The sequence below is a fragment of the Erinaceus europaeus genome, chromosome 17 (genome assembly GCF_950295315.1).
Source record: "Erinaceus europaeus chromosome 17, mEriEur2.1, whole genome shotgun sequence".
Classification (NCBI taxonomy): Eukaryota; Metazoa; Chordata; class Mammalia; order Eulipotyphla; family Erinaceidae; genus Erinaceus; species Erinaceus europaeus.
Genome location: NC_080178.1, coordinates 6,123,692 through 6,195,552, shown reverse-complemented (window position 1 = coordinate 6,195,552; position 71,861 = coordinate 6,123,692). Strand labels below are relative to the sequence as shown.

At 38.8% G+C, this 71,861-nt stretch overlaps 7 protein-coding genes and 2 pseudogenes across 8 annotated transcripts in view; 2 read left to right on the top strand and 7 right to left on the bottom strand.

The window, feature by feature from the left end:
- Window positions 1-235, bottom strand: part of LOC103110363 (olfactory receptor 8J3-like) — a 948-nt gene extending 713 nt beyond the window's left edge. The window contains exon 1 of the mRNA XM_007519536.1: window positions 1-235. This exon is cut by the window's left edge and continues 713 nt beyond it. Coding sequence (XP_007519598.1) covers window positions 1-235 — 235 coding nt within the window.
- Window positions 236-6,682: 6,447 nt separating this feature from the next.
- LOC103110362 (olfactory receptor 8K1) lies at window positions 6,683-7,636 on the bottom strand. Its single transcript, XM_007519535.2, has one exon. It carries the CDS (start codon window positions 7,631-7,633, stop codon window positions 6,683-6,685), a length of 951 nt encoding a protein of 316 aa, XP_007519597.1. The 5' UTR covers window positions 7,634-7,636.
- A 3,597-nt stretch (window positions 7,637-11,233) lies between these two features.
- LOC103110361 (olfactory receptor 8K5) lies at window positions 11,234-14,541 on the bottom strand. 2 transcript variants are annotated; one of them, XM_060177433.1, is made up of 2 exons: window positions 13,630-14,538; window positions 11,234-11,257 (listed from the first exon to the last, which is right to left on the bottom strand). In XM_060177433.1, the coding sequence occupies exons 1-2, from the start codon at window positions 14,536-14,538 to the stop codon at window positions 11,234-11,236; spliced, it is 933 nt and encodes a 310-aa protein (XP_060033416.1). The 2 variants fall into 2 exon arrangements, with proteins under 2 accessions (XP_060033416.1, XP_007519596.1); XM_007519534.2 differs by lacking the exon at window positions 11,234-11,257 and having other exon boundaries at window positions 13,597-14,541.
- Window positions 14,542-25,007: 10,466 nt separating this feature from the next.
- Window positions 25,008-25,952, top strand: LOC103110360 (olfactory receptor 5J2). Its single transcript, XM_007519533.2, has one exon. The coding sequence runs from the start codon at window positions 25,017-25,019 to the stop codon at window positions 25,950-25,952; it is 936 nt and encodes a 311-aa protein (XP_007519595.1). The 5' UTR covers window positions 25,008-25,016.
- An 8,869-nt stretch (window positions 25,953-34,821) lies between these two features.
- Window positions 34,822-35,780, top strand: LOC103110359 (olfactory receptor 8K3-like; annotated as a pseudogene).
- A 3,269-nt stretch (window positions 35,781-39,049) lies between these two features.
- On the bottom strand, window positions 39,050-40,021 carry LOC103110358 (olfactory receptor 8K3-like). The gene has a single exon (XM_007519531.2). The coding sequence runs from the start codon at window positions 40,019-40,021 to the stop codon at window positions 39,050-39,052; it is 972 nt and encodes a 323-aa protein (XP_007519593.2).
- Window positions 40,022-49,047: 9,026 nt separating this feature from the next.
- Window positions 49,048-50,727, bottom strand: LOC103110357 (olfactory receptor 8K3-like; annotated as a pseudogene).
- Window positions 50,728-60,410: 9,683 nt separating this feature from the next.
- Window positions 60,411-61,355, bottom strand: LOC103110271 (olfactory receptor 8K3-like). The gene has a single exon (XM_007519447.2). The coding sequence runs from the start codon at window positions 61,350-61,352 to the stop codon at window positions 60,411-60,413; it is 942 nt and encodes a 313-aa protein (XP_007519509.1). The 5' UTR covers window positions 61,353-61,355.
- Window positions 61,356-68,889: 7,534 nt separating this feature from the next.
- LOC132534023 (olfactory receptor 8K3-like) lies at window positions 68,890-69,834 on the bottom strand. Its single transcript, XM_060177432.1, has one exon. It carries the CDS (start codon window positions 69,829-69,831, stop codon window positions 68,890-68,892), a length of 942 nt encoding a protein of 313 aa, XP_060033415.1. The 5' UTR covers window positions 69,832-69,834.
- Between the last annotated feature and the right edge of the window lie 2,027 nt (window positions 69,835-71,861).

The following is a 71,861-nucleotide window of genomic DNA, read 5'->3' as shown; positions in this document are numbered from 1 at the left end:
GGGCAATGACAGTGGAGTTTCCAAAATTGATGATGGCCAAATGGCGGAGGAAGAAATACATGGGGGTCTGAAGTCGAGAGTCAACAGTGGTGAGAATGATAATGCCCATGTTGCCAGCAATGGTCAGTCCATAGATAAACAGGAAAACAAAGAAGAGTGGGATCTGGAGGTCTGGGCGGTCTGTGACACCTATGAGAATAAACTCTGTGACCCCAGTGACGTTTCCGTGAGCCATGTGAGAGACTGAAAATATATCTTCTGGTAGAGAGACAGAGGGAAAAAAGAAGTGATTATAATATATAAGTGCCTATTTTCTTTTTGTTGTTGTTTTTAAGACTTTATTTACTTATTAGTGAAAAAGATAGGAGAGAGAGAGAAAGAGAGAGAAAGGACTAGACATCACTCAGTACATGTGCTGCTGGGGATTGAATTTAGGACCTCATGATTGAGTGTCCAATGTTTTCTCACACCAGATAAAGCTACCTACTAGACCACAGTGCTTATTTTATAAATGGTCAGCTATCAAAGCAGAAATATTTGTATTTGTTCCTTCTTTCTTTTGTGGAGATAAGGCCCTCTGCATAAGTGATATCGCTGCCCCAGGATGATTTTCACAGCTTTCACTGCTCAGAGAATGCAGCAAAGGTGGGCGCGAGGAATCACATCATTGCAAGACTGGCCAGCTCCTCATGGGGCGCGAGCGCTTCCACACTACGATCATCATCTCTGGCATTATGCTATTCCACTGCAGAATACTGTGCCCCAGGATGGTTCCGTAGCCCCCATGTCCACTTGGTCGATTCCAAATTATATTCCTCCATGAGGATCATTTCTGGAACCATCCGTTCCACCCCGGTTCCATGGCTGCCAGTTCTTAGCAACATCGCCCCGCCAGATATTCGTCGGGATGCAGCATCATCTAAGTTAATTTCCCACGTCTAACGCTCGACCGGACCTGCCAATATACGCGGATATCTTCACCCACCCTGTCCAACGCTTGACGTCTCATCACCCATTCTGGTCCCCTATGTTTACACTGAACTTCTCTGTTCCAGTCTCTTGGAAACAGAGTTGGCAGTCAGCTGAGATAAAGAACAAACACCTCATCACAGACCCCTGCAAGCGTCAACCCGGCTTTGACCTAGCATGTTATGATTGGGCCCTCCTCAATCGCTATCGAACAGGCCATGGCCGGTGCGCCGCTATGTTCCATCGCTGGGGAGCCAGAGACGACCCGAACTGCCCCTGCGGCTCCAGACAGACTATGACCCACATAGTCAACGACTGCCACCTCTCCAGATTCAAAGGAGGTCTCGAAACTTTACCTCAGGCTCAACCTGATGCTGTTGACTGGCTACAGAAGAAGGGCAAACGCAAGAAGAAGAAGAAGAAGAAGAAGAAGAAGAAGAAGAAGAAGAAGAAGAAGAGGAAGAGGAAGAGGAAGAGGAAGAGGAAGAGGAAGAGGAAGAGGAAGAGGAAGAGGAAGAGGAAGAGGAAGAAGAAGAAGAAGAAGAAGAAGAAGAAGAAGAAGAAGAAGAAGAATGGAATGAAAGAAGAGATACCCTAGTATTTGGAACTTCCTCTGGCATTGTAGCATCTCCCACATGATGCCTGCATCTGAACCTGTGCAGGTATGAGCTGTCTCTCTGGATCTTGGAATGCCTTGCTTCTGCTCAACTTGTTGCTTTGGGGGGGGGGTAGTGAAGCAGAGAGAGGGGGAGATGGCTTGGGGAGATGCACAAGCATATGTATCAGGCTCTCCTGAAAAAGATCCCAACTTAAAGTCTCCCATGGAAGTGGAAGATTCTGTTGCCAATAAAGCAGTAGGGATAAAAGATGTGCAAGCACATAGATCAGGCCTGTAAAAAAGACATCTAACAAAAAGAACAAGATGCAGTGGAATTTGGGTCTGCTTTCCCCAGTCTCTCATCTAGGATCTTCTACTGCTGAGGCAAATGAAACAGAAGACCTACTTTTCAGCAGCTCAGTGTTGAGAGCTTATTCTTTGCAGGTGTGAGAGCCCACGTTCCATTCCCATCAATGAACGAGACAGCTGACTGAACTATGTCTTTAAAAAAAAAGCAATCATTAAATAAACCATTTTGAAAATTAAAAAAAAAACAATACCCTGTAAAAATGGAGTTGCTTATGAGATCTTTTGAAGTGAAATGTCAGATTAGTTTTACTATAAGATATGTAGGGAGGGGATGGAAAACGGAGTTCTGGTGGTGGGAATTGTACCCCTCTTATCCTATGGTTTTGTCAGTGTTTCCTTTTTATAAATAAATAATAAAAAGAAAGAGTGTAGCTTATATATCTATAGATATAGCACATTGTTGCACTGATTAAGTGTGTGAGTGTGGGGGGGTGCTGCCATATATTCTAAAAGGGAGAATAATTCAGAGTTTGCATTGTTGTCTATCTTGTTATCTTTCACTGGTTACCCTACGAAATTCTGTTCCTCCATTTTTATTGTTGTAGTTACATTGTCCTTGTTATTGATATCATCATTATTGGATAGCACAGAGGGAAATGGAGAGAGGTGGGGAAGACAGAGAGGCAGAGAAAAAGAGAGACACCTGCTGAACTGCTTCACAGCCTGTGAAGCGACTCCCTTGCAGGTGTGAAGCCAGGAACTTGAACCAGGATCCTTATGCTGGTCCTTGCGCTTCATGCCACGTGCATGTAACCTGTTGTGCTACCACCGGACCCCGGTGTGTCTCATTTTAATGGTAGTAAGGTAAAACTAAACTCAACACTAAGAATCTTAATGAATTAAAACACCTCTCTTCACTAGTAAAATAAGCTATCTAAATATTTACACCTTATGAAACCAGCTTTAATATAGAAACTTAAAAGCAGGATCACATGCAACACACTGGACTCACCCCAGTAGATATAAACCTTGGAGACAAGCCTTGGTTATTCTATTATTTTATTATATATTTACATTATCCAGTGCCTTTCAAAGTCAAGGGACTCATGTCTTTTTGCAAGGTACATATAATTGAAATATAAAATAGTTCTTTTGTTAAAACTATTTGGTTATAAGGAGTCGGTAAGTAGCAAAGCGGGTTAAGCACAGGAGGCGCAAAGCACAAGGACCAGCATAAGGATCCGGGTTCGAGCCCCTGGCTCCCCACCTGCAGAGGAGTCTCTTCACAGGCAGTGAAGCAGGTCTGTAGGTGTCTATCATTCACTCCCCCTCTCTGCCTTCACCTCCTCTCTTTCTCTCTATACTATCTAACAACAACCACATCAATAACAACAATAATAACTACAACAATAAAAAATAACAAGGGCAACAAAAGGGAAGAAAGAAAGAAAGGGAGAAAAAGAAAAAAATTATTTGGTTATTGCATATGAGATTGTTTCACAGGAGAGAAAGAAAAAGAAATCAAAGCACTACTCTGGTCGGTATGGCACCAGAAATCAAGTGGGAACCAAACTGGGAAGTCCAGTTCTCTGTCACTTGAGCTATTTCCCAACTCCTCAAAAGATAAGACACGCATCTTCTACCCACCTCTCATGAAGAATCTGTTTCAAGTTCTCTACATGGTTGTGGCAATGACAGCTGAGAGGACTTTATAAACCTTGGAGACCTTGATACTTAAGCACAAATGCTTCAGGCATCTGCTAATCACCTTAATATCCTTGGGGAGCAAGACACCTGAGGTCTCTTTCTTAACAAGGTCTTCATCTAGACATTCAGTTAGATCTCAGCCATTCTAGAGTCCTTGTGTAAACAAGGACTTAATTTATACATAGGAGTTCAGCTCCATGGAAACTATGAGATGCAGTGACTGAAGTTTGTCTGTTAAAGTAACTCTTTCTGTAGAGTTAAAAACCAACCCTCTAGCAGTGACATGAGAACAAAACATTTCAATTATTCCTATTGCTGCAACTTTATTATGTCATCAGCATCAGTTATTAGATTTTTAATCCTAACTTGAAAGTTAGTCTAGTTCAAAAGTGTGCATATTTTCTAAATAAGATATGATATTATCATTATTGTTATTACTACTACTACTACTGTCAGGGCTAGCTATCACTGGGGCTCGGTGTCTGCATGGCAGATCCACTGCTCCTGGTGGCTTTATTTACTGGTTTATAGAACAAAGGGAAATTGAAAAGGAAGGGTGGTAGAGAGTGAACAAGTAACAGAGAGACAACCACATCACTTCATATGCACATGGGACCTGGGACTTGAACCTGGGTCCTTATACAACATAAGAACATGTGCACTGAAACTGGTGACTATCACCCAGCCCTCACTATGATATTAATTTTAAAACTAATCAGTGAGCAATTCAAATATTATAGAATACAATATTAAAAAGGGAGAGAGCTTTATGTCTGAAATTATACAACTCCTAGTAATCTCTTTCTCTTTCCTCTCTCTTCCCTCCCTCCCCTCTCCCCTCCCCCCTCTCCTCTCTTCCTTCCCTCCCCTCTCCCCCTTCTCCCTCTCCTCTCTTCCCTCCCTCCCCTCTCCCCCTTCTCCCTCTTCTCTCTTCCCTCCCCTTCTCTACCTCTCCCCCTGTCCCTCCCCTCCCCTCCCCCTCTTCCCCTTCCTCCCCCTCTTCCCCTTCCTCTCCCTCTCTCTTTCTTCCTTGATGTCTCTCCTCTTTGTCTTTTCTTTTCATAGAGAGAGGCCTAGAGAGAAAGTGAGAGACCATAGAAATGTTTCAATGCTCATGAAGCTTTCTCCCGTGCAAGGGGGTGAGAGACTTGAACCCAGACCCTTGCGCATGATAACAGGTGTGACCAACCAGGTATGCCACTAGCATATACTTTAGGGTTACAATTCCATACTTTTCAAAATATATCAGGAAGATCTTTTAAAAAAAAAATTTTATTATTTTCCCTTTTGTTCCCCTTGTTGTTTTATTGTTGTAGTTATTATTGTTGTTGTTATAGATGTCGTTGTTGGAAAAGTCAAAGAGAAATGGAGAGAGGAGAGGAAGACAGAGAGGGGGAGAGAAAGAGAGACACCTGCAAACCTGCTTCACCGCTTGTGAAGTGACGCCCCTGAGGATGGGGATCCAGAGCTCGAACCCAGATCCCAACGCTGGTGGTTGCACTTGTGTCTCTTGTGCTTAACCCGCTGCGCTACTGCCCACCCCCCAATCATAAAGATCTTTTAAAAATGCCTATTCAAACAGTAAGTAGCCTCTTCAGATGTCAGAATTTGGTTCATTTGCTGAGTGAATCTACACTCGATGAATGGTTTTAATATAGAACCCATGCAAACTCTCGCCATAGTATATATAAATTTAAGAGAAAGTCTACATTCCCATAAAAACAAAGATTTATCTCTTTAGTATATGAATTAGCTTGACTCACTGTTATCACTGCTAGTGATTTTTCAATATATGATGACATTACAATAGATAACAGAACATCAAATTTCCTTTAAATTTGTCAAACTATCAAAAGTCAAAAATTAGCTAATAAGATCTATGCCTGATCATTATTTTCATGTGGTTTTTCACCAGAAATTGTTCCCAAATAACCGTTTCGAAAATACCAATTTTAACTCAAACTGATTGGAAAGATATTTGTGAGCCTTTCATTTCTTTTAAATTTTTTTTTATTGGGAAGTCGGGCGGTTCCGCACCAGGTTAAAAGCATGTGGCGCAAAGCACAAGGACCAGCGCAGTTCAAGCCCCCGGCTCCCCACCTACAGGGGATTCGCTTCACAGGCTCACAGGCCGGTGAAGCAGGTCTTCCCTCCCCCTCTCTGTCTTCCCCTCCTTTCTCCATTTCTCTCTGTCCTATCCAACAACAACATCAGTAACAACAATAATAATAACCACAACAATGATAAAAAGCAAGGACAACAAAAAAAAAGGAAAATAAATAAAATAAAATAAAAATATTATCTTTATTTACCAATTGGGTAGAGACAGCCAGAAAGCTAGAGGGAAGGAGAGGCAGAGAAGCAGACAGACATCTGTAGCCCTGCTTCACCACAGTGCAAATTTCTCCCCCTACAGGTGGGGATTGGGGATTTGAACCTGGGTCCTTGCTCATTGTAACACGTGTGCTCAACCACGTTCACCACCACCTGGCCCTTGAGCCTTTAGTTTCTATTCAATCTAGTTTCTTGTAACATTTTTTTTACATTCTGTTTGAAATCACACTTATTTTTATTTGCTATCTAACTTATATATTACTCATGATGGAATCTTATTGACCACCCATGCGCAACTATTTATTTATAAATAAATACATAAATAAATAAAGCCCCTATTCCTATTTTACTGATGAATTTTGCACCATTGTGAGATTTTAAGAATTGAGCTTGGCTAATTTGTGTTGTAGTGATAATATAGTACAATTTATTTATAAATAGCATAAGTCCTCATATTACCTTAAAATTCATGTTTGAAATTCCTGACTACTATATTTCTCTATATATATGTCTGTATGTGTGCGTGTGCGTGTGCGTGTGCGTGTGCGTGTGTGTGTGTGTGTGTGTGTATGTGTGGTCTATTAAAGTGGAGTCAATCATGGGGAGGGAGATAGAAGATAGAATGTTTTGTCCCTTTACCCCCCCCACATACACACAAGAGGAAAATAATATGATAAAATACTTCTCCTTTCTGAAACTACAATTGATATGACAGAGTATAAAACAACTTGTTTTGGACCTGTCTTGCAAGTGAACTTTAAAACATTATGTGGGAGTTTTACCCAGACTAGTTAATGTTCTCTTCAGAGCCTGTTTTACTTCCTTATTCCTCAGACTATAGACTAACGGATTCAACATAGGGATGACCAGAGTGTAAAACACAGAGGCCATCTTGTCTATATTAAAAGCATGGCTGGATTTGGGTTGCATGTAAATAAATAATAATGTCCCATAGAATATAACCACCACGATCAGATGAGAGCTACAGGTAGAGAAGGCTTTGGATCTCCCCTGGGCTGAGTTCATTCTGAAGATGGTCACAAGAATGAACACATAGGATACAAGGATGGTCAGGAGAGAAGAGAGCAAGTTACAGCCCCCAATGACCAAAACAATCAGTTCTAACTCATGTGTGTCTGAGCAGAGCATGGACATGAGAGGGAGGCAGTCACAATAAAAGTAATCAATAACGTTAGAACCACAGAAGGAAGATTTAAATAGCTCAATGGTTAGAAGCAGTGACACAAACACACTGTAGAGGTAAGCACTAAGGACTAGTATCCAGCATATTTTGTCTGACATGATGGTCACATAGATGAGAGGTTTGCAGATGGCTACGTAGCGGTCATAGGCCATGGCTGAAAGAACAAAGAGTTCCGTGATGATGAAGATCTCAAAGAAGGCTAGCTGAGCAGCACACCCATTGTAGGAGATTATGTTTTGGTGTACCAGAAAGCTGACCATCATTTTGGGGCCAACGACAGTTGAATAACCAAGATCAGTCATCGATAAATGTCTAAGGAAAAAGTACATGGGAGTATGGAGCTTGGAGTCCACATGGGTCAAGATAACGATGCCCAGATTACCCAACACAGTGACTAAATAAATGAGGAGGAATATTCCAAAGAGAGGTGCCTGCAGCTCAGGTCTGTTGGTGATGCCCAAGAGAATAAAATCCGTCACCTCGACCACTGTCGTTTGATTGCGTTTCCCCATCTGCTTCAGCTTGGTAACCTTCATAAGATAAAAAGTCAGCATTTATTATATCTGAGATGCTTATTTTTACAAGATTTTATTAGTGATTTAATATTGTAACAAGAATGTAGTATAACAGGGGTGCAGCTCTATACAATTCCCATCACCAGAGTTCTGTTTTCCCATCCCCTCCATTTGAAACTTCCCTATTCTTTACCCATCTGGGAATAAAGAGGCAGCTTTAAATTTCTGTAATTAAAAAAAAAAATCAACCCTGCAATCATTTTGTGATTCTAAAGCTTACCAATAATAATAACCCAATTTTAGCCATGGAAGCTAATAACAGTAACCCCCTTTATATTAAAAGTTTTACTTTGTTCCTTAACTCTATTTCTATATAGCTCACATATGAGTGAAATCACCCAGTATTTTCTTTCTCCTTCTTGATTATTTCACTTGGTATGATCCCCTCTATGTCTGCCTGGGTCTTACACAGAAAAGTGAGATTTCATCTCTTCTCACAAGTGAGAAATATTCCACTGTGGATATAACTAACAGCCTCTTCAGTCATCTGCCCTTGGCTACTTGGCTCACTTCTGCATCTTGCTAGTGTACGCAGTGGTACAATGAACACAGAGGTTCATATTTATTTTCAGGGTAGTGCTTATGTGTTCTTCAGCTATTTAGGAATAGAATTTCTGGGTCACGTGGTAGATCATGTTTAATTCACTGGAATGATCCAGGGCCTGGATCAATTTAAATGCTCTCCAACAGTGTGTGAGGTCATCTTTTTCTCCACAATCTTTACCTGCTCCTGTTGTTTCTATTTTATCTTTCTCTCAGTTTTTAAATGTAGACTCTTCATACCATCATGTCAAAGCGTAGTCGACCTGCATGCATTCAAGTGTACCTGCTTGACAATTAAGTATTTGGATTGTAGTGTAATTCCTGACATTAGAGATTTGATTTCACTGTTATCCATTTCAAGGGTATTCTTCTGGGTTAAACACATTCTCACTTCTGAGACTGGATAGTAAGCCAGGCTGTGCTATCTATGGATTTTTCCTTTAAGAAAGTCCAGACAACCTGGATACCTGCTTAATTCATATTAGTTTTCCATGTTTGAAATTTAAGTCATGGCTTAATGGTTAGTGAACATATAGGTATTGGTACACTAAAAGAGACTTTCTGGTATTTATACAGCATAAAATCAAAAGTGGGAAGTCAGGCAGTAGTTCATTGAGTTAAGCACACTTGGCGCAAAGCACAGCAACCTGTGTGAGGATCCCGGTTCAAGCCCCCGGCTCTCCACCTGCAGGGGAGTCGCTTCACAGGCGGTGAAGCAGGTCTGCTTCACCCCATTTCTCGCCCCATCTCTGTCTTCCCCTCCACTCTCCATTTCTCTCTGTCTTATCAAAGAACGGAGATATCAGTAACAGCAACAATAATAAGTACAACAATAATAAAAAGCAACAATGGCAACAAAATAGAAAATAAATAAGTATTAAAAAATTTAAAGTGACTGCTTTTCCCACTCTACCAAGGCTGTTTCTGGGCTTTGTATTATAACTAAGTCTCTGTGGTCAAGGGAATGGCATGTAGAGAGAAAATATAATATAGAGAGGGCCGGGGGTGGGGAGTGGTGCACCAGGTTATGTGCATGTAGTATGAAGTGCAAGGACCCACGTAAGGATCCAGGTTCGAGTCCCCAGCTTCCCACCTGCAAGGGGGTCACTTCACAAGCAGTAAAGCAGATATGCAGCTGCCTCTCTGTCCTCTACTTCTCCCCCTCTCAATTTCTCTCTGTCCTATCCAATAAGATAAAAAAAAGTGACCTCCTATTCCAAGATTTGGGTCCATGATTACTCAACAATTTGTTTGGCTTTGTATGTTAACTCTCTTTTCAGTCACCAGGTTCCAGATGTCATCAGGATGCTGGCCAGGCTTCCCTGGACTGAAGACCCCACCAATGTGTCCTGGAGCTCCACTTCCCCAGAGACCCACCCTACTAGGGAAAGAGAGAGGCAGACTGGGAGTATGGACCGACCAGTCAACGCCCATGTTCAGGGGGGAAGAAATTACAGAAGCCATACCTTCTACCTTCTGCAACCCACAATGACCCTGGGTCAGTCCATGCTCCCAGAGGGATAGAGAATGGGAAAGCTATCAGGGGAGGGGGTGGGATATGGAGATTAGGTGGTGGGAATTGTGTGGGGTTGTACTCCTCCTACCCTATGGTTTTGTTAATTTATCCTTTCTTAAATAAAAAAAAAAAAAAGAGCTGAAGAAAAAAAAAGTGACCTCCAGGAGCAATGGATTTGTATTTCAGGCACTGAGCCCCAGGAGGCAAAAAAAAAAGTATATATAGGGACCAGAGTGTTCACTAGAAAATAAACTTCATTCAGGATTCCAGTTATTTCAAAAGGAAAGAAGTATAATTCAGGGCTATGCATTGCTTTAAAATGTGCTTATTTATTTAGTGAGAGAGTGGAGGAATAAAGAGATTGAAAGGGACCCATCTCAAAGGGATGAAAAGATATTCCCATAAATCAACTACTGTACCATAAACCCCCCCCAAAAGATTTTCTAAGTTATTTATAGAATGAAAAAAAAACCATCAGGTGATGTGTAGAGAGATCTCTGACCATGAAATCTAATGTCCAGAGTTTGGGTGGTGGTGTACCTGGTTAAGTCATGCTACCATACAGGAGGACCCAGCTTTAATCCTCAGGTGTGCTCCTGCATGGCCAGAAGCTTGAAGCAGTGCTGCAAGCCTCTTGCTCTCCTTCTCTGTCTTCCCCTTCTCTCTCAATTTCTATCTCTATGTAAACTAAATATAAATATAATTAAAACGTGTTCAGTATCTAATGTCCACACCTTTAACTGCAAATTCATCAGTTTGATACTTTATGGTATGCCTTTTAGTGTCAAAGTTGAATGTGGAATTTTGAATTTTGTTACTGACATCTTGTCCACATCTTCCACATGTGTTTCTTTAACTTATTAGGTCACTCATTTAATTTATTTTTTTCAGGTAGAGATAGAGAGGGAGAGAGAGAGAAGAAGGAGAGAGAGAGAGAATCATGAAGCCCACAGCACTGAAGTTTGCTTCAGTGCAATGGGGTCCTGGCTTGAACCTCGGTCATGCACAGGGCCAATAAGCAAACTAGCCAGGTGAGCTTGCCAACCCTGAATCACTTCTTAAAATTATTTTTTTACTAATTTATTTTTAAAATATTTATTTGTTTTTTAATGTGTTAGGGCAGAGAGGAATTGAGAGGGAAGAGGAGATGGGGAGAAAGACAGAGATACCTGCAACTCTGCTTGAACATTTATGCTGCTTTCCCCCTGCAGGTAGGGACCAGGAGCTTGAACCTGGCTCATCCTCATGGTGACACATGTACTCAGCCAGCACAACTAGGGGCACCAGCTCTGGGCCCCTTCTCAGATAATTTCCAAATGCTCTTTCAATCACATGGCCCTTTTATCTTGAAAAAAGACTTGACCGGGCAGAGGGTAGATAGCATAATGGTTATGCAAACAGACTTTCATGCCTGAGGCTCCGAAGTCCCAGGTTCAATCCCCTGCACCACCATAAGCCAGAGCTGAACAGTGCTCTGGTTAAAAAAAATAAAAATAAAAAGACTTGATCGTTTGTAAGATTTATGATAGCTTGAAGGAGATTCAGATTCAACCCACGAGCAGGAAACCTGTGAATGTTAAGTTCTTGTAAAATAGTCATTATACATGCCTTCATTTCCACACGCTGTGCATACATCCACTCCCATTACCCACAGTATAACTTAGGAAGTAAATACTGTTGCTATCTCCATTTGACAGCCAAGAAAACTGGGGCACAAGGAGTTAAAATTATGCAAAGTAGCTCAGGTCATTGGTGACAAAGTTTCACTCAATTCTTCTGTCTTCACAGTTTATTCTCAGAGAAATAACAATAGTCTTTCTTTCACCTTGAGAAAATAGGAAATAAAAACAAACCAACAAGCAAACAAAATATATATATATATATATATATATATATATATATATATATATATATATATGGAAGGAGAAATGATGGGAACAATAACTTTACTTTCCATAAACCTGACTAAATTAACTGAATTCATTTGAAATCCAATGTGTTTCAAAATGCACAGGAGAGTATCAGGAAATGTATTGCAGGGCTGCCCCACCCATTAATCCTATTTAGGGCACAAACACAGGTTGCAAATGAAGGCAACATTTTTGCAGAGCACAATACCTTGTGAGGTGATTTAGCTTAAGTTCTTTCCCCTTGCAGATTTCCAAAGACAAATGTTTTATACCCACTTTTAAGGACAATGTGCTTTGGGCTTTCTCATGGATTGCTTCATGCAGTTTTTAAGTGTTTTTATAGCCCTTGAGACTCATTTCCTTGAAGGTTTCATATAATTGTGAGAGTGTCTGGGTTATCTGCTAATTATTCTCACAATGACTCATTACAAAAAGTCACACGTTTCTCATACTATCAATAGGAAATAAGAACTGAGTACATAAGAAAGGTAGTATCTCTAAACTCTCACTTCCTATTGGGTAGTCTGTACTGTGGTATACTAACCCCCGATCTTTATTAATATATAATCCTATGTTTACTTCCTTTAAGTAAATATTGAGAACCCTATTTAATGCTACATTCATTTATTCACTGATTTATTTATTGAGTGGTACTTCACTCCTGGGTGACTTCACAATTCTCCTGCCATTGTTTTTCAGCTAGATGGATGAATGTTGGTTGATCTTAGTCATAAGCGTACAGTGTAGACTAAAACAAAGGACCCTGGAGAAGGAAGGGAAAGGAGGAAGTGGAGGGGCCACTGCAGTACTGGAGCTGATGGAAAAGGACCAAAGATGGGGGGTGGGGATCTTCTGCAGACACCTATCATGGGAGGGATGAGAAACTATCCATGTACTATAAACTATTAGAACTTCCCACAACGATATGAAATCAAAAACAAACAAAAAATACTTGGTTTAAAATTAAATAAGTAGGGGAACGGGAGGTAGTGCAGTGGGTTAAGTGCACATGGGCCGAAGCACAAGGACCTGCATAAAGATTCCAGTTCGAGGCCCCCCCCTCCTCACCTGCAAGGGGGTCACTTCATAGTCTGTGAAGCAGGTTTGCAGGTGTCTTTCTCTCATCCTGTCTTCCCTTCCTCTCTCCATTTCTCTCTGTCCTATCTGACAGAAATAACAACAAGAATAGTAATAATAACAACAGCAACGATAAACAACAAGGGCAACAAAAAGGGGAAAAAAATAGCCTCCAGGAGCAGTAGTTCAGTAGTGTAGGCGATAACCCTGGAGGCAAAATACATAGGGAGTCAGGCGGTAGTGTAGCCAGTTAAGCGCATGTGGCACAAAGCACAAGGACTGGTGTAAGGGTCCCAGTTTGAGGCCCCGGCTCCCCACCTGCAAGGAGTGGTTGAAGCAGGTATGCAGGTGTCTATCTTTCTCTCCCCCTCTCTTTCTTCCCCTCCTCTCCCCATTTGTCTCTGTCCTAACAACAACAACATCAATAACAACATCAATAACAACAACAATAATAACTACAACAACAATAAGAAGAAAAAAACACAACAAGGGCAACAAAAGGGAAAATAAATTTTAAAAAATAAATCAATTAATTAATTAAATAGAATTAGAAAACAGAAATCTGGCAGAAATAGTCTACTGATTTAAAGCTTAGTGATAATTTCAGTGTAGAGCAACTGAGGTGTATTAGATTGGTATATGAAACAGTAAATGAGAATCAAGGAATGTTGGGGAAAGAATGACATCTAAAAAAAAGAAGCTGATTAATTCAACTAAATGTGGATGAAACAGTCTATGTGTGCATTGTAATTAGGTTTGGCTCTAGGGCAAACATGAAGGCACTTATAGATACTAGAAATACCACCACTTTTTCCAGTATTACATTTTATTAGAACAATATTATATACTGAAAACTAGGAACAAAGTCTGCAAAGCTTCTTTATGACCCTGTGGAAGGCGTTTTTGACCTCTTTGTTCCTTAAGCTGTAGATCAAGGGATTAAGCATGGGAATCACTAAAGTATAAAACACAGAAGCCATCTTATCAGTTTCAAAGGAGTGAGAGGAATTGGGCTGCAGGTACATAAAAAGTAGAGATCCATAGAATACAACCACCACTGTCAGATGAGACCCACACGTGGAGAAAGCTTTCTTCCTGCCCTCTGCAGACTGCATTCTAAAGATGACCACCAGAATCAGTACATAGGACACAAGGATTATCAGGAGTGAGGAAATCAAATTTAACGCTGAAAAGAATATGATCAACAGTTCTATCTCTCGTGCATTTGAGCAGAGCATCAGCAACAAGGGGACATCATCACAGTAGAAATGACTGATGATGTTGGAACCACAGAAAGTCAGGGTGAAAATCTTAATCGTGAACAGCAGTGCCTGAAAGGTACCGTAGAGGTATGGGATGGCCACCAGCAGGTGACAAAGTCTCTGGGACATGATAACATTGTAGAGCAGAGGATTGCAGATGGCCAAACAGCGATCATAAGCCATGGCTGAGAGGATGAAAAACTCACTGATGATGAACAAAAGAAAGAAAGCCAACTGAGTAGCACAGGCCTGATAGGAAATTGTATTTTGTTCCAAAACGAAGTTCACTAGCATCTTGGGACAAATGACAGTTGAGTTACTGAGGTCGAAGAAAGTAAGGTGTCTGATAAAAAAATACATAGGTGTATGGAGATGGGAGTCTACCTGGGTCAAGATGATTAGACCCAGGTTGCCCACCACTGTGATTGTATAGATGCTGAGAAAGATTCCAAAAAGGGGAAACTGGAGCTTGGGATTTCTTGTCACTCCCATGAGAATGAATTCTGTGGTTGAAGTTAGATTCTGTTGCCCCATTGAATCCAGTTAGCTCTTCTGGAAAGAAACAATGGTGTTACTCTTAAGTGAAAACGCTATGTAATCTGGGCGAAAAATATTGAAAAATGGAATGGAGTTTTCTCTTCATAACAGAATAGAAAAAGGACATTTCCACATCTGATTTGGAAACTGAAAGAAATGATGCAATTTTCTCATTTCCCAAGAAGTAAAATCCATTTACAGATTAAATTCTAGATAAATTAAACAATACCTGTAACATATACATTGTTTAAAAAGATGCATGAATATTAATCCAGAGATCTCTAACATTTTAGCTTTCATAATGAAATCTAAGGGTTTTTTTAGTATAATTTTGTCTGAGACTTTTTACCAATTCTGTTGCTTTATTTATTTTTTTTCTTCAGTAGGATTATTGCTGGGGATTGGGTGTCTGCAAGACTCCGCCTTTCTAAATGACCATATGTTATAGAGAATGACAACATTTTTTAATTTTTATTATATTTACTTATTTTCCCTTTTGTTGCCCTTGTTGTTGTTGTTTTATTGTTGTTGATGTTGTCGTTGTTGGATAGGACAGAGAGAAATGGAGAAAGGAGGGGAAGACAGAGACAGGGAGAGAAAGATAGACACCTGCAGACCTGCTTCACCACCTGTGAAGAGATTCCCCTGCAGCTGGGGCCTCGAACTGGGATCCTTACCCCAGTCCTTGCAATTTGTGCCCCATGCGCTTAAATGCTGCACTAAGGCCCGACTCCCAAGAGTGACAACATTTTACAGAGTGTGACAGACAAGAGAGAAATAGAAGGAGTGGGAGAGACAGGATGAGAGACACAGCATTTCTCTGCTACTTATCAAGCTTCCCCACTATAGGTAGGGGCCAGGAACCTGAACTCTCATCTTAGTGTCGGGTGTTATGGTCCCAAGAATTCCATCTTCCTTAAAATGAATGACAGAAATGGTGTGGATAGCAATGTGGAGACTTATCAGATGTGACAAGCTTAGCCCCCTCATTGTTCATCTGAAATTCAAATGCACTGAGTATCTTGCCCTTGTGGAAATACAATACTTAACGGATTTTTTTGTGTGTGTTAGCAGGGCTCCTCTACCTCCTGGGCTGTTTTTTAAATTTTTTTTAATAAAATTTTTTTATAGGAGAGGTGGAAAGAGGGCAATCCACTACAAGCACCAGAGCTTACCCCCAGAGCCTTGGAGGATGTGCTAGAACCAAGAGGTTACATGCAGGAAAAAGCGGGTTCCTTCCCAGATAGGGTCTTGTTGACCCTATCATGTTACTATTTATTTTTGCCATTTTTTCCATTTTATTGGATAGGACAGAGAGAAATTGTGACAGGAGGGGGAGATAGAGAGGGAGAGAAGAAAATAGACACCCACAGATCTGCTTCACTGCTTGTGAGGCGACACCACACCCATGCAGGTATGGAGCCGGGGGCTGGAACTGGGATCCTTGTTGAGGGTCCTTGTGCTTCTGAATATGTGCACTTAACCTGGTGTGCTATGACCTCCACCACCCCCCCATCATGATTTTAATACAAAAAAGAAGTTGTGTTCTCTATACAATAATGGCCATATTTTCTTCACTTGCAATGTCTTCGGTATCACCTTTGATATATCAAATGTGCTTGTTACATAAAATGGATTCATATTTTTGCTGTATTAATCCTCATATCCCTTTAGAGAAACGAGATAGCAGATATGAGCATTCTAAAAAAAATATTGGTGACCATGAGAGTGGCCTATGTCACAAGCCAGGGATCAGGAAATGGCAGAGTCCAGAACTAAGCCCAAACCAGCTCGGATGGATTTCTGTTCACTCACCTTGAATGAATGATCAGTCAGCTTTCTTCTCCTGCAGTGTTGTTCATTCTCCCTAGCAGGGAAAACTTAAACAACTCCTATCTCTGTGATTTTCCCTAAGGAAGTGTCATGTAATGTTTTCCTATGCTGGTGTCCAAATAGATTGAGACATTTTTAATTGCCCTGAGGTGCCTGGTAATGATCCAGGATACAATCCCTCCATGTTCCCCTGTGACAAATATATATAACTTCAAAAAAAATATTCTAGAGTAGGAACAGAACAACAACCTTTTATCATGGTATCAACCAGTGCATAGTTTCATTCATGCGCTCCTTTATTATCCCTCATGATTAGCTTAAGAAGAAGTCAGTAATCTTACAAGCTTCTTTGTTGGCAAGTGGCTCTAAGTATTCATTTTTTCCCCTTCACATACTATGTGCACACACATGCTTGCATATGAGTAAGTGTTAGGTTTGTGTGGCTGTAAAGTGTTAGAGTTACGCAGCTCAAATAAGTCAAGCAGATTTGGGAGAACAGATAAATTAACGGAGAAGAGTTAGAAGTGGCAGACTCTCCATGGCTGGCTAGGGGGCCTACAGTGGATAGCCAGCAGCCCCAGGATAAGCCGGGGTATTGTTATATTACCCAGGACTTCTTTGCTTTTGTCCTGGAGGTCCCTGGAAGTTGTATTGTCCCAAGTTTTATGGCCCAGTTCTAGTATAGTTCTTTTGGTCTGGAGGTCAGTATTGTTTCAATTCTAGCTAAAGATGTCTGATACAGGCAGGGGTGAATTCCTGTGTGAGTGAGAGATTGGCTTTTTCCATTTTCAGCAAGATAAACTCTACTTGTGAGATTAGGGAGTCAGGTCTCAGTTAGTATATATATAAATAAAATCTTTCTTACTAAGTCATGTGTGTGTGTGTGGGGTGGGGAGCACTTTGAATAGGTCTGCTGCTTTCCAGAGACTTGGCTATGGTGAAATCCTCTCTCACTGTGCTTGGTAAATGAGTGGCCAGTTCATATTTAACAAAAGGATCCGCCTTTGTTTTCCTTTTATCCTTTTAATGTGGTATTAATATATTACTGTACAGTTGTTGACACACAAATACACTTTTTCACCTCCTCGAGACAGGTATATGGAAATCACTCGCATTCCCAACTTAGGCCCATTTCAGTCATCATGCACCATGACCCCAAAGTACCCCAAAGTCAGTTCCCTGCCCTCTTTTCCCAGAGTCCTTTGCTTTGGTGCAATACACCAAACCAAGTCCAAATTTTACTTTGTATTTTCCCATTTTATCATTTTTGCATAAGTTCTGCCTATGAGTGAGATCTGGCATTCATCCTTTTCTTTTTGACTTATCTCACTAGACATGATAACTTCAAGTCCCATCCAAGATGAGGCAAAGGACATGTGTTCATCAACAACAGCTGAGTAGTATCCCATTGTATACAAAGGCCACGGTTTTCTTAGCCACTCATCTGCTGTTGATGTGACAATCCTGGAATTCCCTCCTGTCAGTGTTTGCACAGGGCCACCAACTCAGATCACCAACTGTTACATTCTCAGGCTGATGATCTTACTCTCAGAGGCATCAAAATCCAAACTTCATCCACAGTTTTGAAGGTTTCGTCTTCCACTTGACTGAATCATGGATGAATATTTTTTCTCACAAGTTACCAGATCACGGAGGACAAATTTATGCACAATTTTTGCTGAGAAGTAGAGTAATTTAGATAGGGTTCATAATCAAAATCAGTTTCAGGGGGAATTCTGTCTCTGTAGATCAAAATACTTTGAATTTTTTTTTGAAAAAACAGAATCTCATTACTTGAGTTGTTTGTTTTTCTTACCAGAAGATTGTTCAACTGTTTTACAGTGATACTTGGGATTCTTGGGATTGAACCTGAACTTCAGAGTCACATGCAGGAAAGTCTTTTGAGTAGCCACTCTGCTATTTCCTCAGCACTAAAGACACACACACACACACACACACACACACACTTTATTGAAATCTCACTGAGCACCTTTCCCATTTATTTCTGATTTTATTATTCTCCCTTTGAAGACACCAAACAATTGTACTTGACCATTAATATACAACTGTTGTAGCACAATTTTGTTTTACATTTGATATTTCAAATGTGTTCTCATCTATTGTTAAAATATTATTTTGGTTGACTGTGAAAATCCCATTGTTAGGATCTTCTGTATCATGCATGACCTCACCATGATTTCTCCAAATAACCCCTTTATGTGCCCTTATTGGACCTGGCCCTCTGTGAGGATTAAAAATGGTAGGGACTGCCCCATTCTCTGAAGGGACTTTGGGCCAACATTTTCTACCACTCAAAGATGGGTCCTGAAATTATTGCAGCCTAGAATATTCCTAGCCATGACCAGAGAATGTAAGCTCAGACCTACATCAGGGATGCAGAGGTTACACAGGCTCCTTGCAATGAATATGAGCCTCAGATCAGATTGATGGAGTTTATGCTTAACCATATTTATATACTTTCCCCATATTTGGGAGTTACTCTCTTCCCTGATTCATCTTCTAGACCTATTTCTAACTATGACACCATCTCCCCAGAAAGTGTCTTTGGTCCACCTACATGTTAGCTCTCAGGCTCAGGCAAAAACTAGTAAAGTCATAGGCCACTTGGAATATACCTAAAATAGACCTACTAGCTTTTCCCAGAATGGAGACCCCCAAACTCATCTGCTCTAGTCTTACTTTTAGGTTCCTGATTACTTAATAATTTGTTCTGCTTTATATCTTAATGGTTTTTCAGACACCAAGTTGCAGATGTTACCATGATGACAACATGACTTCCCTGGGTAGAGGACCTCACCAGTGTGTCCTGGAACCCCACCTCCTAAGAGCCCTGCCCTACTAGGGAAAGATAGAGACAGGCTGAAAGTATGAATCCACCTGCCAACGCCCATGTTCAGCAGAGAAGCAATTACAGAAGCCAGACCTTCCACCTTCTGCACCCCATAATGACCCTGGGTCCATACTCGCAGAGGGATAAACAATAAGAAAGCTTCCAGTAGAGGGGATGATGTAAGGAACTCTGGTGGTGGGAAATGTGTGAAATTTTACCCCTCTTATACTATGGTTTTGTCGATATTTTCTATTTTTTACTTTATAAGTAAAGTAAATAAACTATTGTTTTGGTCGGTAAAGAAGACAGTACAATAATTATGCAAAAGACTTACATGGCTGAGGCTCTGCAGTCCCAGGTTCAAACCCCCATACCACCATAATTACGTCAGAGCTGAGCAGTGCTCTGGTTTTTAAAAATCGAATAAATTTAAAATATCATTTTGTATGTATCAAGAATAGAGTTAGATCTAGTCTTCCATGAACCAGAGCTAGAAATGCCATCAAGAATTTGAATTTTTACATGATGGCAGAGGACCTAATGGGGATTGTATTGTTATGTAGAAAACTGGGGAATGTTGTGCAGGTACAAATTATTGTATTTAATGTCGACTGTAAAACATTAATGCCCCAATGAACAAATTAAAAAAAAAGAATTTGTATTTTTATATGATGACCATTATATAATGTTCCAGATGACTAAGAAAATAGCTATCTTTTTTCTTCAATAGATATTTGATATATGAAACTAAGAATGTCTGAGCAGAGTCACATATAGTCATGCAGTTACAGAGAATGTAGAAATACATACTTTACATACTTAACTGGTGTATATAGGCATTGGTAGTGGAACACTGGTTCTAGGAAGATTTGAACAATATACAGGCATGATTCCATTATTAAACTTTGCTTTCTGAAGGGGAGAGCCTTTTTATATTACATCTTAACTAAATTACTAGTTTATTTATAAAGTACATATATATATTTCTTTTTTAATTTTTTATATTTATTTTCCCTTTTGTTGCCCTTGTTGTTTTTTATTGTTGTTCTTGATGTTGTTGTTGTTGGATAGGACAGAGAGAAATGGAGAGAGGAGGGGAAGATGCGGGGTGGGGGGAGAAAGATAGACACTTACAGACCTGCTTCACTACTTGTGAAGCGACACCCCTGCAGGTGGGGAGCCGGGGGCCATATGCGCTTAACCTGCTGTGCTACTACCCGACTCCCAATACATATATATTTCTATTGAATATTTCAACTATTTTCCCACAATTGGTTTAGTAGTCCTTTATACTCTGTTCTATAATTTCAAATAATTTTGTTGAGGACAGAATGATCTACAAGACAGTTGCTGTCAAACCACTCTGTATTGTTTTTCATATAACATAAAGGAAAGTGCTTTCACTGGGAATGTTGATAAATACCTTTGAGAATTCAGCATATAGTACGAAGTGCAATTTTGTTGTTTACTTTGCATTAGTCTAATGAGTATACAGGGATTCGAACTCATTAGAAGCCAAATGCCTAGAGATATATACCATTCCTTTCATTCAAATTTATCCTTGAGGAAAGATAGACAACCATTGTTTCATTTTATTCATGTTTGCTTTGCATGATTACTTGAAGTTGTTTTAATTTAATCTTTATATAGCAATAATTTATTGATAATTCTTAATCTCACAAAGCTATTAACTGATTCCTTTTCTAAGAAAGTAAGTAACCGTGTGTTCGATCATTCTAAATAAAGTTGTGTAAGTTTATATGTTTAATTTATTCATTTTCATATAGTTCTAAGCATTTTAATTGTATGATGTATTCTGCAGAAAAACAAATTTCAAATTGGATATAATCTTTATAGATACTTGAATATTAAAATTTAGATAAATGTGTTTTTGCACAATTCAAACAAATTATATATACATGTGTATATGTATATATTTCCATTTAAAATGTCACCACATTTTGCCAGTAATAATTTGTGGTTTTAAAGAAAATTTAAATTTCAAATTCTTTCAAGGACTCTTTTTACTAAATTACAGTTTACAATAAAACTCTGACCCATAATGATCTTTCTGGAGGTAAGATGCTCTGCTAATAATAATTGCAGAAATAAAGAAAAGGCAATGTGCATATATGAAAATGAAGGACATGGCTGGGGAGATAGTATAATAATTATGCAAAAATACTTTAATGCCTGAGGTACCAAAGGTCCCAGGTTCAATCCCAAGCATGACCATAAGCCAGAAATGAGAATTGCTCTGGTAAAAAAAAAAAGAAGAAGAAGAAGAAGAGGAGGAGGAGGAGGAAGAGGAGAAGGCAGTGGAGGAGGAGGAGGAGGAGAAGGCAGTGGAGGAGGAGGAGGAGGAAGAGGAGAAGGCAGAGGAGGAGGAGGAGGAGGAAGAGGAGAAGGCAGAGGAGGAGGAGGAGGAGGAAGAGGAGAAGGCAGAGGAGGAGGAGGAGGAGGAAGAGGAGAAGGCAGTGGAGGAGGAGGAGGAAGAGGAGAAGGCAGTGGATGAGGAGGAGGAGGAAGAGGAGAAGGCAGTGGATGAGGAGGAGGAGGAAGAGGAGAAGGCAGTGGAGGAGGAGGAGGAGGAAGAGGAGAAGGCAGTGGAGGAGGAAGAGGAGAAGGCAGTGGATGAGGAGGAGGAGGAAGAGGAGAAGGCAGTGGAGGAGGAGGAGGAGGAAGAGGAGAAGGCAGTGGAGGAAGAGGAGAAGGCAGTGGATGAGGAGGAGGAGGAAGAGGAGAAGGCAGTGGATGAGGAGGAGGAGGAAGAGGAGAAGGCAGTGGAGGAGGAGGAGGAGGAAGAGGAGAAGGCAGTGGAGGAGGAGGAGGAGGAAGAGGAGAAGGCAGTGGAGGAGGAGGAGGAGGAAGAGGAGAAAGCAGTGGAGGAGGAGGAGGAAGAGGAGAAGGCAGTGGAGGAGGAGGAGGAGGAAGAGGAGAAGGCAGTGGAGGAAGAGGAGAAGGCAGTGGATGAGGAGGAGGAGGAAGAGGAGAAGGCAGTGGAGGAGGAGGAGGAGGAAGAGGAGAAGGCAGTGGAGGAGGAGGAGGAGGAAGAGGAGAAGGCAGTGGAGGAGGAGGAGGAGGAAGAGGAGAAGGCAGTGGAGGAGGAGGAGGAAGAGGAAAAGGCAGTGGAGGAGGAGGAGGAGGAAGAGGAGAAGGCAGTGGATGAGGAGGAGGAGGAAGAGGAGAAGGCAGTGGAGGAGGAGGAGGAGGAAGAGGAGAAGGCAGTGGAGGAGGAAGAGGAGAAGGCAGTGGATGAGGAGGAGGAGGAAGAGGAGAAGGCAGTGGAGGAGGAGGAGGAGGAAGAGGAGAAGGCAGTGGAGGAAGAGGAGAAGGCAGTGGATGAGGAGGAGGAGGAAGAGGAGAAGGCAGTGGATGAGGAGGAGGAGGAAGAGGAGAAGGCAGTGGAGGAGGAGGAGGAGGAAGAGGAGAAGGCAGTGGAGGAGGAGGAGGAGGAAGAGGAGAAGGCAGTGGAGGAGGAGGAGGAGGAAGAGGAGAAAGCAGTGGAGGAGGAGGAGGAAGAGGAGAAGGCAGTGGAGGAGGAGGAGGAGGAAGAGGAGAAGGCAGTGGAGGAAGAGGAGAAGGCAGTGGATGAGGAGGAGGAGGAAGAGGAGAAGGCAGTGGAGGAGGAGGAGGAGGAAGAGGAGAAGGCAGTGGAGGAGGAGGAGGAGGAAGAGGAGAAGGCAGTGGAGGAGGAGGAGGAAGAGGAAAAGGCAGTGGAGGAGGAGGAGGAGGAAGAGGAGAAGGCAGTGGAGGAGGAGGAGGAGGAAGAGGAGAAGGCAGTGGAGGAGGAGGAGGAGGAAGAGGAGAAGGCAGTGGAGGAGGAGGAGGAGGAAGAGGAGAAGGCAGAGGAGGAGGAGGAGGAGGAAGGAAAAGGGAAATGTACTTTGTTTCTGGAAGCTAATACAATATTTGAGCAGAAGATATGAATACAAGAGGCTGTGTGTTCCATCTTTTGAATCCAGACAGTCAAGACCGAACAGTGTTATAGTTTTAAAAATATAGTTTTGGAACCATATTTGTTGAAAGTACTCTCTTATGTTGTCAAGTTAGTAATAGTTAATGAACATGTAATATATTGTAAAGTAATACAAGTACTCATTTCATTTACATCACATTTAATAAGTCAAATTTATAAAGGATAATGATATCCTTACCTGATATCAAAAACAATTGTACTTTCTTCTCTAAAGCAGAAATGATTCAACTGTAATCTTTATACAGTTTAAGGACTACTATGAGCCAATATTTATCTTTATTTCTTGCGTGTTACTATTTTATCTTGTTAACTCTATCCCACAGAACTTTTCAGCAACATATCAAATTTATTGTGATTAATTTGTATTGAAAGCAAATTTAAACAGCTGACTGGAACTGATACTTCAGTTTTCTCAGAAATTTCACTGTAACAACATCCTGGATCTATGAAGTTCAAAAAAGTGTCCAATTAAACAAAGTTGATTGCTCTCAGCTCAGAAATTTAACTAGGTTTAATTGATTCCTACCTTCTCACTAGTGTGGCAATTAAAAACATGAAAATGAAAAGAAATTAGTGATATTTTATAGGTCAAACCAAAAGAAAAATGCTCTTTCATCGCCATACCCAAAATGTGGTTCCAAATAAATGGAGAGGGAGAAAAACTAATATGAAGCCTACATATCCGGTCAATGAAAATTCAATGAAAATTCAGCTTTCTAAAAAGCTAAGATTGTCTGAACCAGTTGGGAAGGAGCAATACATAGCTCATTCTGTTAGGGCACAATTTTTGTTTTTTGTGTGTAAGGCCCCAGAGAACACAAATTCAATCCCTGGCACCACCTTATGCTAACTACAAAGTGTCCTTGTCCTCTCTTTTTCTTATCTCTCTCCTTTCTCATAACACATAAACAAACAAACAAATAAACTACCATAGGTTGAAGAAATGAGCGATTGGTTAAGCACACATTCATACATATTCATACTGATTGTGAACTGTTTTCATAAAAATTATCTGAGATCTTAGGCATGCAGGAAGTCTCTTTTCGGTATACATACATATAAAATGAGATTTTCAGACTGGCTTCCAGTTGCTCTCATGCAAGTGACAGGACTTTCTCCATGAGTTTTGTCATCTGTCACCCCCACTAGCTAGCTGCTCCTTCTAGTTTCTAAAGCAAGAATCTTTGTTTCATCATGGGAGAACTCTGAGTCCTTTCCCTTCATAATCAAATTCAGTTTGCCCTCTGTGATTCTGCATTTGTAAATCTATCAATATCATTAGGAAATCAGTCTTAAGTCAATTACTTGAAAAAGTACACTTAACAAGCAGAAATACCTTTAGAGAACAAATAATTCAATTATCTAATTATATCTTCTGCATATTATTCATTCCCAATTGTCATTTAAAATTAATATTTTAGAGATATAAAGTGCAGAAAACAACTGCATGTGATCTAAACAATAAAGTAGTGAAAGTGGAAAGACATGTGGGGACCATATTATACCACAAAAAAATTTAACTAATTTACCTATTAGATAAAAGCAGAAAGACTGTAAGAGATCACAATACTAAATACACAATTCGAGTGAGCTTTTTCACTGATCCTACAAATATTATTGATGAAAAAAAAAAACTCAGATACAAAGAAATAATATTTCTCACTCAAAGAACATTTTTATTAGGGTATATCTATCTATCTTTTTATAGAGAGAGATATGTCTATGTCAGAAAGTAATATGTAATGTATTCAGAATCAATTGTATGGTTGTATTTTTTACGACAGATTTTTGTAAAAAAAAAAAAAGCAACAAATGGCTGAAGAAAATATTACGGTCGTAACTGAGTTTATTCTTTTGGGACTGACTGAGCGTGCTGAACTGAAAATTGTGTTATTTGTGCTGTTCCTGGTGATTTATATCATTACTATGATGGGGAATCTGGGCATGATATTCATCATCAAAATCACTCCCAAGCTCCACACGCCTATGTACTTTTTCCTCAGCTGCCTTTCCTTTGTCGATGCCTGCTACTCATCTTCAATTGCACCCAAGATGTTGATCAACCTCCTTCTTGTGAAGGGAACCATTTCCTTCTCTGCCTGCATAGTACAACATCTCTGTTTTGGGATGTTTGTTACCACCGAAGGCATCTTGCTGTCGGTGATGGCCTATGATCGGTACGTGGCCATCGTCAATCCTTTGATCTACACCGTCGCCATGTCTAAGACAAAGTGTCTAGGGTTTGTCATTGGCTCATGGATATGTGGAACAGTTAACTCATTAGTACACACAATTAGCTTGGGCAGGTTATCCTTCTGTAGGCTGAACGTTGTCAGTCATTTCTTCTGCGACATCCCCTCCCTCCTCAAACTGTCATGTTCTGACACGTCCATGAATGAACTGTTGCTCTTGACGTTCTCTGGAGTTATCGCCATGGCCACTTTCTTAACTGTCATCATTTCCTATATGTTTATTGTCTTTGCTATCCTGAGGATCCATTCGGCAACAGGTAGGCAGAAAGCCTTTTCCACCTGTGCCTCTCACCTCACCGCAGTGACCATATTCTATGGTACCCTGAGTTTTAGTTACATTCAGCCAAGCTCTCAGTATTCTGTAGAACAGGAGAAGGTAGTGGCTGTGTTCTATACACTAGTGATTCCCATGTTAAACCCGTTGATCTACAGTCTCAGAAACAAAGAGGTAAAGGAAGCTGCCAAAAAAATAAGGGGAATGAAATGTTTCACCTGATAATTATAGTTCCCTCTTTTTTTAAAATTTCTTTTTGGGGGAATTAATGTTTTACATTCAACAGTAAATACAAAAGTTTGTACATGCCTAACATTTCTTAGTTTTCCATATCACAATATAACCCCCACTAGGTCCTCTGTCATCCTTCTTGGACCTGTATTCTCCCCACCGACCCCACCCCAGAGTCTTTTACTTTGGTGCAATACACCAATTCCAGTTCAGGTTCTACTTGTGTTTTCTCTTCTGATCTTGTTTTTCAACTTCTGCCTGAGAGTGAGATCATCCCATATTCATCCTTCTGTTTCTGACTTATTTCACTTAACGTGAATTTTTCAAGGTCCATCCAAGATTGGCTGTAAACAGTGAAGTCACCATTTTTAATAGCTGAGTAGTATTCCATTGTGTATATAGACCACAACTTGCTCAGCCACTCATCTGTTGTTGGACACCTGGGCTGCTTCCAGGTTTTTATAGTTCCCTCTTAATATTACATATTGTACTTGTCCTCATGTCTATGAATCTGCTAATTTGAGTTTCTAAGAATCATACAGAGATTTTTGAAGTCCTATTGAATTCAAATAATACCAATTGAAAAGTTAGGGCATTTGACAGTTATTGGAGAAGTATCTGAAAAATGAAGTTATATACAGATCACGATGGAAATTATTTTTCTTTATCAGGTAAAATACAGTTGGAGACATATACAGATATATACAGCTCTTCCTTTACCTTAACTTATAGCATATAGCATAGGCTACTTTAAACATAAGATATAATTTATCTAAAACTCTCTACCACATATGGAAAAATAATTATTTCTGGTAGGGTAGTTGAGAGAAATATAGTTTAAAAAAATAACAATATCTACTTTCCTGGTAATGGTACTCAAATATCAAGAGCAAAATTTTGTTTGACACATTTTAAGCTGTGATGGTAATTTCCTGGTAGACTCTTTTTAAAATTTTTTTTCATTTTTGTTTATTGGATAGAGACAGCCAGAAATCAAGAGGGAAGAGGAAGAGAGGCAGAGAGACAGACACCTGCAGCCCTGCTTCACCACTTGCAAAGCTTTCCCCCTGCAGATGGGGACCAGGGGCTTGAACCCAGGCCCTTGTGCAGTCTGCTCCATCACCCAGCCCCTTGATTTCCTTTATATAAAGATAGGTATAGATAGATAGATAGATAAATAGATAGATAGATAGGTATGTGTGTATTTCTCTTCTTTTCTAGGCTATAATGATGATGAGAGTCTGACTAAGATGAAATGTTACAAGCAGAGATAACCACACACTCTTGATTAATCCTGAGTAGAACAACCAAATTCTTCCACTTTTTAAAAAATTACTTCCCTTCTGTTTCCCTGCCTACATTAATAGCTATTTATATAATATTAGTTCATGTGAAATTGCTTAAAATATCTTATTTCCCTTGGGAGGGGGGTTTCTGAAATTAAAATACACGCAATTACATGTAAGATTCAGTATATCAGACACACTTAATATGTAGCAAATTAAGTATAAAAGAACTGGTCAAATCAGGAGCAAAAAAGTCACTGGTTGTGGTTTTATAAAATTAAAATATATAAAATTCTATTTGAATAAAAGGGAAACTTTAAATAAAAATTGTTCGCAGCATAGAAGCAAAATAAAGTGGACCACTGACATGCCGTTATATATATATACTCTTGGACTGTGATTAGAAGATAAGGCTTATAAACATGTACATAATCATATAAAATGCACTGAGATATATCTAATACCCCATAGATAAAAGCCATATTAAATAGATGATAGGTGCCCATTTAAGGTAAGGTAATCATCTTGGGTTTAAACATTGTAGATATCGATGCTTGGATAAATATAAAAAGGAATAAAGACAGCACTAGTTACAAAGCATTGCATCTCAGGAGTCTGTGAATGACTTAAGAGCAGTTAAATGTATACAACTTTTCAAAGTTAAAATATAAAGATAGTTGAAATTGATTTGGATTTAACTCTCTTTAAAATCCTTTTTTTTTTTAGTATGTAACTTCCACACCCTGATGTGCAGCTCTGCTTAGCACATCAATCTCATTTATATTACAAATATAAAAATGTATACAAATAAACAGTAATACTAGAGAAATATTCAGTAAAAATGAAATAAATTCAGTTTTGTGGAGTTCCTATTTTTCTTCTTTGAAATTATAAGAAAAAAATAGTAAGTAATTTGTATTCATTTTCAAGTGAGATAAGAACAAATTCATTCATTCTCACCGGATTTTCCACAGAGAATTTTTTTTTCATAATTAGCTATCTCTACTGAATACTTGATTTATTTTAAAAAATATTTCGGGAAATAAAGAATATACTGAATATTGTTCTGTTACCACAGAACCAAGGTTCTAAATGTCTCCAACAACCTAAATAAACTACAAGAAAGCAACCTCTTTTCTCTTCATGATGTAACACAATAATATATATATATATATATTCATTTAATTAATAATAAGTTATTTTGAGAGGGCTAAAAAAAGAATGAAGAAACATTAAGTAACAATATCAGAAAAGATCAAACTTACAGTCTGAATACCTGGAGTTACTGAATTTTTTCAGTTGAAAATTATCACCTATGGTCAGTTTTGGGCTTCAGTTCCTGATCTGTTGTGGCTGTTGGGAAGCAAAGAGAGTGAAATTGTGTTTTTGCTGAGTGAGGACTTTGTCCTGGAATTAAAGTGGCACTTTGCAAATATCATGTGAACACTGCCCCCAGACACATTCTGCTGTCTTTACCTGTAATGCAGCTTCTGTCTGGACTCCGTGTGTGTGTGTGTGTGTGTGTGTGTGTGTGTGTGTGTGTTCCTATCCCTCTAATAAATAAATAAAAAAATAAATAAAATATTTTTTTAAAAGATTCCAGCAAGCATAAACGCTTGCTCCTCGCCAAGCCTGTTTCTCATATTTCTGCTCTAAAAATTAATCTGTGTATGCAAGTTCAGACCTACAGGAATGCAGAGGTCTCATAGGCTCCTAAACTGAATGTGGGCCCTGATCAAATCAATGGGGTTTACAGTCAACAATATTTATACGCCTTTCCCATTTTTGGAAGCTACTCTCTTCCCTGATCCAGCTTTCTATCCCTTTTTCCAGCCATGATATCATCTCCCCAGACAATAACTTGGGTCCACCTACACATCAGAGGTCAGGCTCAGCCAAAAACTACCAAAGTCATGGGCCCTTTGGAATATAACTAAAATAGGCCTACTAACTATCTTTAAAATAGAGACCCCCAAATCTTCATCTGCACTATTCTAGCCTTTAGGTTCATGATTAGTCAACAATTTGTTTGGCTTTATATGTTAGCTCTTCTTTCAGCCACCAGCTTCCAGATGCTACAGTGATGGCAGCTGGACCTCCCTGGCCAGACAATCCCACCAATGTGTCCTGGAGCCTCACTTCCCCAGAGCCCCTCCTCTTTCCATTTCTTTCTGTCCTATCCCACAACAACAACAGCAATAACAACAATAATAATAACCACCACAACAATAAATAACAAGGGCAACAAAGGGAAAAAAAATAGAATCCAGGAGAAGTGGATTTGTAGCGCAGGCACCAAGCCCCATCAATAAATCTGGAGGCAAATTAAATTAAACAAAATTAAATTAAAAACCATGTTGGGATTTTAATGATTTACAGTACGTTTTTGTTTTTGTTTTTGTTTTTGTTTTCCTACAGGGTTACAGCTCAAGCTCCGCAGCGATTCCATGGTTCTTGGCAGCCACTTTTTTTTCTATTTTTATTGGATAGGACAGAGAGATATTGAGAAAAGATGGAAAGATAGGGGAAAGAAAGAAACCTGCAGACCTGTTTCACCACTTGTGAAACACCCCCCCCCCCCCAGTAGGTGTGGAGTCCGAGGCTCAAACCAGGATCTTGATGTTGGTTTTTGTGCCTCAAACTAAGTGCGTTTAACCCATTGCACCGCTGAAACTTGAGAAATGAGGGGGAAAGTGTGAGAGAGATAGAAAGATTTATCTAGGGAGTTGGACCGAGGCACAGCGGGTTAAGCGCACATGGCGCAAATTGCAAGGATTGGCTTAAGGATCCGGGTTGGATCCTTAACCACCTGCGGGGTTGGGGGGGTCGCTTCACAAGCGGTGAAGCAAGTCTGCAGGTGTCTGTCTTTCTCTCCCCCTCTCTGTCTTCTCCTCCTCTCTCCATTTCTCTCTGTCCTATCCAACAACAACGACATCAATAACAACAACAGTAATAACTACAATAATGTTAAACATCAAGGGCAACAAAAGGGAAAATAAGTAAATAGATATAAAAAAATTTTTTTAAAGAAAGATTTATCTCTGTCCTCCAGGAACAATGGATTTGTTGTGAAGCCAACGAGCCCCAGCAATAACCCTGGAGGCAATAAATAAATACATAAATAAAATAAATAGATGAACAAATAAAATTATAAGAAAGAGATGTACGTATACCCATGTTAATGACAATGTCTTTATAATGGGCCAACGTTTAGGAACAACAGAATCCAACAACAAATGAACCATAAACTGGATTATTCTTTCCAATGCTATTCAGTATTGGATTTTTGTCTTCAACTCTGCAGGGAAAAGAATTTTAAAAAAACGTAATAGAAAGCATCTTAGTGCATCCATGTTTTTGCATATTGCCATTCTTACTCAGATGGAGGGATACTGAGGTCCTGATGTATGTCGTAGACAACTATCAAAGGGAGATGAGAAGCTGTATCTGTGGTACAGCTGTGCTGTAGTATGGGGTGGTTCCTCAGTGGGTTAAGTGCACATAGTGTGACGCACAAGGACAGGCATAAGGATCTGGGTTCGAGTCTCCTACTCCAATCCTACAAGATGGGTGATCACTACGATCACTACATAAGAGTTGAGGCAGGTCTGCAGGTGTCTCTCTGTCTCTCTCCCTATTTTTACTCTCCTCTCTCAATATTTCTCTGCCCTATCCAATAAAAATGGAATAAAGTGGCCACTATGAGCTGTGGGTGAATTTGTAATGCAGGCACCGAGCCCCAGCAATAATCCTGAAGGCAAAAAAAAAAAAAGTATTGTAAATCATTAAAATACAAACACAATTTTTTTAAAAGCATTCATGTTGGAGACATGGAAGTGTATATTTGGATCTTGAGAGAATAGGATACAATTAATTAGAAAGATTCGTTTTCAGAGCAGTTAATTCCCAGAGGTGAAAATAGATCCCTTATTGTCTCAGTCCTTTGCCCTTTTCTTCATCAAAGAAGTAATCACTCCCACTTGCTTGTATGGCCCAAAAGAATTTTATCTGTGCTGGTGAACCACTTTAAATTTATCTGTGAACATGTCCTCTCTGATGAACTCATATTTTTCATTCTCAGAGTAAGATGGGTAAAATAACCTTTTCATGAATATGAATAATCTCATGTTTCTTTGGCTAAATCCCTTGCCACAAATAAATATCCCAGTTGAGCAGTATGTTCCATAGAATGCAACACCATGTGAATTCTATATGCACGTTATTGAAATGTGTTTGACTTTGTTCATCTGTCTTGGATCTTTTCACTGCTCATCCAGTCTGAGAAGAATCCAGAGAGGTGGAGTGGGGAAATTTCTCCTGTACCTCAAAAGCAGATATTTGACATTTTGCAAATGGAAGGTAGTAAAGTTTGGGGGGGGGATTAAACAATAAAATGAATGCATTACAAATTCAGGATGGCAGAATAATATACAAAAAAATGATATCCCCACATACTAGCACAGAAGTACTTTTTTCTTTCTTTTTATTTTAAGCATGAAATCTAGAAAATACTGATTAATCTGAATTAATTATGGATTCCTATATTCTAGACTGTAGGAAGCACTGACATACTATAAATTAATCATATGTCCTTTTTGCTGGCATACATCCATTCTTCTGATGACAATGAATCTCTTCAGCAATGATTAAGCAAGTCTCCACCGTATCTGTCATAAGAAGAAATTATTGTAGAGCTATAAGAGAACTAAAGAGCTTGCTCTAGACATGAAAACTTTGTATCTCTGTCATAATAAGGGCATTACAGAAAAACAGAAGTAATAGGATATTTATTTCCATATTTCTGTATACACAGTAAGAACTAGACGAAGAGAAACAAAAAATGAATTGTATAATGGGGCATGTGTGACCTGGTAAGACAGAGATATAAGAGAAAGCCTTGGCACGGAGCAAGAGTTTATGCTTGCTACAGTCTTTTTTTGAAGTATTTTATTTATTTATTTATTAGAGGGATAGGAAGACACACAGAGAAAACACATACACACACACACAGAGAGAGAGAGAGAGAGAACATGTGCTGCCAAGCATCGAACTCAGAACTTCATGCTTGAGAGTCCAGTTGTGGAACACGAAGGGATCCCGGTGTTGAAGTCTGGAAGCAGAATTCTTTTTCTTTGTACTTCATTTTGCATAGACCATCATTATTCCAAAGAAGACATAACTGTACTAACTGACTTCTTATTTGAGGTCAGTTGCACCCAAAGCAGTATTTTCACCACATCTTGAAATTAACTGCCATGTCACTGATAGCATTTTACCAATGGTAAAGTTGAAGAATGCATTATGCAATGAGACAGACAAACTGGACTTTGAATGCTCCTGGATGATCACAAGGCCCCCACCCACTCCTCTCCTTGTTAAGCTTAGAAACACTCAGGAACATTCACACAATTTCACCATCTCCTCAGGGAGAGTCTCAAAGGATGAAACGATTCCATAAATTACACTCACTATGCCATAACATAAAGCACACACGGAGGAGTCAAGACACGGCTCTCATCACAGGTAAACATCCAGACTATTTCTGTGGTGCTGTATTTTATCAATATCTGAAATGTATGGTTTACAATAAGGTAACAATTTTAGTCTCTAGGGAAGTATAGTCAAATATCCCTGTTTTAAGATCCTCTGTCTATCCTTTGTGTTACTTCCTCAGACTATTTTTTTTTTAAATATTTTAACAAAGAGCTGGGCAGTAGTGCAACCAGTTAAGTGTACAGAGTACTAAGCACAATGACTGATGTTCAAGTTCCTGCTCCCCACCTGTGGTTGGGATGGTTAATGAATGGTAAAGCAGGTCTGCAGTGTCTTTCTTTCTTTCTCTCTGTCATATTCTCCCCTCTTAATTTCTTCTTGTCCTACTGAATAAAATGGGGGGAGAAAAAGGAAAGAAGAAAAATGGCTGCTGGCAATGATGCTGGTTCTGAATATATATATATATCCAAAAATGTTAATAAATGTCTTTGGAATATCAGTGCTACTCCACATGATGCATTATTTATGTTTAATTAAATACTTACTGTGTAAAGAATTTATGTCACAACAGAGTCAATAAATCCTAACTGGGATTGGGCAGTGACACACCCAATTAAATTCATACTACCTTCAGGGGGGATACTTGAAGAGTCCTGAATCTGAGCTGGAGGTCTCTATCCCTTTTTTTCTCCTCCCTTCTCAATTTCTCTTTGTCCTACCACATACAAAGAGAGGAGAGAGAGAGAGAGAGAGAGAGAGAGAGAGAGGAGTGAGAACAAAAGAAGAAAGAGATTTGACTTACAGCTTAATTTCCTCGAAAATCTGCAGGACTTTAATGACCAGATTTTTATCATTTCCTTTTCAAAATGTTTGTAATAACTAGCATTTCGATCAATGTATTAATATGTATAATGATGATCATCAAAGAGGCTATTTCCATTTGCAAGTAAGATGTGAAAAACCATTTTGTGAGACTAGATTTTGTGGAACACCCATTTGTGGTGATGGCACAGTATCCATTCTGTTAGTTTCAAGTAGGTTTTATCTTAAAACAAAGAGAGTCATTTCAGGATGTCAAACTGAAAATAAATACCTGCCCTGAATTCCATTTTTTGGCATTCCATATGCCAAAGTACTGCTGTGCATCTCCCTCTCCCTCTCCCTCTCCCTCTCCCTCTCCCTCTCCCTCTCTCTTTCTGTGTGTTTTTGTTTCTATTATTTGTTTTTCTCTTTAACAAGTAAGTACATTTGAAAAATAAAATTGTCCAAAAAGCCTCTTTGCAAATACCACAACTGCAGTTGTAACAGACACCTTATCTATATTGGAGTACTTCACTTTATAAAAATAAAGTATCTTATGGTCAGTGAGAGTTTCCTATGGAAACGCCTTCATGAACCATTAGTACAGTGTGCTTATTTGACTGCCCTGTAGCACCTACAAACATATGGAATTTCACAAGGTATGTTATATATATATATATATATATATATATATATATATATATATATATATATATATGTATGTATATATACATATATATATATGAAAGGAAGAAGGAAAAGAAGGAAGAAGAAAAGAAAGATACATCTGTATTTATCCTTTCAACAATTGTATGTATGTATGTATGTTTTATTTATTTATTTATTATTGAATAGAGACAGAGAAAAATTGAAGAGGAGAGGGAGCTAGAAGTACCTAACCAAGTTTCCCACCACTACCAATCCACTGATGTGCATTTAAAAATATTCTAAGATGGTCTCTTTCATAAATATATATATGCATATATTTGTGTGTATACATAGTTTTAAAATATTTACTCTCTATATAGTGCCTTCTATTATAGAAACCCACATGTTTATATATTAAAATGATAATGATATAATTGAAAATATCTCTAAGTATACAATGTGATTTAGTTCTGACAATTTCAGATCCCAAAATATTCCCTAATTCTATTTTGTCACTAGAAGTCCAATGCACTATCCATGCACCACAGAGCCACCTACCAAATTCTATTTTGTCATAGCAATTGACTTAACTAATATTTCTATCCAGTTATTTTTTTTTCTAGTAAAACTGAATGGACAAGCACAATCTCACAGTGGTAGAAGAATTTGTTCTCCTTGGAATCACAGACCGCCCTGAGCTCCAGGCTCCATTGTTTGTGCTGTTCCTCATCATCTACATGACCTCACTGGTGGGCAACTTGGGCATGGTCATCCTCACCAAGATGGACGCCAAGCTGCAGACACCCATGTACTTCTTCCTCAGACACCTGGCTCTCACCGATCTTGGATATTCAACAACCGTGGGGCCCAAAATGTTTACAGATTTTATTATGGATAAAAATAAAATTTCCTTCTATCTCTGTGCAGTACAGTTGTCTTTCTACAATATTTTCATTATCAGTGAACTTTTTATTCTGTCAGCAATGTCTTTGGACCGCTATGTGGCCATCTGCAATCCCCTTCTCTACATAGTCATCATGTCCCAAAGGGTATGTGTGGCGATGGTGACAATCTTTTATCTCTATAGTACAGTGGTTTCACTTACAGTCTCCATAAAAATATTCCAGCTACCTTTCTGTGGTGACAATATCATCCACCATTTCTATTGTGACAGCCTCCCCCTGTTACCTATGCTCTGTTCAGACACCCATGACATTGAAGTGATTACTCTGGTCTTTGGAAGCTTTAATTTGATGATCTCCCTCCTGATAGTTCTGGCATCTTACCTGATTATTGCAGTAACCATCCTCAGGATGAAATCTGCTGAGGGAAGGTACAAGGCTTTCTCCACCTGTGGATCCCACCTGACTGTGGTCACCGTGTTCTATGGGACATTGATATCCGTGTACTTGCAGCCTAGATCCAGTCACTCCCTGGATGCTGAGATGGTGGCTTCCATCTTTTATACCCTGGTTATCCCTGGATTGAACCCACTGATCTACAGCTTGAGGAACAAAGATGTAGAGCTCTGCAGAGGCTGTGGAAGAAAATACGTAACTCCTTTTCAAGTTCACTGCACTGTTGTCTCTGAGTGAGCTTATTGATTTTAAAATCCCAAATAGGCATTCCATCAGATTAGAAAGATAAATGAGTTCAAAATATGTAGATTTGAACTATTTAAGATCCATGCTTCTAGATGTATGAGGGGTCAGAATAACAGATGTGTTTGCTTTGAGGATGTCAATAAAGTAGAAATGTAATAAGGAATGTTTAACAACATAGAATGCGCTGGAACACTGGGCCTATAGAGCAAGGAAAACAGCTCTTTCACAAGGGTTGTTAAAAGAATCTTGTAATACTTGCAACTAACAGAATAAATTCCTTTATGCAAACACATTTCTGTGTTGTGTATACATGATTTCTCTGCAAGCAGTTTCTTTCATTTTCTTCTATGGTTTGTAATCAGACTTGATAATAGTTTCAAGGAAATGCAGTGCATTGAATAATGTGAACTAATCAGAACTTCCTTCCCTATCACCCCTTCCCTTTTCAATTTTCTCTGTATTTCTCTCAAAAATAAAAATATAAGAAAAAAGAATTTAAGTTATAAGTCAGACAGTAGAAATAATACATATGTTCTCTCATTTCCATTTTGTGTATGGATTGTCACTCCAAACAGCTGAATATTTTACATCAATACAATTAAATTATTGATAAAAATGTGTTACGCTAAAATAGTTATGTAACATGAAGTATAACTACATTTGGACTCTATCATTAGACTTATACACAAGTTTTATTGGGGGATTAATGGTTTACATTCGACAGTAAAATACACTACTTTGTACCTCAGTAACATTTCTCAGTTTTCCACATGGCAATTCAACTCCCACTAGCTTCACCTCTGCTGTAGAACCTAGTTCACAGCTTACATAGTGACTTCCCCCTGCAGGTGGGGAGCCAGGGTCTTGAACCAGAATCCTTGCACATTTCACTGTGCTTCGTACTGTGTGAGCTTAATTTGGTGTGCTACTGCCCGGCCCACTATAATTGTATTGATTAATGTGACAGGAAGTGAAAACCAGAGCATGACTTTGGCTTGTGCAATGTCCATGATCAAAGCTGGGGCTTCATGCCTAAATGTCTAAATTTCAGGGCCAGGTGTTGGCGCACCTGGTTGAGTGCACATGTTACAGTGCGCAAGGACCCAGGTTTGAGCCTAGAGTCCCCACCTGCAGGGGGAAAGCGTCAAGAGTGGTGAAGCAGGTCTGCAGATGTCTCTCTGTCTCTTTCCCTCTCTATCACCCCCTTCCCTGTCAACTTCTGGCGGTCTCCATCGAATAAATAAATAAAGATAATAAAAAAATTTAAAAGTCTAAATTTTGTTTTATTTTTTTTTATTTATGGACAGTGTTAATGAATTGCAGTACAATCATTGATATATAATTACAACTTCATCGTACACTATGACCCCACACTTCTCTCCCTCTTTGCCCCCAAGTCCTTTGCTTTGATGCAATATGTCATGCCCAGTCCAGGTCACATATTCTGCTCTCCCTCCCAGTCACAGTTGACAAATCCCTCTTATAAGTGAGATCATTTGATATTCAAACTTCTCTTTTGAGCTTATCTCACTTAACATAATGCCTCTAGTTCCATCCAAAATGACTCCAAGGTGAAGAACTAGTTGTTTTTAACATCTGGATAACATTCCATACCAACCCCCCCTCCCCCATCCCACACTCACCTGTTGTTGGACATGTGGTCTGCTTCTAGGTTTTGGCTATTACAAACATTGCAGTTATACACAGGTATATACAGATCTCTTCTGACAGTGCTGTTGTTCCCTTTGTGTAAATCCCCAGGAGAGAAATTGCTGGATCATAAGGGAAGTCTACTTCTAGCATTCTGAGGAATCTACAGACTTCTCCACAACCCGGACCTCAAACTGGTAATTGTACACTAAATCAGGTGCACCATCACTGACCCCTGGAAATCTATTTTTAATCATTTAAAACAGGTATACAGTTTCCATAAGGGCCAGAGAGATAGTTCAACAGCAGAATACAAAACTTGCAAGATGGAAGTTTCAGGTTTGACCCCCAGAACAACAAATTCAGATAAAGTGATACTAATTATCTCAAGCTCTCTCCTACATAAAATATAGCTGTATTAATCAGTGAAAATAAATATAAATACACTGTTATTTATACTCCTATGGCTACCTATCATTGATATATTGATGCTGAATAGTTGATAATCATATATGATTTGTATACGATTCAAACAAAATTTTTATTTCAGGTGTTAGAACAGTATCTCTGATGAAAACAAGTTAACTGAATGTTAAAAACAAAATTTAAAATAAAAATTTAAGGAAAGTTATCTAGGAAGTATTTCAAAATGGCAAAAAAAATTGATACAGATCACACAATACTTTCACTTGAACTAAATCATAACACAAATACTGAATTTATCTTCTTGCCTATTTGAAGTAAAATTAATAGACATGTTTAATTTAGCAATCCCTTCCCCTCAAAAGTCAATAGGCAATCAAAAGTTTAAAGTTGGCTCAGGAAAAGAATTAACTATGTCTATTTTTTGTTAAGGAATTTGAGAAATGACTCCATGGGGCTAGATTTTTCATTGGTGCAATTAATATACTATCATTTACTTGATTGACTTTGTTGTGAATTTCAAATGAAATGTTCATATTTTTAAATGAGCAGGAATTGAGTAATAGGATCTTTTAAAAATATTTATATGTTTATATGTTTGCTTACTTTTGAGAAAGAGGGAGAGAACCAGGGCATCATTCTGGCACATGTAATACCAGGGGGGCTGCCCAACAAGGCTTCACTAGGGACCTCATGCTTGATTGTCCAGTGTGTTATCCACTGCATCACGTCCGGGGGTTTAAACAGTTTAGTTCTTCCCAAGGAAGTCAAGTCAATTTAGTTTTGTTCAGTGATACACTCCCTATTTCATAGGTTGGGTTTAATCAGCCCCAGATTATCTTTTTTCTTATATATGTCTTCAATTCTCTAAAAGTTTCTGTTTGAGGGAATAGGTGATGGGGTCAGGTAGAAGTATCAGTGTTTTGCCTTGTCTAGTTCAATGTTGTAGAAAGTATTAAACTTGAGATACTAGACCTTTTTCCTTTGAGAATCATCCCTTTTTCTCTCTCTTTCTCTCTCTCTCTTTCTCTCTCTCTCTCTCTCTCTCTCATTTAAATGAACATCTCTTCATCTGCTAAAAAAGGGAAGATTTTTTAAATGATACAAAAATATAGAATACACATTGAAAGTATTTATTCAGATTTTACTTCTATAGAGGAAAACACAATCTAACATTAGTAACCTACTCAGAGATACACTTTGTACAACAAATTTTAGAAAAGACATTCCATAATTTTTTCCACATCCTCTGAAGAGCATGTTTTACATCTTTATTCCTTAAGCTATAGATCAAAGGGTTCAGCACCGGGATAATGAGAGTATAAAAGATGGATGTCACTTTATCAGTTTCCAAGGAATGGCTGGAATTTGGTTTCAAATACATAAAGATCAAAGTCCCATAGAACAGAGTGACCACCGTCAAGTGGGAGCCACAGGTGGAGAAAGCTTTGCGTCTCCCCTCAGCAGATTTCATCCTAAGAATGGCCACTGAAATGAACAAGTAAGATACCAGAACTATTGGAACAGAGCAAAGCAAATTAAAACTTCCAAAGATCATAATAATCATTTCAATTTCACGTCTCCCTGAACAGAACAAAGATATCAAAGGGACACTGTCACAGTAAAAATGACGAATGACATTGCCACCACAGAAAGGTTGGTTAAATATCTCGAAGGTGATGGTAAGAGAAACAACTGTGCTATAAATATAAGGAATTGCCGTAAGCACCTGACACAGCCTGGGTGACATGATGGCAGCGTAGAGCAGTGGGTTGCAGATGGCCACATAGCGGTCGTAGGACATTGCCGACAGAATGAAAAATTCATTAGCAATAAAAAAACTGAAAAGTGATAGCTGTAAGGCACACAGACAGAAAGAGATTTTATTTTGACCCACAACAAAATTCACAAGCATTTTGGGGCTCACTGTTGTTGAACATCCAAAATCCATGAGAGCCAGGTGTCTGAGGAAGAAGTACAGAGGTGTTTGCAGCTTGGCATCCATCCTGGTGAGGATGACCAGGCCCAAGTTGGCCATCAGAGATGTCATGTACATGAAGAGGAACAGCACAAACAATGGAGTCTGGAGCTCAGGGCGGTCTGTGATGCCCATGAGAATGAAATAGTTCAGCACAGTAAGATTGAGTTTCTCCATGGAAGGTTAAGAGAAGCTATTCCGTAGAGAAATATCAATTTATAACCGATTAGTCTGGCATAGTGTAATTTAGCAAGATTTTATTTTATTTTATTAAATTATTATCTTTATTTATTGAATAGAGACAGTCAGAAGTCAAGAGGTATGGGGAAGATAGAGAGGAAGAGAGACAGAGAGACACCTGCAGCCCTGCTTTGCCACTTAGGAAGTTTTCCCCCTACAGGTGGGAGCTGGGGGCATGAAACCTGGTCCTTGTGCATTGTAAAGTGTGATCAACCAGGTGCGCCACCACCCAGCCCCATGGCAAAAATGTAAAAGACATGTTTATAAATTGATTTTCACAGTTGATAATTTATAATTATCAGGGCAACTGTCCATTCACTTGTGTGTAATTGAAGACGTGTATGTAAAATTGAATGTAAAAGTTTGATATGCACATAGATTGGTAATTTTATGTATTTGTACACTATATATATATATATATATGTATGTATGTATATATATATATATATACACATATATGGAAAAGAATAAAGTTCAGAAGGTGGAAGGTCTCTGCACACCATAATGTGTGTGGAGACATCCTGGATCCATACTCCCAGAGAGATAAAGAATAGGGAAGCTATCCAGGGAGGAGATTGGATATGAAGCTCTGGGGGTGGGCACTGTATGGAAATATACCCCTCTTATCCTATAGTCATGTCAACATTTTCATTTTATAAATAAAAATTTTTAAAACGAATAAAGTTCAGGTCAAGTGAGTGGTTTTCCTACTAAATGTTTACAGTATTTGGATTCAGTTTGCTTGTGACAGTGAAAGGTGTTGGCCACAGATGCAGGTGAGTACATCTTGATTACGCACTAACATCAGCTGATAATAAGTTACCTTAATACAGGGGGGGCATCCTCTTGCATAGTATCTTATATATCCCACCATTCCAACATCACTGTGATGTTTCCAGGTATGTATACAAAGGTTGAGTCGCTTCTGTACCAAAAATAGACTAGTTCTTCCCCCTCCCCCCCCCCCTTTTTTTTGCCTCCAGGGTAATCACTGAGGTGCCTGCACTACAAATCCACTGCTCCTGGAGACCATTTTTTGTTTGTTTGTTTGTTTGTTTCCCATTAATTGGATAGGACAGAGAGAAATGGAAAGAGGAGGGAAAGATAGAGAGGAAGAAATACAGACACCTGCAGATCTGCTTCACCCCTTGTGAAGAGATCCCCTGCAGGTGGGGAGCTGGAGTACTTGAACAGGGATCCTTGGCGAGAGTCCATGTGCGTAGTATTATGTTCATTTAACGTGGTGCACCACTGCCTGACCCCCTACCTATTTTTATGTTATATTATCTTTTACATTTGTGGTAGATTCCTTAAATATTATTTGCTAAATATTTATCAGCTGCTCAGCTCTGGCTGAAGCTGGCTGAGGCTGTAGAACTTCATGAATTAAAGTCCTTAAAATAACCGCTGTATGTTGTTTCCTTGGACTTTGCAATTCGTCAGCAAAACCCTAAAGTCTCCATATTATGGAAACACAATATTTGTAGATATATGAATAATTACATAATATATAATGAGTATGTCAGTAATTTGAAAATACCAGGCATTGTTGCACAAGATGGCCCTGAACTGATAATTCAGTAGCTTAAAATTGTTTGAGTAATTCTTATAAAATAAGGGAGGGGGCTATGTTAGGGAGTGAGGCAGGGAGAGAGGGAGAGAAAGAAAGTAAAAACACAGAGAAAAGGAAGACAGCAATGCAAGAACCTCTCAATGAGCTCTAAAAAATCAAATACAGAAATACGATTATGAGAGTAAATTATAAATATGATCTAGAAAATGCACATGTGGTTCACAGAAAATACTTTATAAGGCACAGTCCACATATATGCATGTGTGATATCAGAGATACTGAACAGCACTGAAAAAGAAAATTTTAATCACTGGAATAAGAGACAAAATGAGTCTGTTTAGGGACAAAGGTCAAAGGCTTCATTCAATATGACCTTGACAAATGTGGGTTTCAGGTAAGGAACTATAAACTGTGCTCTACCAGATCAAGATGTCCATGAGAAGCAACTGATCACCATTCCATAATTTTCCAAATATAAGTTTTAAGACTTCATTCTCTGGAGCTTGGGAGATAGTCTAGTGGTTATGCAAAAGACATGTGGATATATTCACATATCTACAAATATTGCATGTGCATACCATGGAGACTTTATAACTGGGGACATAAAATGGAAGTCCTAATGTCCCAGGCTCTGATCTCCGACACTACCATAAAGTAGAGCTCAGCACTCCTTTGGTTCCTTCTTACCTTCTTTTCCTCTTCCCCACACCTACCCTCTTTTTTTCTCTCTGTCTTTCTCATATTACAATAAATAATTAAAATATTAAATAAATTAAAATACTAGACTTTCTGACAAAAATTCTATATGCTTTTTGTCAGCCTCTACTAAACGATAAGTACACTGTGAACTGTACCATCCCCGTAAAGCTGAGGACTTCAAATGCCCTACCTTCAAGAGCTGCATTTTCATAGCTCACTGACATCAGCAACAATCTACACTATTTTTATCCATATAAACAGAAAATATTGCAATGCTATTGTTAAGTGAATGGGAAGAGCTCTGAGTCCTTAAATAACTGAGGGTTAGGAGGAAAAAAATAAAATTAGAAACTTAATACCAATTACTTCATAATGCTGCCATATTGTCTTTTCCTGAATCCCTTTATATTGGATTCATTTCTTCTCCGCAGAAACATCCATTTTAACCTGGTTAAATATTTATGTAAATGGACATAATGTTTACGAACTACAGTGACTAACTACACTATGAGCTATATTTCAAAGATGCTTATCAGCAGTCATGACAATATTTTTTTTAAATGTATCAGAAACCATCACACAGAACTTATTTGGAAACCCTAGCTTGTAACTGTTCTTCATGACAGAGTAAAAGTGATAATTACTTTGTAAATATTACTTAAAGTAAATGCTACTGAAATGCCATTTATTTAAATGCTACTGAAATGCTGTTTGTTTACCTGTAATGAAAACTCTGTTTTGGCTGCCCCTTGTGCTTCCTGCCAGATCACAGTGAAAACCATTTAAAGATTCTGTTGTTGTTTTCACGTTCTCCCTATGGAGTTAATATGCAATTTATTTCCATTGTCCCTTAAGCATTTGAGAACTCAGCAGCTGCAAGAGAGGAGAAAACTGTCTTCATTTTGCCAGAAGAACCTGCAGTGACTAATGAGTCAAATTTAATTGTGGCCTCTGTCTTGTATTCCTAACTCACTTCTTCTACCTGGCTAAAGTTAATCATAAAATTGTAGTCAAGTTTTCAGTGTTTCAAGGTATGGGGAGCAGCGGGAGATGAAGTGATTTTACATTTAAATAACGTGTCCCTATAACTGATCATTTGCCATGGGGCTTCTCTTATATGATTTTCAGCTGTTAGTGATAATTCTTTTGGTCTGTCCCTGCCAGTTAGAAATTGCATCTTGCCTAAAATGAAGCAGACAGACAGACAACTCAGTAGCTAATTAGATGAAATTAGGGATCTTCGTGTGGGAAGTCTGTTTTGGATAGGTTTCAAGGGGCCTATGACTTTAGCAATTTTTGCCTGAGCCTGATACTTAATGTTCAGGTGGACTAAAAGTATTGTCTGGGAAGATGGCGTCAGAGTTGAGAATATGATTATCGTTTCAGATTAAATACATAGCATATATATTTTTTTCACTTGTGGTAGAGTCCCACAATTGGGATTGCTACCACTTATGAATCTTTTGCTTTGAATAGAGATAAATTAAGGGTTACATGAGTCATAGAACATTTAAATTCCATAACTATGCACTTTTGAATATTCATTTATGCATCTTTGTCATACTCCATGGATTGTGAGAGCTCCATCTGTCCTCTTTACTTTTTTTCTCTCTCTCTTTTTTTTTAATCTTCTGACTTTTACACTGAAATTTAAGTTGAGGGGCCAGGCTGTGGTGCATCTGCTTAAGCATGCCCATTACAGTGTGCAAGGACCCAGGTTCAAGCCCCTGGTCCCCACCTGCAGGGGAAAAGCTTCAGGAGTGGTGAGGCAGGACTGCAGGTGTCTCTCTGTCTTTTTCTCTGTCTCCCCCCTCCCGTTTCAATTTCTCTCTGTCTCTATCCAATAATAATTTTAAAAAATATTTTTTAAAAAAGAAATTTAAGTTGAAATAAAGTTACCTGAAATGGATTATCATTACCTGAGAGCATATAAATTAATTTTGTGTGAATTGACTTCAGTCAGGTAGGGGTGATCCACAGGTCAATAACATGTTACTCAAGTCATTGATCCCAGGTTCCTCTTGTCTCCTACCCCATCCAATATGCCCCAAGTCCATGACTAAATTTAAAATCATGTGTGTGGGGGGTTTTGTCATTTTGTGATTCTAAACGACTTACCAAATATGTTTCTTATTTCGCATTGACATTTTCATTATAACCCGTATAGTAATGCCTATGTGATCAGCCTGTCTCTGAAGAGTCTAAGATTTAAACTTATATAAAATCCGTCAGGTTACGTTTTTCATATTCTACCATAGCACTGATAGTCAATTTGTCTTTAAATTTTAAAACAGTTTTGATATTTATTGATTTATTGGATAGAGACAGAAATCGAAAGGGAGAGAACAGAAAGACACCTGTAGCTTTGCTCCACCACTCATGAAGCTTTCGCCCTGCAGGTGGAGAATCTGAGTTGTTGTCCAGGATAATAGGTGCCCTTGACTGGTTAAGCCACTGCCCAGCCACCAACTTTTTTTTTTAATATTATACTTTTCAAAATAAAAGTATAATTTTCTTTTCTGGCATGTTCTATCAGAAATTCAATACACTGCTCACAGCTCCATCACATAAAACTGACTACTCAAAATCTTTTAGCCTCCAGAAATTATTTTTCATGGCTTCCTAACTTGAGAAAATCCCCCCTGTGCTCAGAAACATCAGAAAGGACTCACACTGGCATATTGATGTAAACATTTAACATCATCATATTACTGTGAAAGGTGTAAGAAAGGTCTCAAATCCAGTGATGCTTCATCATTAATTAATAATTTAAGATTAGGTGAAGATCCAGTTGGACATTAGATCATAGCAGCTTCCTAATACTGTTATTGTTTTTCTTTGATTTTTATTCCCTCTAGATTTTTGTCAGGATTTGTTTACTCTCAGTTTTGATACTCTTTTTTTATACAATTAAGTACTATTTAAACATGAATAATATATATGAAACAGATATAGGTATTTTGAAATGCTTATTAGCAATTGTGAAAGTACTTAAAAATTAACCAGAATACACCACACAGAGACAAATGAATCAGAAATCCTGACAGTCTGCCATGTTTCATCACAGATTATAGCGTTGTCATCCAGACGTCACTTAAATTATAATGATTAATGAAACACACTGTTGTTTTACCTGTAAGGACAACTCAGTCACTGCTCCCCTATATGCTTCTTGCCCTGGCACTGTGAGAACAATGTATAGATTCTTTTCTCATTTTGAGATTCAGATTTGCTCTGAGGAACAGAAAGGCAATTTTTAATTGTCCCTTAAGCACTGGTAAGATAACACAAGAAGGGGATAGTTTGTAGTCACCAGCAAGGTAGATGGCTTTGTTATTTGTGTATTGCATCTCTAATTTTTTTAAATATTTTATTTTCTTATCAGAAAGATAGCAGGAGAGAGAAAGTACCAGACATCACTCTGGCACATGTGCTGCCGGGGATCGAACTCAAGACCTCATGCTTGAGAGTCCAAAGTTTTACCACTGCGCTACTTCCCTGACCACAGCATCTCTAATTTTTTACACTTGATTTAAGTGAACCATAGCTAAGTGGTTTATTTCCAGAGTTTCCCTGAAGGTATTTTGAGATGATTTGCATTTTTAACACATAGACTTCTAGTACATTGGAATTGTCACTATAATTTTGGTAGACTTCTTTTTAAGAACTATTTCCTTTTTATATTTTATTTAATTTATTCTTATTAGCTATAAGAGAGAGATAGAGATGAGAGAGAAAGAGAGCAATGCTTCACCTCTCACTGAGCCCCCATCACTTTTATAAAAAAAAAGTGTCCAAAAAAAAAAAAAACTTTAACAGACTCATGGCTAGCAAAATAGTTCCTTTGCATAGTGACTTGTTAGCCAAGGAAGTGAACTAGGTTGTAGTCTAGTTCCCACTGAATTGGAGGATGCTCTGGTTCTGTGGTCTCCTACTCTATCATTCATCTATCTATCTATCTATCATCTATCTATCATCTATCTATCTTTCTGTCTGAAAAAGTAATACCAGTGTGTTTTAGCCATAGGAATAGGGCTGAAAAGAAAGTTGGCCTCCTTATTTTCTGTCACTGTGCCTAAAATTCTGGTCCTATAGAGTTAAAAATTCAACAATCTCATATTTCACTGAAAACAGCAATTTTACTAGTGTTTTTTCTATCTTAGTGGAATTATAGTTAATATTTTACTATGGGGCTTTCTGCTAAATTTAGGTTTGGGGCAATGCTTTGCATCAGTACTGGAAAACAGAATTAATGCTTGATTGGTCAACATATTTTGTCCATAATGGATATTAGAACTATTACAGTGTTATTCTGTATTTATCTATATTGTGTAATATTTTATAGCCTCTGAATGTCTTAAATTGCAAGAAACTGCCTGGTGTAACAGCTCACTTGAATAGCCGACAGTGCAAGTTCACGCCCAGTCACAGACACTGAAGGAAACTTTGGTGATGTGATGTCTTTCACTCCCTCTTTCTCTGCCTTTATCTAAAAACTCAAAATGAAAGAACTGCATGAATGCACTTAAAATCCTAATATATATATATATATATATATATATATATATATATATATATCTTTAAAAATTTTATTTACTTATGTATTTATTGTCGTTATTGTCCCTGAGAACTGCTTAGCTCTGCCTTATGGTGGTGTGGGGGATTGAACCTGAGACCCTGGAGCTTCAGGCATGAGAGTCTCTTTGCATAACCATTACACTATCTCCTCCATTATGCTATCTTCTAAGGGGTTCTTTTTAAAAATCTTTTATTTATTTATTTATTTTTATTATCTTTATTTATTGGATAGAAGCAACCAGAAATCGAAAGGGAAGGGGGAGATAGAGGAGAGAGACAGAGAGACATCTGCAGTCCTCCTTCACCACTCTTAAAGCTTTCCCCCTGCAGGTGGGGACCAAGGGCTCGAACCTGCATTGTAACATGTGCACCCAACCAGGTGCGCCACCACCCGGTTCCTCTCCTAGGGACTTCTTAATGCCCCATTCAATATTGTAATATACATGTGCTCAGAGATAATATATACATACATATAAACATGTACACACACATACACATTCATGTGCATATGAAACAATCTAAGCCACAATTATTTTATAGAATTTATATTTGAGTGGCATTTTTGGGATTTGTTTTTTATTCTAATCGTTATTCATATTAAAAATCAATTATTGTGTTATGCAGTAGATTTCAATGATCTTTAAAATTGTCTAGCAATCTTTCAACTAAGGTCTAGTATCTAATTTAATTTTTATAGTTCATGAGAAATCTATAAAAAAATCCTGATATAATATAGTCTTGCTTAAAAAGAAACATCAAATTAAACTGTTGTCTACATTTGTAAAATCTCAAATTAATTCTGCTTATTTATTTATTTTTGGATTTCTGTTGAGAAATGGTCAAAAGTCACATTAAATCTCTATTGCAAGAGGGTTTTTGGTTTGTGTAGTGATACTAGTTTCTCAAAGCCAGACACTAGAGATTTTTGAAAATAATAAAAATATTTTGGTATAATTTAAAACAAAATGCTTTAAAATTATTTATCTATTTAATTAATGAAAGAGAGGTGCATAGACACCAGAGCAATGCTTCAATATTTGCAATGCTGTGATCAATTTCAGTTCCCAATCATTCCATTTCTGCACTCTAGCCACTAAGCAAATTCCCCAGCTATGAGTAGTATTATTTAGTAATTAAAAATTAATCAAGGGTCTGATGATGGCCCATCTAGTTGAGCACACGTGTTACTTTATGCAAAGTTGTGGGTTTAAGTCCTTGGTCCCCACCTACAGGCTTCATTCTTCACTAGAGGTGAAAAAGTGCTTCCAGTCTCTCTCTCTCTCTCTCTCTCTCTCTCTCTTTCTCTCTCTCTCTCTTTCTCTCCTCTTCCCTCTAAATTTATCTGTCCTATGAATTAAAAATAATAAACATATAAAGTAAAATTAAATTTAAAGCATCTGTATGAACACTTAACTATTATTTTATAGTTAACAATTATTTTCACATGAACATATATATAGCATTCTTATTAAAATGTACCCAACAACATAGAAACTATCATTCCTTGTCTTTGAGAATATAAGACAATCCAATTCCATTACTATATATACAATGCCTATTGAAATTTTAAAATAGCAGAAACCAGTTTTATGGTAACTCGACATCAAATCCTTGCAATATAATCAGAAAAGACTGCCAGACACTGTAATATAAAATTAGAGTAACACACCATAAAGAATAGTTTAATAATAGAGCAGAAAATAAAAAGTGGTTTCATGTACAAAACAAACACAGGTATGCACAGACAGGGACCATGGAAAATGATTTCAAATGTTGAGAAAACAAGGGTCATGTTATCTTCCTATGTATAACCACCAATTTTCACAGAAACAATGAAACCTCACTGCTCTTACTGGCTACATTATCCAGTACATTCACAATACTACTAGTTACACTCAATCATCATGCTTAAGTTTGTTTTATTTCCTACAAATGCCAACTTTTGTTCATGGCTGGCAAATGTATATATTCAACACATACAGGTGTGATTTACAAATGAAAAAGTTTTGAAATGGCTCAGTATAAGTCTGTGTGCTTGTTTTTCACCTCTTAAAATATGCTTCCTGTCTAACACACACCTGCTAATTATCAGAATGACATGAGATGATGGAGCTTAAAAAAAAAAAAAAACACTGCATACTTTTTTCCACAACCTTTGTAGTACATGTTTTACATCTTTGTTCCTCAAACTATAGATCAAGGGATTCAACATGGGGATGACCAGGGTGCAAAATATAGATGCCATTTTATCTGTGTCAAAGGAATGACTAGATTTGGGTTTCACATACATGAATAGCAAGGTGCCATAGAGAATTATGACAACCATCAGGTGGGAATCACAGGTGGAGAAAGCCTTGCGTCTCCCCTCAGCAGATTTCATCTTGGGAACAACTATGAAGATGAGAAAGTATGAAGCAAGCACTACCACAAGGGTGAAGATTAAATTGAGAGCAGAGAAGAATAATATTAAGGGGAGTCGGGCTGTAGCGCAGCGGGTGGCACAAAGCACAAGGACCAGCATAAGGATCCCGGTTCGAACCCTGGCTCCCCACCTGCAGGGGAGTCGCTTCACAGGCGGTGAAGCAGGTCTGCAGGTGTCTATCTTTCTCTCCTCCTCTCTGTCTTCCCCTCCTCTCTCCATTTCTCTCTGTCCTATCCAACAATGACAACAACAATAATAACTACAACAATAAAACAACAAGGGCAACAAAAGGGAATAAATAAATAAAATAAATATTAAAAAAAGAATAATATTAAGAATTCAACCATGTGTGTACTAGAGCACAGCAAAGAAAACAGGGGGAAATTGTCACAGTAGAAATGATTGATGACATTATAGCCACAGAAGGGTAAACTAAAAAGCTTTATGGTGACTATAAGAGACACAAAGGCACTGTATAGATAGGGGATGATGACCAGGGTTAGACAAACTCATTCTCACATGATGACTGTGTAGAGCAGAGGGTTACAGATGGCCACATAGCGACATGACAGACAGAATAAATAGTTGATAGAACATGAAAAAGTTGAAGAAACCCAGCTGTATAGCTCAAAAAAAGAAGGGGATTGTATTTTGATCTGCAAGAAAATTGACTATCATTTTTGGCCCCACAGCTGTTGAATAACCAAGATGGGTGAAAGCCAGGTGTCTGAGGAAGAAGTACATGAGTGTCTTCAGTGTGGCATCCTGTTGTTTTCGATGGGTTAGGTTGTTTTCGCCGGGCTGGCTTCACGGGCGGGTAACAGACGACCAGGGACTCATGGTTGAGCTGTAGGCAGTATCTCTTTATTCATGCAGGACGCAGCACAATCTAAGACGAGCTAAGTTAAACTCAAAGTACAGTACTGTAAAACTCACAATGCTGTCTTTATATATACTTGCCAAGTAAGGTGGAAACAGGATGTGACATAGAGAGGGTGGAGAGAAAAGTGACTGGTGAAAATCAGAGTGTGACAAAGAGGGGGCAGATTAGGCGAGAATCCTATCACTGAACCACAAATGCCCTGGAGGGAGGGTGGAACTTGTTAACAGTGGTTATGTAAATAGAATGAAGTGGTTATGTAAATAGAATAGTGTTAAGCAGGGGGGATTTAAACCAAATGAAACAGAAGGGGTCTCATGCATACCAACAGCATCCATCTTGGTGAGGATGACCATGCCCAAGTTGCCCACCAGTGAGGTCATGTAGATGATGAGGAACAGCACAAACAATGGAGCCTGGAGTTCAGGGCGGTTTGTTTGTCCTAGGAGAGTAAATTCATTTACCATGGTGAGATTATATTTATTCATCACTATCAGAAAAAAAGATAGCTATGCCCAATAAAGAAAACAAATAATAAGTGCCATGAAGTAAAACCTATTGATTCTTATTATGAAAATATAAAGCATCAACATATGTCATTCAATCTATTATTAAATAAGTCCTCCCTTGCAAAAGTACACATGCTTAAAGATACAGAACTAGAGTTGCTTTAGAAGACATACTTGTGGATTTCTTTGTCAACAAAGTGCCAAGTGTATAGATGTAGCTATTGAGGTTATCTAAATATATGGATAGGTATATAAAAAGGTACATATAAGAAAGGAAAATGTGGGAGCTGGGCGGTAGGGCAGCAGGTTAAGGGCATATGGTACAAAGTGCAAGGACGGTGTAAGGATCCAGTTTCAAGCCTCGTGTCCCTAACTGCAGGGGAGTCACTTCACAGGCCGTGAAACAGGTCTGCAGGTGTCTATCTTTCTCTCCCCCTCTCTATCTTCCCCTCTTGTCTACATTTTTTTCTGTCCTATCCAACAATGATGACATCAAAAACTACAACAATATATATGAAAAAATGGACAACAAAAGGGGAAAATAAATATTTTTAAAAAGAAACATAAATGTAAAAAATGTTTTTACAAAGTTTTGAAGCAGGCTTATGGAATATTTTGAGGTATTTTTTATTGTTACTTTTATCATTTTATTTTGGGGTTCATGGTGTATAGTACATGTTGAGAGGGAAGCAATGACAGAAGCCAGACCTTCCACCTTCTGCACCTCATAATGACCCTGGGTCCATTCTCGCAGAGGGATAAAGAATAGGAAAGCTATGAGGGGAGGGAATGGGATACAGAGTTTTGGTGGTGGGAATTGTATGGAGTTCTATCCCTCTTATCCTATGGTTTTTGTCAGTGTTTCCTTTTTATAAATAAAAATTAAAAAAAATCTCCTCTCTATTCATGTACAAACTACTATATTTACTGTCGAATGTAAAACATCAATTCCCCAATAATGAAATTAAAAAAAGATTATCCTCTCACCATGTGAGGTGTCTGTAAAACTCTCACCGCCAGTTTTGCCACTCATAGTCCAGGGACCCCTCAAGGTGACCATTGAGTAATTAATTTTACTAACGTCAGTCATGGATAGGATGTAATTCTTACCCATGGCAGAGCAAAGTTACACATCCTAATTCAGTTATACTTGGAGAGGTGTTAGAAGTTTCTTGTGAACTTACCTATTAATTTTCTTTGGTATTCAGTATCAAACTCAGGGTCTAATACAGGTTCCCTCACAGCCACTGAACTACCTTCTTACAACACTCATTTATTTCATTTTATTTTAATATGATATTTGAGATACAGACATTGTGCATGAGAACTGGGCAGTAGCGCAACAGGTTAAGTGCAAAGCCCAAGGAGCAGAGTAAGGATCCTGATTTGATTCCCCGCTCCCCACCTGCAGGGGAGTCACTTCACAAGCAGTGAAGCAGGGATGCAAGTGTCTATCTTCCCCCCCATCTTCCCCTCCTATCTCTATTTCTTTCTGTCCTATCTAACAATGACAACAACAATAACAACTAAAACAATAAAAAACAAGGGCAACAAAAGGCTATGTATATATTAAGACATTGTGCACAAACAGAAGAGAGAAAGAATGAAGTTTCAGAGCACCATGCTGCTCTCCATGGAGATCCACAGGGTTTTCTTTGATCTTTCTTGTTTTTAAAATTGTGCTGGTATTAAACACCAACACCAGAACCACACTGCTGAGGCACTTCCTGGGCTGTCAGATGATCAGACTTTATTTCTTACAATATTATTTATGTATTCATTTTTTTTGCTTATTTATTTATTTGAGAGTTGAGAACTGTAATAGGAGCAGAGCACTGTTTGGTTGTAGTTAACGTGGTGTTGGGGTTATAAAGAAATAAAAAAAATGCATGTTGTGCTCACTGACAGTGTATGCTATTTTTCCCTAAGTGTATATAAACTCTGACTTGTGATGAAAGCTGAATCGATTGCATAAGGATTCTGCCTATCTCTCTGTATTAATTATTACCCTTATCTTTCCTTAAGGGTCTGAAATATTGACAGAGATAATCCTGGCACTTGTTGACTAATTAAATTCTTTTTATACATAAGCGGGCAAAGTAACATAATACCTATACTATACCATACTATATACTATACTACACTATACTATAATATAATATGCTGCAAGACACTATACTATATTATTCTATATGGCACTACACTTGAATATACTACAGTATATTTGAAAAAATCTTAACCATGATTCTAAAAAATGACTTGTGATTGTTCTGAAGAAAAAACAAAAAACAAGCAAATCTATTCCCCTCAATTTTACTCCAAGTCAGATATACATAGAAATATGTGCATATGAGATCCTAACATACTATTCTGCTTAGTCAGAGAATACAAATGCTACCTTACAATGGCCACCCAGATAATTCTGCCTTTAGAAAAGCATAACACTGCAGGATTATTTTAGATGTTTACCTGTGTCTTGGCTCCCCCATGTATTTCATATCTTGGCACAGTGAGGGCAATTTTTGGATCCTTCTCTCCCTGTAAGACTCCCCCTAAGGAAATGAGGCAATTTCCTGGTTGTCCCTGAGCATCTATAAGCAAAAAAAGTGGAAGGGGCTATCTGTTAATAGTTCAGAATAACTGCACTAATCTGAATATGAGTTAGATATAAATGTTTAATTGAGGGCTCAGGGGTAGTGTACCTGACTGAGCACACACTTTACAGTGCACAAGGAACCAGGTTCAAGACCCTGGTCCCCACTTGGCAGTGCTCTTCCTTGTAACTGTGTAACTGTTGAGAGGATGGGGAAAGAAGAAGGATCCTCTTTTTTTTTGTTTTCCTGTTGGGTTCCTTGTTGCTTTGTTTTAAATGAATTTCAAAAGCACAAGTGTTCAGGTGTATGATTCCAAAAATCGCTCTTTATTAGTCATGCAAAGTAAGGTTAGGAAAAAGGCTTCTGAGATAGATTCCCTGAGGGTTACTTGGCCTCATCTATTATGTCAAGCACCCAGAAAAGAGAACCAGGCCAAAGACCCCTCTTTATCCAAGGCCCTATTCCTTATAACCCTTTTTACATCACAGACCAACTTTTCATTGGCCCTATGGAGTAAACTCCTTCCCCTTCATACAATGCAGAAACAAATAAAAAGGGGGGGGGGGTAGGGAGCCCTTCACCAAGTGAGTCTCTGCTCCAAGTGTGCAAACTCAGTGAAAACAAAATGTACTCTCTAGTACTCTGTGTCCTGCATTTTCCTTCAACATAACTTTTAAAAGACATCTTTCACAATTCAAATCCCACTACAAAGAAAACAAAGATAAAATAATAGATCTACCTCCAACTGAAAAGCTTCTCCATGCAGAAAAATTGAGACTACCCATGGAGTGGGAGAAAGAAATCTTTATTTCACACATAGGACAGAAAGTTACTAACATACATAAACAAAGACTCACTGAACTCAACAAGAAAAGGACAAACAGCCCCAATGAGAAATTGGGAGTAGGTGGAAACTGGGGAGATAGCATAATGGTTATGCAAATGGTTTTCATGCCTGAAGCCCCAAAGTCCCTCCCAGGTTTAATCACTAGCACCACCATAAACCAGACCTTTAACCACTAGCACCTTTAATCACTAGACCTTTAATCACTAGCACCACCATAAACCATTGCCCTGACCTTTCAATCCCTCTCTCATTAAAATAAATAAATTTGTGTGTGTGTGTGTGTGTGTGTGTGTGTGTGTGTGTGTGTGTGTGTGAAAAAAGAAAGAAAAATGTGGCTACGAAATGGACAGAACCTTTTCTAAAGAAGAGATTCAATGGGCCAATAAATATATGAAAAATGCTCAAAGTTACTAATGATCAGAGGAATACAAATGAAACTGTCGGTCTAGTGTCACGAGATAGAAAGATAACCCAAAAACCAAGCTCATGGCATCAAGGCCATTCAAGTCATTATTCATCCGAACGCCCTAGAGTCAAGCGGTAGCACAACTGGTTAAGCCATGCGGCGGAAACTGCAATGACCAGCATCAGCCTCCCAGTCTGCCCATCCCATGCCTGGAAACTCTTGAGGGTAGGAAAAGAATATATTAAATGAGCAGAATAGGTGGGGGAGTAGGGAGGAGGCCTTAAGTCATTTATAAGCCAAAGCAGAAGATTGATATGTAGATAATAAAAAGGCAGACCATAGTATCAAGGAATGCAGGGTGGAGCAGGGGGAGCTGGCTTAATGTTTTCAGGAAAGCCAGGCTCCTGGAGGCAGAAAAATGCAATGTGCTTTGTGAGGCAGGGAGTCTGATAAGATGAGGCAAATCTTGGAGGGGTCCTGTCTCTCCTCGATAGACCTCTCAGTGGAGAGAGAGAGAGACAAAGGATGGACTTGCCCCTCAGCTCAAGCCCTGCCAAGTGCACCTACATCCTCACAATTTTCCTACATCTACCCTTTTCTTTTTATCTAATGGCCATATTTAAATGGGTCAATGTTTGTAAAAGACTCCATTTCTGTCAAAGAAATAGCAGTGTAGGGGTAAACAGGAACTTTTTGGGTAGAAACCTGAATGATATCATGCAGGTGTTTTTAAAAGAACTGGAATAAGACAGGGAGCGATAAGTAAGAGTAGTAAGGGCCAGTGTGAGGCCAATGGTAGGCCTGGTGGGCCTAGAGGGCTGGGGCTTGATGGCGAGGGGTGGGGCCTGACATGCAAAAGGGGTGAGGTGATGGCAAGGGGCTGGGCTGACAGGTGAAGGGCACAGGGACCTGAGGCTGAAGTGTGGGATCTGGAGTTGTAGGGGCCTGAGTCCACCAGCTGTGAAGTCCATGGGTTGCTGCAGTCAGTCCTCAAGAAGTGAAGGGAGAGAGTCTGGCAGTAGCACAGTGAGTTAAATGCACATGGCTTAAAGTGAAACGGCTGGTGTAAGGATCCTGGATTGATCCCCTGGCAACCCACCTGCGGGGAAGTCACTTCACATGCAGTGAAGCAGGTCTGCAGGTGTTTATCTTTCTCTCCCCCTCTCTGTCTTCCCCTCCTCTCTCCATTTCTCTCTATCCTATCCAACAATGATGACAACAGCAATAATAACTACAACAATAAAAAAACAAGGGCAAAAAAATATAAAATTAATAAATAAATATAAAAAAATAAATAAAAAATTTTTTTAAAGAAATGAAGGGAGTGTCCAAGAGCTCCACCAGCAAGTCCTATAGAAGTGTCAGTCAATTGCCAATGACCAGGGGAAGAAATGCTGCATGTCTTATCTTGATGGGGGAGGACAACTACTAGAATTGTCCTTTTCTGGAATCAGGTTCTTCAGATCCTGCCAGTTCACATCATGTGTTCTGAGGGGCATTGTAGTCATGCCATCTTTTGGGCAATGTCAAGGACAGAGGTTCAGATGGTTTCGGGGATTCCAGATGAGCAGTTGATTCTTTATGTGAAGGCTTGTTATAGCTGTAATAATTTACTTGGGAAGAAAAAACTTGTAACAAGTTAGAAGTTTACTAGAATTGATAACTCACATCAATTTAAAGGAACAATTTTAGACCAAATAATTTTGTTAAATCAAGTTATGTCAAACATCAAATTTTTCAGAGCAGAATTACATGTACCAACATAATTTATCAAGAATAAATCTCTGACAGTGTCTTAAAACAGATAAGATATTTTTAAAATGTGGAGATGTAAAGAGGAAAACTAGAGTGAGAAGCCTCAGGCACAAGAATCATTAGCATAACCTATTATGTGATCTATCATTCATTGGAGCTAGTTCTACCTCTTTAATAGAAAAGGTTTATGTAGGGAGTCGAATGTTAGCTCAGCGGGTTAAGTGCACGTGATGGAAAGCGCAAGGGCCAGCATAAGGATCCTGGTTCGAGCCTCCTGCTCCCCATCTGCAGGGGAGTTGCTTCACAGGAGGTGAAGCAGGTCTGCAGGTATTGATCTTTCTCTCCCCATCTCTGTCTCCCCCTCCTCTCTCCATTTATCTCTATCCTATCTAATAAAGATGACATCAACAATAGCAACAATAACAATTACAATAACAATGAAAAGCAACAAGGGCAAAAAAGGGAAAATAAATATAAAAAATAAAAAATAATAATTAAAAAATTTAAAAAAGAGAGAAGGTATATGAAAGCTTCACATATCAATAATGTCTTTTCTACCTTTAGTCACACCTAGTTAAGATGGAAACACACCCTAGATAAGTGGTGTTTATTTTAAGAAGCCATTTGAAGTTTATTGCAAACAAATTTAAAGATTATTTCATTTAACTACATGTAGAAATCTCTGTACAGCAGAATCCTTAAACCAAATTTAGTTAACATATATTGATTTTTAATTAATTTTTGCCTTAAACTTTAAACAAACTCAGGTTATTTAGAGAGTTAACACACATTACTGACAATGTTTCTTAGAACATTTACAATGCCAGACTGATGACAGATTTGTTGTGGATTAATTTACACAAGATCAGTTAGCAGGGCACTTTTGGGAGCCCTCCAAAAATGTCCTGTATTGAGAATTTGTATTTTAATTCTGGAGATGATGAATTGTCACATTAAATATTTAGACTTTTACCTTAACTACTCAGATACTTTAGCAAATTAATTTTACTTTATAAGAACTGTATTGAAAATGCCTTCATTTAACTTTACCTGGAAAGAATGTAGCTTCAAATTAACACTTTTAACCTTAAAGTTAAATTTTACCAAAATTCAAACATACACATAAACATGTAGTCTATAACACACAAGAGGAGAAAAACTTTTGTTACGAAGACTTATCATGTCAAACACAAATTTAGGTCTGTACTGTCTTAGTTGACCCATTCTTATTCAAACAGTTCTCAAGACAAAATGCTTCACATTTATACCAAGACTTAAAAAAAATGAAAAGAGGAAAAAACAAATTTCTTAGGACAGTTTCTGGATGACTCCAGATACCTTTTCATGTCTGGCATTTCCATATAAGGTCAGTTAAGTTCCAGATTACTCTGAGCAAAATGGTGCATAAGTAAGTTTTTCAGTCATTCATAACACTCACAATAACACATCTGGCTGATCACAGCATGAGGCAGGGGTATACAGCTGTAGAATTTTTACTGGAATAGTGACAGCAGACTGTTTGCCTAACCTAATACTTTCAAAGGGTGACAGGTGAAGCAGAGGGGGCAGATAGCAGGCTTAAATTATTCAGAGAGAGCGAGGGAGGAGAGAGAAGCAGTACGGAGGTTTTGTTTTGGGGCTCTGTGAACCAGGTTTTTCAGGTCCCGCCATGTCACATTATGGGTCCTGGAGGGTGTCCTTCACCTAATACTCTTGCAGTGTTTCTTATTCTTCATGGATAGCTGTGCCATCTTGTGGGCATTGCCAGACATGGCAGGCAGGAAGCCAGAGAGGTTTTGAGTAATCCTGTGGAAACACACATGCAAAACCCCTTCCCATGGTCAATAGGGGGTCAGGCCCTTTCCAGATTTTATCTAGGGGGTCTTTCCATTTGACCTTAATAGCTGGGAGGGTTGATGGTGTTTGCCAGTAAAGAATAATAAGAGGTTGGTTCTAATTTTTTTGTAAATATTAAAGAGGTTTAATGTAGTTAAGGCTTTTGCCAGCTGGATATTGGGGTGGGGTGTATTCCTCATTCTTCATTATTTAATTGAGCCATAAGGGTTTTATGGGCTCTCTTGCCAATGTCTTGTCCCTGAGGGTTATAGGGAATGCCTGTAGTGTGAGTAATGTTCCAGAGGGAACAAAAGTCTTTAAATTGTTTGCTGGCAAAAGTGGGGACATTGTCCATTTGAAGTGGAAAAGGTATGCCCATTATAACTAAACAGAGTAGCATATAGCTTATAAGCTTTTTTGAGCTTTCTCCAGTCTGATCTGTAGCCCACATAAACTTTGAGAAGGTATCAATTGAGACAAAAGCAAATTTTTGTTTTCCATGTTGGATAAGTGGGTGACATCAATTTTCCAAAGACAATTGGCTTTTTAGCCATGGGGTTAACCCCAAGAGTTTGAACACCAGATGTCTTGATTCAACCAGCACAGCTTTAGCAGGTGACAAGAATTTGATTTAGTTGTGATAGTGGGGCATTAGAGAATCAGGCCCTGAGACCCTTAAGGTTGACATGGATCAGAGAATGGAAGTCAGCAGGATCATAGGAGGAGGTTAAGAAAACTCCTGTGGAGGTACGGTGGTCTGCCGCAGCATTGCCTTTAGACAGGGGCCAGAGAGAGTACTGTGAGAGGAGAGATGTTGGATGTATAGTGAGTGAGTTCGAGGGCAGAGGATAGAGGTGATTTGTATGAGAGGAGAGGAGAGTGGGTTGTTAACCAGTTTAACATAAGAGTGGACGAGCTAAGGGAGAAAGTTGACTGTGTAGATACTGTCTGAAAATAGATCAAAGGATCCAGATACAGCCTTTAAAGCTAGAAAGACAACCTAAAGTTACTTGTACTGTGGGGAGTGGGTGGGGAGTTCAACAAAAAGACATGTGAGGCATGGTTTATCTGGGTAATATTTTACAGCAGCGGCTCCTTTCTGGCAGCCATCTGTGAAAAACAGAAGAGAAAAACACAGAGCAATGCTTGAATCAAGTGAGTTTTACTGCAAACACCAAACTAAAAACTTTTGGGGAGGGGGGAATAAGGAAGGAAGTTTACTGAGGAATAGCCTGAGGGTGTTTCTTCCCCAGGCACATACTTTCTGGGTTGGAGAGAACTAGACCGGAGCCAACCTTGGCTGCTGTGCAGGAGAGGAATCAGGAACTCATGTCAGGCTAGCGTCAAGGGAGAGAGAGACTCTGGGGCTCACAGAGCAGGAACACAACACAACACTGTCTTCATTGATCTGCCTTTATCTCTTCTGAAGTGGGTGTGGCATGTTGGAAAAGGAAATGGGTAGGATAGGGGGTTAGGAGAAGGAAAGAGCGCAAAAGTAGCAAGCTAATTTTTAACCAGTGGGGATTAAACCAATGCCCTGCAGGCAGGGTGGGTCTCAGGCAAAACAATGATTATGTAAATAGACAACAGCAATGCAGCTGAGCAGGAGGAAGTTGGCGTAATGTCCAACAGTCTATCTTGAGTTTTTGTTGTACTTAAGTGTCAGCAACCATACTGTAATCCATTACCCCTCCAGAATGAGACGGGAAAAAAAGATAAAAGAAAAGAAAAAAGTACAAGAGCCAATATATTTCCCCTCTATAACTGCTTTAATACCATAAAAGAAACACACATGCTATACAGCTTGTATTGGCTACAATGTCCTAACGAATCTACCTTAATATTAATGTTACTTAGTGTGTTTAAAGGTTTCCCACACACAACAGAAAAGCCATTTTATTTCTACTTCTATAACTATGATACTTCTTCACACTTATAAAGAAAACCCAAATACTATGGCTATAATTGACTACAGTTTCTTAATATATCTACCATACTTTTAATTTACTTAGTTATTATGCTTATATTTGTTTATCCCCCCTACATGATGACAAATATTTTTCATAGTTTGCATATTCTTATATGTATGACATATTTCTGTGGTTGGCAAATAGAAGCCCTTTATAAATTCTTGATGAAGTTCTCTGTGCTTATTTCTACCTCTTAAGCTAGGCACAAGGATTAAAGGACACATTCTAGTGTTCCAAGTGAAATTAGGAAGTGAACTCTAAGAAAATATGCTGCATATCTTTTTCCACAGTCTTACTAATGAATGTTTCACATCTTTGTTCCTAAAACTATAGATCAAGGGATTCAACATCGGGATGACCAGGGTGTAAAATATAGATGCCATTTTATCCATGTCAATGGAATGACTGGACTTGGGTTTCACATACATGAATAGCAAAGTGCCATAGAGTATTATGACAACCATCAGGTGGGAACCACAGGTGGAGAAAGCCTTGTGTCTCTCCTCAGCAGATTTCATCTTGAAAACAGCTATAAAAATGAGCAAGTAGGAAGCAAGCACTACCAGAAGGGTGAAGATTAAATTGAGAGCAGAGAAGAATAATATTAAGAATTCAACCACGTGTGTACTTGAGCACAGCAAAGATAACAGGGGGAGATTGTCACAGTAGAAATGATTGATGACATTATAGCCACAGAAGGGTAAACTAAAAAGGTTGATGGTGACTATAAGAGACACAAAGGCACTGTATAGATAGGGGATGATGACCAGGGTTAGACAAACCCGTTCTGACATGATGACTGTGTAGAGCAGAGGGTTACAGATAGCCACATAGCGGTCATAGGACATGACAGACAGAATAAACACTTCATAACAAATGAAAAGGTCGAAGATAGCCAACTGTGTAGCACAAAAGTAGTAAGAGATAGTATTTAGATCTGCAACAAAGTTGACCAGCATTTTTGGCCCCACAGCTGTTGAATAACCAAGATCAGTGAGAGCCAGGTATCTGAGGAAGAAGTACATGGGTGTCTGCAGTGTGGCGACCATCTTGGTGAGGATGATCAGGCCCAAGTTTCCCACCAGCGAGGTCATGTAGATGATGAGGAACAGCACAAACAGTGGAGCCTGGAGTTCAGGGCGGTTTGTTAGTCCCAGGAGAATGAATTCATTCACCACAGTGAGATTGTATTTATTCATCACTGTCAGAAATAAAGATAACTATGCCCAATAAAGAAAACAAATAATAAGTGCCATGAAGTAAAATCTATTGGTTCTTATTATGCAAATATAAAGCATCAACATGTGTCATTCAATCTGTTATTAAATAAGCCCTTCCTTGCAAACTTACACATGCTGAGAAATACGTAACTGAGTTGTTTTTGTAGACATACTTGTGGATTTCTTTGAGGACAAAGTGCCAAGAAACTCAAGAATATAGATGTTGCTATTGAGGGAATCTAAGTATGTAGGTAGGTACATACAATGGCAGATATAAGAAAGAAAAATATGGGAGTTGGGCAGTAGCATAGTGGGATTAAGTGAACATGGTGCAAAGTGCAAGGACTAGCATAAGGATCCTGGTTCAAGCCCCAAGCTCCACAACTGCAGGAGTGTCACTTAAAGGCAGTGACACAGGTCTACAGGTGTCTGTCTTTCACTCTCCCTCTCTGTCATCTGCTCCTCTCTCCATTTCTCTCTGTCCTATCCAACAACTACAACATCAATAACTACAACAATAAAAAACAACAAGGACAACAAAAAGGGAAGATAAATATTTTTTAAAAAGAAAGAAAAATGTAAAAAATGTTTTAAAAAGTTTAGGTAGCTGGCTTATGTATTATTTTGAGGTATCTTTTTATTGTTACTTTCATCATTTTATTTTAGGGTTCATGGTATACAGAACATTTTGAGAGGGAAGCAATTACAGAAGCCAGACCTTCCATCTTCTGCACTTCATAATGACCCTGGGTGCATACTTCCAGAGGGATAAACAATAAGAAAGCTGTCAGGGGAGGGACTGGGATACGGAGTTTTGGTGAGGAATCGTGTGGGGTTCTACGCATCTTATTGTATGGTTTTTTGTCATTGTTTCCTTTGTATAAATAAAAATAATGAAAAATTTCTCCACCCTCCATGGTAGGTGTCTGTTAAACACCTTCACAGCCAGTTTTGCCACAATCATATTCCAGGGTCCCATCAAGGTGACCATTGAATAACTAATTTTAATAATAGCAGCCATGTATAAGATATAGTGCTTACTCATAGCAGAGCAAAGTTATACATACCAATTCAGTTATACATGGAGAAGTGTTAGAAGTTTCTTGTGAATTTGCCTATTAATTTTCTTTGGTATTCAGGACCAACGTCAGGGTCTAATACAGGTTCCCTAACAGCCACTGAAATACCTTCTTACAACACTTATTTATTTCAATTTATTTTAATATAATACATGAGATAAAAACACTGTGCATGGGAGTCAGGCAGTTTCACCATAGGTTAAGTGCAAAGCACAAAGACAGAATTAAGGTTCCAGGTCGAGCCCCCAGACAACACCTGCAGGGGTGTATTTTCACAGGCAGTGAAGCAGGTCTGCAGGTATCTATCTTTCTCTTCCCCTCTCTGTTTTCCCCTCCTCTCTCTAATTCTCTCTGTCCTATCTACAATGACAACAACAATAACTACAACAACAATAAAAGAAATAAGCGCAACAAAAAGACGTTGTGCACAAACAGAAGAGAGAAAGAATGAAGGTTCAGAGCACCGTGCTGCTCTCCATGGAGATCCACAGGGTTTTCTTTGATCTTTGCTGTTTTTAAAATTGTGCTGGTATTGAACACCTGGACCACACTGCTGAGGCACTTCCTGGGCTGCCAGATAATCAGGTTTTTTTTCTTACAATATTATTTCTGTATTCACTTATTTGCTTATTTATTGATTTGAGAGTTGAGAAGGTAATAGGAGCAGAATGCTGTTTGGCTGTAGTTAACATGGTGTTGGGGTTATAACCATAGCCTCTGGGACCTCAGACATGGAAAATGCTACTTTAACAGTCCAAACTACCTCCTAGTCCTCTAGATATTTATTTTATAAGTTGCAGTATGATATATTCTATGTGCTTTCTGACAGACCCCATGGAAGGAATATATTCTTTACATTGCACCATCACCATGAAGCTGGGTGATTCCAATCTCTTAGGCTCCAAAATTGTCATTTCAAATCTCAAAATAAAAAGGTCACTATTTTTATTGTAAAGACAGTAGAAAAAATTTTCTATGTATATACCAAATTCAATGGTCGTTAGTTATCACATTATACTTGAGAAAAGTGAAGGGCAACTTAGTGTCATTCAGTGACCAAGCAGCAGCAAAGACATCAGCAAGGAACAATGTCTGCACTGTCACAATCTTGCCAATAGGGGCATTTACACGTAACAGTCCTGACTCACTTATTAAGCTTTCCCTCTTTGTAGGGACCTTGGTTGGTTCTTGAGTCGGTCGCTCAACTATAGCTGAATGTGAAAAGTGACTCAGTAGCAGGGCTCTGAGTGATAAACAGCCTCACTGGGGATTGCAGGATATGTTCTCTAGCTGGGTCAGTGGACAATAAGAACTTACCTGTCCACCAGGCAATATAATGTATCAAGTAATGTAGCAAAGAGGTACCCGATGATTACTGAGAACAAAATGCATGTTGTAACAGATGAGTGGCTGAGCCCATTGTGGTCTAGATACACAATGGAATACTACTCAGCTACTAAAAACAGTGATTTCACTGTTTTCTGTTGATCTTAGATGGACCTTGAAAAACTCACGTTAAGTGAAATAAATCAGAAACAGAAGGATGAATATGGGAAGACCTTACTCTCTGGCAGAAGTTGAAAATCAAGATCAGAAGGAAAACACACGTAGAACCTGAATTGGCGTATTGCACCAAAGTAAAAGACTCTGGGGTGGGTGAGGGGGAGAATACAGGTCCAAAAAGGATGACAGAGGTCCTGGTGGGGGTTTTAATGTTATTTGGAAAACTAGGAAATGTTATGCATGTACAAACTTTGTATTTACCGTAGAATGTAAAACATTAATTCCCCAATAAAGAAATTAAAACAAAATGCATGTTGTGCTCACTAACAGTGTATGCTCTTTTTCCCTAAGCATATATAAACTCCGAGATTGTGAAGAAAGCTGAATCACTTGCATTAGGATTCTGCCTATCCCTTTCTTTATTATTAACGTTATTTTCCCTTAAGGTTCTGGAATTGTGACTGAGATAGTCCCGGAACTAATTACATTAATTACTAATTACATTGTTGGCTAATTATATTCTTTTTTACATAAACACACAAAGTAACATAATACCTATAATGTACCACACTATATACCATACTATATATACTACACTATACTATATTGCACTATACTATACTAAACTACACTTCAATATATAATAGTATATTTGTGAAATCTTAATCATGATTCTAAATAATGATGTGATTGTTCTGAGAAAAACAAAAAAAATAATAAACAAAATCCAAGCAATTCTGTTCTCCTCAATTTTAATTCAAGTCAAATGGACATAGAAATATGTACATATGGACTCCAAACATATTACTCTGCTTAGTCAAAGAATACAAATGCTACCGTAAAGTGGCCACCCAGATCGCTCTGCGTTTAGTAAAGCATAACACTGCAGGAACATTTTAGATGTTTACCTGTGCCTTGGCTCCCCCGTGTGCTTCATGTCTTGGCACAGTGAGGGCAATTTATGGATCCTTCCCTCCCTGTAAGACTTCCCCTAAGGAAATGAGGCAATTTCCTGGTTGTCCCTGAGCATCTATAAGCAAAACTAATGGAAGGAGCTATCTATTAATAGTTCAGAAGAACTGCACTAATCTGAGTATGAGTTAGATATAAATGTTTACTTGAGGGCTCAGGGCTGGTACACCTGGCTGAGCACACACTTTACAGTGCACAAGGACCCAGGTTCAAGCCCCTGGTCCCCACTTGGCAGTGCCCTTCCTTGTAACTTTGTCACTGTTGAGAGGATGGGGGAGTAAGTAGGATCCTCTTTTTCTCTTTTTTTCCCCCCCTGTTGGGTACCTCATTGCTTTGTTTGAAATGATTTTTAAAAGGAAAAATTTTCAGGTGTATGGTTCCAAAATTCACTCTTTATTTATTTATGCAAAGTAAAGTTAGGAAATAGGCTCGTGGGATAGATTTCCTGGGGTTCTCTAGCCTCATCTATTATGTCAAGCTCCCAGAAAAGAGATTCAGGAATAAGACCCCTTTTTCTCCAATCCCCTCTTCCTTATAACCCTTTTTACATCATACTGAGACCCAGTTTTCATTCGCCTTATGGAGTAAATTCCTCCCCCTTCATACAATGCTGAAAAAAAAAAGATGGGAGTAGGGAAGGGACCCTAAAACCCTTCACGAAATGAGTCTCTTCTCCAAATGTTCAAACTCAGTGAAAACAGCATGTACTCTCCAGGACCCTGTATTCTTCATTTTCCTTCAACATAACTTTTAAAAGACATCTTTCACAATTCAAATCCCACTACAAAGAAAACAAGATAAACCAATAGGTCTACATCCAACTGAAAAGCTTCTCCATGCAGAAAAAGGGAGACTACCCATGGAGTGGGAGAAAGAAATATTTGTTTCATACACAGGACAGAAAGATACTAACCTACATAAACACTCACTGAACTCAACAAGAAAAGGACAAACAGCTCCAATGAAAAATTGGGAGTAGGTGGAAGCTGGGGAGGTAGCATAATGATTATGCAAATGGTTTTTATGCCTGAAGCTCCAACCTCCAGGTTTAACCACCAGCACCACCATAAAGCAGAGGTAGCAGTGGCCTGACCTTTCACTCTGTTGCCCTCATTAAAATAAATAGTGTGTGTGTGTGTGTGTGTGTATGTGTGTGTGTGTGTGTGTGTTAATGTTTACCAAATTTCAAAAACATACATAAACATGTAGTCTATAACACAAAAGAGGAGAAAAACTTCTGTTAGGAAGACATAACATGTCAAACACAAATTTAGATCAGTATTGTCTTATTTGAGCCATTTTTACTCACACAGTTTTCAAGACAAAACGTTTCACATTTATAGCAAGATTTAAAAAAAAATCAAAAGAGGAAAAAACAAATTTCTTAGGACTCATTCTGGATGTCTCCAGAAACCTTTTCTGCATCCTGCATTTCCATATAGGTCAGTTAAGTTTCAGATTACTCTGAGCAAAATTGGTCGTATGTAAGATTTTCATTCATTTATAACATTCACATACAATAACATAACTGGCTGATCATAGCATGGAGCAGGGGTATACTGTAGAACTTTTACTCGAATAGTGACAACAGACTGTTTGCCTAACCTAATACTTTCAAAGGGTGACTGGTGAAGCAGAGGGGGCAGATAGTAGGCTTAAATTATTCAGAGAGAGCAAGGGAGGAGAGAGAAGCAGTAGGGAGGTTTTGTTTTGGGGCTCTGTGAACCAGGTTTTTCAGGTCCCGCCATGTCACATTATGGGTCCTGAAGGGTGTACTGCCCCTAATACTCTTGCAGTGTTTCTTATTCTTCATGGATAGCTGGGATGCATTGGATCGACCTTCTCGTGGTGCATCCCATAAGTACCCATTCATTGGGGAAACTGACGATCCTTCCTAGCCGACTGAATCCACATGGATCCCAGTCACTTTCAAAGCCAGCAACAAACAGCTCCTGACAGCTTTCAACCTGACGCTGTTGACTGGCTATGGAAGAAGGGCAAATGCTACAAGAAGAAATAGATAGCTGTGCCATCTTGTGGGCATTGCCAGACATGGCAGGCAGGAAGCCAGAGAGGTTTTGAGTAATCCTGTGGAAACACACATGCAAAACCCCTTCTTCCCATGGTCAATAGGGGGTCAGGCCCTTTCCAGATTTTATCTAGGGGGTCTTTCCATTTGACCTTAATAGCTGGGAGGGTTGATGGTGTTTGCCAGTAAAGAATAATAAGAGGTTGGTTCTAATTTTTGTAAATATTAAAGAGGTTTAATGTAGTTAAGGCTTTTGCCAGCTGGATATTGGGGTGGGGTGTATTCCTCATTCTTCATTATTTAATTGAGCCATCAGGGTTTTATGGGCTCTTTTGCCAATGTCTTGTCCCTGAGGGTTATAGGGAATGCCTGTAGTGTGAGTAATGTTCCAGAGGGAACAAAAGTCTTTAAATTGTTTGCTGGCAAAAGTGGGGACATTGTCCATTTGAAATGGAAAATGTATGCCCATTACAGCTAAATAGAGTAGCATATAGCTTATAAGCTTTTTTGAGCTTTCTCCAGTCTGATCTGTAGCCCACATAAACTTTGAGAAGGTATCAATTGAGACAAAAGCAAATTTTTGTTTTCCATGTTGGATAAGTGGGTGACATCAATTTTCCAAAGACAATTGGCTTTTAAGCCAAGGGGTTAACCCCAAGAGTTTGAAAACCAGATGTCTTGATTAGAGCAGCACAAGTGGGTCAGGTGGAAAGAATGCTTTTTAGCTATGTTATGGGGGCATTAGGGAATCAGGCCCTGAGACCCTCAAGGTTGACATGGGTCAGAGAATAGAAGTCAGCAGGATCAGAGTCAGAGGTTAAGAAAATTCCTGTGTAGGCAAGGAATTCTGCATCAGCATTGCCTTTAAACAGGGGGCCAGAGAGAGGACTGTGAGAGTGGACATGTTGTATGTATAATGAGTGAGTGCTAGAGATGAGAATAGAGGCAATTTGTTGGAGGAGAGGGGAGAGTAAGTTGTTATTCAGTTTAACACAGAGCAGATGAGCTAAGGGAGGAGGTTGACAGTGTAGATACTGTCAGAAAATAGATTAAAAGATCAAGCTACAGCCGTTAAAGCTAGAAAGACAGTGTAAAGTTCTTTCTACTGTGGGGAGTGGGTGTGGAGTTCAGTGAAAAGACATTTGGGGCTTGGTTTATCTGGGTAATATATTAGGGCAGTGGCTTCTTTCAGGCAACCACCTGTAAAAAACAGAAGAGAAAAACACAAAGAATTGCTTAAGTCAAGTGAGTTTTACTGCAAACACCAAACTAAAGACTTCTGAGGAGTAAGGCATAAGGAAGGATGTCTACCTTGAGATTTTGTTGTACTTAAGTGTCAGCAACCATACTGTAAACCATTACCCCTCCCCAATGAGACAGAGGAAACAAGCTAAAATAAAATAGAATAAAGTACCAGAGCCAATATGTTTCCCCTCTATAACTGCTTTAATCCCACAAAAGAAACAAATACTTTATATAATTTTTAGTGTCTACAGTTTTCTGATGAATCTACCTAAAGTTTACTTTTATTTAGTGAGCTTACAGGTTTCATTTCCCACACACAACAGAAAAGCTATCCTAAATTTTATGAATGCTAGCCATTTTATTTCCACTTCTATAACTATGATACTTCTTCACACTTATAAAGAAAACCCAAATTCTATGGATCTAATGGATTAGTTTCCAAATATATCTACCATACTTTTAGTTTTACTTACTTATTATGCTTATATTTGTTTATCCCCCTCCAAAGAGGGCAAACATTTTTCATGGTTTGTATACTCATATATGCATGATAAATTTCTGTGGCTGGCAAATAGAAGACATTCTAAAAGTCTTGATGAAGTTCTCTGTGCTTATTTTTACCTCTTAAGCTAGGCACAAGGATTAAAGGACACATTCTAGTGTTCCAAGTGAAATTAGGAAGTGAACTCTAAGAAAATATACTGCATATCTTTTTCCACAGTCTTACTAATGCATGTTTCACATCTTTGTTCCTAAAACTATAGATCAAGGGATTCAACATTGGGATGACCAGGGTGTAAAATACAGATGCCATTTTATCCGTGTCAAAGGAATGACTGGACTTGGGTTTCACGTACATGAATAGCAAGGTGCCATAGAGAATTATGACAACCATCAGGTGGGAACCACAGGTGGAGAAAGCCTTGTGTCTCCCCTCAGCAGATTTCATCTTGAAAACAGCTATAAAAATGAGCAAGTAGGAAGCAAGCACTACCAGAAGGGTGAAGATTAAATTGAGAGCAGAGAAGAATAATATTAAGAATTCAACCACGTGTGTACTTGAGCACAGCAAAGATAACAGGGGGAGATTGTCACAGTAGAAATGATTGATGACATTATAGCCACAGAAGGGTAAACTAAAAAGGTTGATGGTGACTATAAGAGACACAAAGGCACTGTATAGATAGGGGATGATGACCAGGGTTAGACAAACCCGTTCTGACATGATGACTGTGTAGAGCAGAGAGTTACAGATGGCCACATAGCGGTCATAGGACATGAAAGATAGAATAAACAGTTCATAGCACATGAACATGATGAAGAAAGCCAATTGTGTAGCACAAAAGTAGTAAGAAATGGTATTTTGATCTACTACAAAGTTGACCAGCATTTTTGGCCCCACAGCTGTTGAATAACCGAGGTCAGTGAGAGCCAGGTGTCTGAGGAAGAAGTACATGGGTGTCTGCAGTGTGGCATCCATCTTGGTGAGGATGACCATGCCCAAGTTGCCCACCAGTGAGGTCATGTAGATGATGAGGAACAGCACAAACAATGGAGCCTGGAGTTTAGGGCGGTTTGTTAGTCCCAGGAGAATGAATTCATTCACCACGGTGAGATTGTATTTATTCATCACTATCAGAAAAAAGGATAATTGTGTCCAATAAAGAAAACAAATAAGTGTCATGAAGTAAAACCTATTGGTTCTTATTATGCAGATATATAGCATCAACATGTGTTATTCAATCTGTTATTAAATAAGCCCTTCCTTGCAAACGTACACATGCTGAGAAATACAGAACTAGAGTTGCCTTTGTAGATAAAGTTGTGGATTTCTTTGAGGTCAAAGTGCCAAGAAACTCAGAGTATAGATTTTGCTATTGAGGGAATCTAAGTATATGGATAAGTACATAGAAAAGTAGATATAAGAAAGACAAATATGGGAGTCAGGCGGTGCACAGTGGGGTTAAGCACACACAGCATAAAGCATAAGGTTAGCGTAAGGAACCTGATTTGAGCCCCCAGCTCTGCACCTGTAGGGGAAGCACTTCACAGGTGGTGAAGCAGGGCTACAGATGTCTATTTTCTTTTTCTCCCATTCTCTGTCTTCCCCTTCTCTCTCCATTTCTCTCTGTGCTATTTAACAATGCCATCAAGAACTGTAATAATAAAAAACAACAAGGAAAGCAAAAAGGCAAAATAAATATTTTAAAAAAAGAAAGAAAAAATTAAAAAATGTTTGTATTAACTTTAGATAGCTGGCTTATGGATTATTTTGAGGTATCTTTTTATTGTCACTTTATCATTTTATTTGGGGTTCATAGTGTATAGTACATGTTGAGAGGGAAGCCAGACCTTCCACCTTCTGCACCTCATAATGAAACTGGGTCCATACTCGCAGAGGGATAAAGAATAGAAAGCTATGAAGGGAGGGAATGGGATACAGAGTTTTGGTGGTGGGAATTGTGTGGAGTTTTACCCCTCTTATCCTATGGTTTTTGTCAGTGTTTCCTTTTTATATATAAAAATTAAAAAAACATTCTCCTCTCTTCATGCGAGGTGTCTGTAAAACACTACCAGCCAGCTTTGCCACCCTCATACACCAGGGTCCCATCAAGGTGACCACAGAATAACTAATTTTACTAACAGCAGTCATGTATAGGATATAATGCTTACTCACGGCAGAGGAGTGTTCTACATCTCAATTCAGTTATACTTGGAGAGGTGTTAGAAGTTTCTTGTTAACTTACCTATTAATTTTCTTTGGTATTCAGGACCAAAGTCAGGGTCTAATACAGGTTCCCTAACAAACAGCCACTGAACTACCTTCTTACAACACTTATTTATTTCAATTTATTTTAATATAATACTTGAGATAAAAACACTGTGCATGGGGGTCAGGCGGTAGCACAGCAGGTTAAGCGCAAAGCACAGAGACAGGATTAAGGATCCCGGTTTGAGCCCCCTGACCCGACCTGCAGGGGAGTCGCTTCACTGGTGGTGAAGCAGGTCTGCAGGTATCTATCTTTCTCTTCCCCTCTCTGTTTTCCCCTCCTCTCTCTAATTCTCTCTGTCCTATCTACAATGACAACAACAATAACTACAACAACAATAAAAGAAATAAGCGCAACAAAAAGACGTTGTGCACAAACAGAAGAGAGAAAGAATGAAGGTTCAGAGCACCGTGCTGCTCTCCATGGAGATCCACAGGGTTTTCTTTGATCTTTGCTGTTTTTAAAATTGTGCTGGTATTGAACACCTGGACCACACTGCTGAGGCACTTCCTGGGCTGCCAGATAATCAGGTTTTTTTTTTCTTACAATATTATTTCTGTATTCACTTATTTGCTTATTTATTGATTTGAGAGTTGAGAAGGTAATAGGAGCAGAATGCTGTTTGGCTGTAGTTAACATGGTGTTGGGGTTATAACCATAGCCTCTGGGGCCTCAGACATGGAAAATGCTACTTTAACAGTCCAAAGTACCTCCTAGTCCTCTAGATATTTATTTTATAAGTTGCAGTATGATATATTCTGTGTGCTTTCTGACAGACCCCATGGAAGGAATATATTCTTTACATTGCACCATCACCATGAAGCTGGGTGATTCCAATCTCTTAGGCTCCAAAATTGTCATTTCAAATCTCAAAATAAAAAGGTCACTA

Excerpts from the sequence above, each read along its gene's own strand:
- LOC103110362 (XM_007519535.2), bottom strand. The coding sequence starts at position 7,633 with ATGGGGAAACGCAATCAAACGACAGTGGTCGAGGTGACGGATTTTATT.
- LOC103110361 (XM_007519534.2), bottom strand. The coding sequence starts at position 14,538 with ATGGGGCAACAGAATCTAACTTCAACCACAGAATTCATTCTCATGGGA.
- LOC103110360 (XM_007519533.2), top strand. The coding sequence starts at position 25,017 with ATGGCTGAAGAAAATATTACGGTCGTAACTGAGTTTATTCTTTTGGGA.
- LOC103110358 (XM_007519531.2), bottom strand. The coding sequence starts at position 40,021 with ATGGAGAAACTCAATCTTACTGTGCTGAACTATTTCATTCTCATGGGC.
- LOC103110271 (XM_007519447.2), bottom strand. The coding sequence starts at position 61,352 with ATGAATAAATACAATCTCACTGTGGTGAATGAATTCATTCTCCTGGGA.
- LOC132534023 (XM_060177432.1), bottom strand. The coding sequence starts at position 69,831 with ATGAATAAATACAATCTCACCGTGGTGAATGAATTCATTCTCCTGGGA.